This window comes from Miscanthus floridulus, chromosome 16 (genome assembly GCF_019320115.1).
Source record: "Miscanthus floridulus cultivar M001 chromosome 16, ASM1932011v1, whole genome shotgun sequence".
NCBI lineage: Eukaryota > Viridiplantae > Streptophyta > Magnoliopsida > Poales > Poaceae > Miscanthus > Miscanthus floridulus.
This window is the reverse complement of record NC_089595.1, coordinates 7441291-7504807: the sequence shown is the minus strand read 5'-3', so window position 1 is coordinate 7504807 and position 63517 is coordinate 7441291. Positions and strand designations below refer to the sequence as shown.

General features: G+C 43.5%; 1 protein-coding gene, 1 long non-coding RNA gene and 1 pseudogene across 2 annotated transcripts; all 3 read left to right on the top strand.

The window, feature by feature from the left end:
* Nucleotides 1–4792: 4792 nt before the first annotated feature.
* LOC136512175 (glutathione S-transferase 4-like) lies at nucleotides 4793–6613 on the top strand. Its single transcript, XM_066506155.1, has 3 exons — nucleotides 4793–5125; nucleotides 5232–5280; nucleotides 6007–6613. The coding sequence occupies exons 1-3, from the start codon at nucleotides 4970–4972 to the stop codon at nucleotides 6474–6476; spliced, it is 675 nt and encodes a 224-aa protein (XP_066362252.1). The 5' UTR covers nucleotides 4793–4969; the 3' UTR covers nucleotides 6477–6613.
* Nucleotides 6614–8530: 1917 nt separating this feature from the next.
* On the top strand, nucleotides 8531–29160 carry LOC136514245 (glutathione S-transferase 4-like; annotated as a pseudogene).
* Nucleotides 29161–47743: 18583 nt separating this feature from the next.
* On the top strand, nucleotides 47744–48242 carry LOC136511831 (uncharacterized). The gene is made up of 3 exons (XR_010772869.1): nucleotides 47744–47840; nucleotides 47908–48120; nucleotides 48182–48242. It is a non-coding gene; the product is annotated as an uncharacterized lncRNA (long non-coding RNA).
* The last annotated feature ends 15275 nt before the right edge of the window (nucleotides 48243–63517 follow it).

The window sequence follows — 63517 nt, the reverse complement described above, 5'->3', positions numbered from 1 at the left end:
GCAAACTATTAGCAGCTAATGGATCCAAACAGTTGCAGATCCTAGAAATTCTTTCTGTGTTTTTTTGGATGTTACTAAACTTACTATGGTAGTATAGGAGCTGATATGGATAAAGATAGGAATTTCCAGGAAAGTGTCTCTGACTGATGTGAGAAATTTTTTTCATTTCGGTGACGGACCCGCTTGTTGGCTGCTGCTCAGTGCACTCCGTTTGCCTGCCAGGGGCCTCGCACCCGGAAATCTTCCGGTCCGAACGTTCGGACCGGAGCAACGTGTCGATGATTCCCGCGCTGAGTCTTCCCGCGTCCAGTAATTCCCGTGCGAGTCCCGACGACCGAGGTGTCGGTCCACCGAGCCTAGCGACAGCGACGTCCGTACGTAAGTTTCTTTCTTCTTCTTCTCTCGGTAGGCTGCTGGTTTGCGGTCTTTTTTTCTTCTTCTTATTTTTTCGCGTATCTATGCGTTGCTATGGAATAATTAACAATTTATAAAAAAAAACACATACGGATCGCACGATAAGATAACAGTACTGTTAAATTAAATACCAACGTTAAAGTGACATTTAATCCAAAAAGCAAAGTTTATGAATTTAACACAGTCACGGAGTGCGCGGCGTCGCAGGCTCACAAACTCTAGAGCTTACAGAGATTGGGTCAAATCCAACCTAGAGTCTCGAAACCCTGCATCTTTTCCTAGACAGGCTTCACTTCAGATGCGCCGGTAGCAATATTAACAATCTCCAGTTGATGGACCAAGTCGTATGGATCCCCCTACAATGGCTCAGACATGTAGATTTTGTTCTTCTTGTACTTGAATACACTTGTTCCACTGAAGCTTTCATTTAAATGTTTAGACACGAACAGTGTCTGATCACCGATGTCCCTCACCCTGGACTACTCCGACGTACGGTCGTGGAGGTTGCACTTGTAGATCACGCTGCTGTAGGTGAAGCTCTGTGTCTCGTGGGACGTGCTCACCATGGCACCCACAATGTGCAGCTCACCATTTGATAACAGGTAGCTACGGTGACAGAGCCCTGCAGGTGGCGACATCGATGGCAACAGCGTTGCGGTTGGAGTAGCACCGGCGGCGTTGCTGCTGCAGACGAAGATTTCTCTAGTGCAGTCGATCGCTAAGAACTTGTCTTGACAGTGGGCGATGGACCCCACGGAGAACTCCAGTTTGGTGTCGAGCAGCGTCCATGCGCTGTCGACTCCAACCCGGCAGAACGCGACCTCCGTGGAGCACCCAAGCATGGCCATAACCACGCACTCACGGCCGGCGGCGTCAGGCGGCGTCGAGAGCACGATCTCACGGAAGAACACATCCCTCATGTCTTCTAGCTTGATGGATCTGCCTGCGACATCCGCGTCCCCGTAGCCGTTGGTGGAACGGAGGACCCACCGGCCGTGGACCCTAGACACGCATTCCGATGAGGACGTCCCCGCGACGTGTTCGCCTGCTGGCGGGAGCTCAACGCAGGGGGGCACGGGCACCGATGAATGGATTCGGCAGCGTCACGGACGCCGCCTTGTCCATGAGCGCCAGCCACCTAGATGAGGAGCCGCACGCCACCTTGCCACGCACGTCGGGCAGCGTCTTGGACAAGACCTTCTTCTCCAGGACGTAGTAGAAGCCGCCGCGGTCCGAGTCGAGGTCAAACGGGAGCAGCAGGAGCGGCCCGAAGGTCGCGAACGGGACGGCGGCGCGCCATGGGGAGCAAGCGGATTAGAAGGACGCCGCGTCGTAGCCTGACGCGAGACGTTGCCCGATGAACTCGAGGAGATCCTCTAGCAGGCCGGATCTCCAGTCAAGGAAAGGTAGGGACCTTCTCTTGGGATTGGAAGGGTGAGCCATGGAAGACAGATGACATCAACTATGGTTCACGCAAGAAACAGCAAGCGAGGGCGATGGAACACGTGAGCGTGAAACCAAATGAAAGGAGGAAAAAGCTGTCCCTTTTGCAAATGCAAAGAGAGAAAATAATTAAATGTAAACAGATTTAACAAGGTTCCCAGAAATGTAAAGAGGTTCCTTTTGTCTTAATTCTCTTTCTTTCTATGTTAATTCTCTTTTCTTTTGCTTGTTGTCATGTATGCTGGTGCATGTAAACATGCAATGTGTATATGGATAGCACAATAATTTTTTACTTCCTATTTTACCATGATTCCTTTATCATATGACAGGTAATATTCAATCAAGGAGAATGACACGATCAATCAGTAATTAAGATGTCGTGGGATCGTAGGCATGGGCAGATGGACGAACCAAAACAAATATCGTACCAAAAAATATCCACACTTTGAGAAGGTCTTGTCTAAGACGTTGCCCGATGGACTCGAGGAGATCCTCTGGCAGGCCAGATCTTCAGTCAGGGAGAGATAGGGATCTTCTCTTGGGATTGAGAGGCTGAGCCATGGAAGACGGATGACATCAACTATGGTTCACGCAAGAAACAGCAAGCGAGGGCAATGGAACACGTGAGCGTGAAAGTAAATGAAAGGAGAAAAAAGTTGTCCCTTTTGCAAATGCAAAGATGGGGAAGTAATTAAATGTAGGCAGATTTGGCAAGGTTCTCAGAAATGCAAAAAGGTTCCTTTTGTCTTAATTCTCTTTACTTCTGTGTTAATTCTATTTTCTTTTGCTCGTTGCCATATATGCTGCTGCATGCAAACATGCAATGTGTATATGGATATCATAATAATTTTCTACTTCCTATTTTACCGTGATTCATCTATCACATGACAGGCAATATTCAATCAAGGAGAATGGCATGATCAATCAGTAATTAAGATGTTGTGGGATCGCAGGCGTGGGCATACGGACGAACAAAAATAAATGTCGCATAAAAAAAATATCCACACTTTATTCTTTTTAGTTGTAGGAGATATTTCTTTTTTCCTTTTCTTTTCTCTTTTTTCTTTTCGTGCTTCGTTTTTTTATTTTTATTTCCTTTTGTTGTTTTATGTTCCCTATTTTTTATTATTCTTTTCACTTTTTATATTTTTGTCTCTTTTAGTTCTTTTTTCTCTCCTTTCCTTTTTTATGTTCACTAGTTGTGCATGTTCTATTTTTATCTTTTATTTTTTTTTCTTTTGATTTCTTTTTATTGTTTTTTCTTGCTTCTATTTAGTCATACTTTTTCTTTCCTTTTTTAGTTTTCTATGTTTTTTCATTCTTAATTTATTTTTCTTTTGTCCGTCCTTATTTAAGTTATTTATTTATTTTTATTTGTACTATATATTTATCATTTGTTAATCATGTTTTTATCATTTATTTTTATTTTATTTTGTTTCTTTTCTAATTATGTTTTTCTTTGAGTCATGTTTTTTATTTTTTTATCTTTCTTTTCTTTGTCTTTTTTTCTTTTTTCTTTTTCTTTTTTCTGCATCATTCATTTTTTGTTTTTTATGTTTATTATTATTTTCAATTTTAATATTTTATATTTTTTACTTTCATTTTATTTCTATTTTATTTTCTTTTCTTATTGTTTTTTATGATTTTTTATGTTGTTATTTGTGATGTTTTTTTTGTTCATGTGGTATACATGTAATATTTTATGATGTTTTTTGTGATGTTCGTGTATTATACATGTTTTGTTCTATGGTGTTTTGTTTATATTCATATAGTATACATGCGATGTTCTATGATATATTTAGTGATGTTCCTGTAATATGTATGCGATGTTCTATAATGTATTTAGTGATGTTCTATGGTGTATTTTAGTGTTGTTCACTTAGTATACATGTGATGTTCTATAATGTATTTAGTGATGTTCATGTAATATATATGCGATGTTCTATAATGTATTTTTAGTGATGTTCTATGGTGTATTTAGTGAAGTTTACTTAGTACACATGTGTTGTTCTATGATGCATTTAGTAATGTTAATATAATATATATGCGATGTTCTATAATATATTCAATGATGTTCTATAATGTATTTACTGACGTTCACTTAGTACACATGTAATTTTTTCTAATATATTTTAGGACGTTTGAAAAGTATCCATGTGATGTTCTTTCAATTTTTTTTCTATTACATATTTTTATTTTTTTTCTTATGCTTTGATCTAGATATTATTATTTTTATTTATATTATGTATTTTTTTATGTATATTATAATACCAATTTTATGAATCTAAAACTAGAATATGATTCTTCTATACAGAGAATATTTTTCTTACAAAGACAGAACTGGCCCTGTTCGGCTTGCTGAATCTTGGCTAAAAAACATTGTTCTGACTGAATTGTTGTGAGAGAAAAACACTCTTCCGGCTGAAAAAACAAGCCGAACAAACCAAATATGGGGTAAGTCGAACGGCACCATTCTCTGAACCTATAACATCGTCTCTGCTAAATAAAAGAAAATATTCTATTTTTATGAAATTAATGTTCGTTAATAAAAATTTATCTAAATATATCTAGGTGGGGTCTTGTTTGGAAGCCTTTATTATAAGAAACATAACGATACAATCAGAATTTAATTTGGATACTATTTTTAGTCTGTACGACATGCAAATCAATGGAATAGAAAAATAATCTACGGTCCCTCGCTTCCTACGCGCCTACCCGCGCAGCGCGCATTGCAGCTTGGCCGGCGCGCGCTGGGAACCAGTCAATTGGGCGGAACCAGTCAATTGGCGGGGAAAGGTGCCGGACCAATGATACCGTCCCATTGGGCGGACACTACACCGCCCGCCCGCACCTGATCACTAGCCGCCTACGTAAGCAACGACGTCACGCGTTCACCCTCCCTTCACTTCTTCTAGTTCTAGCACCGCCAGCGCCAGCGCCAGCGTCATCTCTGATCTCCCTTCTCCTCTCCCGCTCGTGTATAAGTAGCAGCCTGCAGCAGGTAGAAGGTGCACATCCACCCATTTCTAGCTGCCGAGCTCTTGGTCTCGCGCGCACTCAAGGAAGGAGAGCCAGAGCTAGTCGTAGCACTCGCGAGAGCAGAGAGGAAGCCATGGCTACGTCGGCGGTGAAGGTGTACGGGTGGGCTATCTCGCCGTTCGTGTCGCGGGCTCTGCTGGCCCTGGAGGAGGCCGGCGTCGACTACGAGCTCGTCCCCATGAGCCGCCAGGCCGGCGACCACCACCGCCCGGAGCACCTCGCCAGGAACGTACGTGCCTTGCTCCCTCGATCCACCATGAATTTGTTTGTTGGTTTCACTTTCGCACCGCCCATCGGCCCCGACTGACGCGCGCTCCTGTGCTTAATTGCTGCAGCCTTTCGGGAAGGTGCCGGTGCTCGAGGACGGCGACCTCACGCTCTTCGGTAAGTTCATCATCATCCATCGGGCGTGTCGTAGATTTATTATGAAAATATATTTCATGATTAATCGAGTAATATTCACATAATAATATTAATTTTTATATATATTTAGTCGAATTTAAGATTATTTAACTCCTCTTCTAGGATTATTTAAATCTTTGAGATGTGAGGTGTACATTTTTAGACGGATGGAGTAATTCACGGTTTTATCCTAAGTCAACCTTTTCAACTTTAAGTAAGTTTATAAAAAAATATGCCAACATTTGCAACGTCCGCTTGGAACATCCTCTTGCAACGTCCACTTGGAAGCATCTGAAACGCTTGAAACATGCATATGAAACACCCGCAACATCGGCTTGGAACACCCTCTTGCAACATCTGCTTGAAATACTAGTAACGTCCAGATAAAACACTTGCAACATCCGCTTTAAAACACCTTTGAAACACCTCAACGCTTGAAACATGCACTTATTGTTGTTGAAACATGATAGGATTACTATTGAAACATAGGGTGCGTAGGTACACACCTTAGCACGCCAATATTTCTGATGCATGGTCACATTAGTTTTATTGTTTTTTTTCATCAACATTTTAATAATACACTTATTTTTGGACCTATAGGAGCAGATTTAAATTTAAAGTGAAATACAATTTAGAATGGAGGGGAGGTAGTATTTTGCTTTGATTCTACGAGTTCTAAGCGTGTGATATGTATATTTTTTCTTTCAGAATCTCGTGCGATCGCGAGACATGTCCTCCGCAAGCACAAGCCAGAGCTGCTAGGCACCGGCAGCCTGGAGCAGGCGGCCATGGTGGACGTGTGGCTTGAGGTGGAGGCCCACCAGCTGAGCCCGTTGGTGATCGCCATCGCGTTAGAGTGCATCTTCACGCCGTTCCTTGGCCGCGAACGCAACCAGGCCGTCGTCGACGAGAATGTAGAGAAGCTCAAGAAGGTGCTCGAGGTGTACGAGGCACGACTGAGCAAGTCCAAGTACCTCGCCGGCGATTTCCTTAGCCTCGCCGACCTCAGCCACTTCACCATCACGCACTACTTCATGGCCACCGAGTATGCCGCTCTAGTCGAGGCGCTCCCGCACGTCAGCGCCTGGTGGGAGGGCCTCGCCGCACGCCCGGCGGCCAAGAAGGTGGCGGAGTTCATGCCGGTTGGTACGGCCTGGGCATCCAAGAAACATGAGTGATGTTGAAGCAGAGTGATGTGTGTTGTGCTCAATTACTCTCTCATGTGTAGTACACGGTGCCTCTATAGTTTGTTTTTTTATACTCACTTTTTTCTGCTTTCTCCTCATGAATAATAGATCTTTGGAAATTTAATGTATTTCATCATATTTAGCAAAAAAAAAAATATTCTTTTGGGTTTTAAATCGCTGTGTAGCAGATATCTTCATCGAATTTGGCAGATGGACGCTACTACACACGGTCAAAGAGATCGTTTTCGCGACAGCCCCAAGCAACTCTAAAAGTCACCTGCCTTTATTTATATATCTAAAAATAAGATGTCGCCTGCCAACTACGTCTAGAAATTAATTTGTAGGGGTAGTTGGAGACCTGACTTATTAATAGAACTTGATTTAAAAAAAACAAAAAACAATATTATTGCTCCAGCGCCCAAGGGCAGTGACACATACCAATGCAGTGGCTGTTTATTCATTTTAAATTATAATAAAACTCTATGCCTAGAAATTTGATAGCGGTTACTTCACATAAGTGTGTACATCAATAACTAGCTAGAGTACAATTTAACTGTAACATTATGATACATCAATACTGATAGTTTAAATGTAGCAAATTTTTATAAAACAGTACTACTGTGCATATTATTCTTTAATAGAAGAAATTTAACATCTTAAGTGTCGTGGTGCGGACCTGAAACGATTGTTAATAAAAACCATTGAAATAACTAGAGTACTCTAGTCTAGGACCTAGAATCTAAAAATATAAATGAAAAACTCAAATAAAAATGCACGAGCATTAGAGTTTGAACTTTACAATTGGATGAAAAACTACAACAATTAATAAGATCTGAAAGCCAAATCGGACCCATGATGTCATAAATTGGAGGCGATGAAAGCTGATACAACTAAAAATACATATTAGAGACCAGTAGAGTTGAAAGCACGCAAATACATCTAGAGTACTGATGAAGTTATGACAACTAGATAGAGATTATATATTTTCAAAATAGGCATTGTAGTAGGAAATGAATAGAGAGACTAAAGATTTAAATTTTGATTATTTTAACATACTAAAATTAATACTTACTATGTAACATAACATTCTAGATTGCATTTGACCTGGCCAACTGATAACGATACGTTGACCGTACCAACCTCAGCCATCACTCTCACTGGCAGATAGGCTGCAGTCACTCATTAGAAATTGTTTCTGAAATAATATTTTTAATATGATTAATTATAGATCTGGGCTGTTGGTTATTGAAGGACGGCTACTCAGGTGTGGACATGCTGACGTGGCAGCCGACCACCATTGATGGGCCCTAGCCGACTGGACCGTTGTTGCCGATGGAGGTTCGATATGCCTGTCAGTAGGCCGCTGGCCTATCGGCGTTGCCGATAGAAATATCGGCCCATTTGCCGACAAACGTCTTTTTAAGGGGGTGTTTGGTTTCCCTATTAAAATTTAGTCCCTGTCACATTAGATGTTTTACACTAATTTAAAGTATTAAACATAGATTAATTATAAAATTAATTGCACAGATTGAGACTAATTTAGAAGACGAATCTATTAAGCCTAATTAGGCTCATGTTTAGTCTTTCTGATTAGTATCTAAATATCCGATGTGACATCTACTAAATTTTAGTCCCTAGATCCAAACTTTAGTTATGACAAATCGTACGGAAAATTTCTTTTGTATATTGACTAATAATGTTGTATGTATTACATCTTTTTTATGCGTATTGCTCTTGATGCTCTTGACAATATGCTCATCATTATGCCAGGCATTGTGTTGTCTTCTAGTGGAACATTTGGCCACACCTGATAAAAGATATAAAAGATACCAAATCAGGTTTGTATCACACCGAGACGGAGAAGAGAGGAGAGCATAGAGAGAGAGAAAAACAATAGACTATAAACTTACAACAAGCTAACACATGCTCTAAAAATCTCTATGAGAGAACGACGGGGTTAGATATTTCAATTGAAAACAATTATATGAATGAACTATTAGAGAATGTCTAGTAACAAGAGAGAGAACGTTGTTATATTATTAATATAAAGCATTGGTATAAAGTAACTACTACAATAATGAAAAAATGTGTCTAGATATTGCCAACTATTTTGTTAGCAAATACTACTAAATAATGATCCCGTTCACTTCGTTGAAAAAATAAGTCAAAATATTGTTCCAGCTGATATCGTCCCTGCTGGTCTTGTCTGATTGATTTATAGATACCCGCTGGCCAGCCGCTGCGGCCTGGCCTCGCTTACAAATAGCGAGCGAGCGGCAGAGGCGGCGTCTTGGCAAGCTATCACGCAACGCATCGGTTGACTCCACAGTTCACACGCCGGATCCCCAATTCCCACGAGAGCCAGAGACACATCAGGATTCAGGAAGAGAGATCGAGCAGCAGAGCAGACATGGCGGTGAAGGTGTACGGGTGGGCGATCTCGCCGTTCGTGTCGCGGGTGCTGCTGTGCCTGGAGGAGGCCGGCGTCGACTACGAGCTCGTCCCCATGAGCAGGGAGGCCGGCGACCGCCGCCGCCCCGACTACCTCGCCAGGAACGTGCGTGTACCGCTACAACTCTGCCGTGCGCCTCCCGTTCCGTGCAAGCACGGCCGGCCGGCGTGCCCCTGACCAAGGTTTTCATTATCGGAAATAAAAATTTATCGGAGGTCATGGATAAATAGGATAAGCAAGATATATCGAAAATATCGGACCAAATTCAAAAAAATTCAAATTGTTTTGAAAAAATTCCATAAAATTTGACTTGAAACTATTCCTAAGCTATTAAACATCACTTGTTCACAGATAAAAACAAGAATAAAATATTATAGTGTGGAATTGTTGCACGGCTGAATTTGGGTTGTCTGTGTAGAAGCAGGAAAGAAGAGAAAAATTTGACCGATGTAAAATTTTATCGGACCTTGTGGATAGAAAGGAAATTTCAAAAATTTCCATGAATTTCGGCCGATAAAAAAAAACCTTGGCCCCGACCCCGAGCTTTGATTGCTGGATTACTGATGGTCTCCCCTGCTGTGCTGGTCTGATTGCAGCCGTTCGAGGAGGTGCCGGTGCTGGAGGACGGAGACCTCACCCTCTTTGGTACGCCCGCCAACCAACCAATAATTCACTCCATTTCATGTCCTCGCTTATCGCCTAAATCTCAGTCATGAGTGTCATTTTCATATGGGGAAATTGGCTGGCGGACACCCACAGTGGTGGTCATTTGCTGGCGGACATCCAAAGTGGAGCGGTGCAATATCCGGCCGGGTGCTATTAACAAGATACATTAGTGCTCCAACGGCACTAAGATATGGGACATGTGGTCCCAATATCTTTTCTTCTTTCCGTGGTCTAAAAGGAGCCTTCTCAACATCTAAGGATCTCACTACCATCGGGGTTTTTGTGGGATATGACTTGTTCATATTGAATTTCTCCAAAACTTTCTGGACATAGGCAACTTGGTATACAAATATACAAGAACATAAATGCTAAGTTGTAAACCCAAGCAGAATTTGATTTGACCCAAATCTTTCATTTCAAACTCCGTCTTTAAATGATGACGTGCTTCATTAATATTGGATTCGTTGCCAATGATATTGAGATCATCAACGTACACCGATATGATACAAAATCCTATTGATGATTTTTTAATGAAGACACACAGGCAGTCATCATTCTTTGTGTATCCCTTCAACTTAAGGAATTCACTTAACCGATTATACCACATTCGGCCTGATTGTTTTAAACCATATAATGACTTCTGCAACTTGACGCAATACATATTGCGATTTGCCTTGGATTCGGTATATTGATTCCATCAGGAACTTTCATGTATATATTCTAATCCAATGACCTATACAAATATGCGGTCACTACGTCCATCAACTGCATATATAGACGATTTTGTACTGCCAGCGATATTAAGTATCAGAACGTTATTCCGCTCATTACCGGAGAGTAAGTTTCGTTGAAATCAACGCCAGGTCTTTGCGTAAAACCTTGTGCCACAAGCCTTGCTTTATATATCACCACTTCATTGTTTCCGTTCCTTTTACGGACAAAAACCCATTTGTATCCCACAGGGAAGATACCAGGGGGTGTTGGCATTACGGCCGAAAACACTTCCCTTTTATAAAGCGAGGCAATCTCTGTTTCAATTGCTACCTTCCACTTATCCCAGTCCGAGCGCTTCTTGCACTCGGTCATAGACTTAGGATCTGAATTAGTTTGAAGGATATTTGCAATTTGTTTAGAGAAATAAATGTCGACTATTATGGACTTACAATTATAAGACTCTCCAGTTTCTATGAAATTTATAACGATTTCGTCTACCCTTAAAGATTCATCATGACTTCCCAAAACGATGGATCTAGGGTCTTCCGATGTTCCGGTCTTAGTGTTTATACGCATAACTGAGCTAGATTGCGGATCACTTCTATCCATAGGACATTGTATGTCCTCTAGGTGTCTTTCAACCAAAGGTTGAGTTGCATTTCCGGTCTTCTTTTGCTTGCCAGCAAACCCATCTTGCCGCTTCGAAGTGCTTCTCCCCCTCTTTTTGCTAATTTGGGGGTGAGTGGTTTTATTAGTTACCTCCACTCTTTTAGGCACATTCCTTGCAGGATGGAGAGACTTTGTAACACCTTTATAATCAGAGAAAGCGTCTGGCAGATTGTTTACAATATTTTTCAAATCAATAATTCTTTGAACTTGTAGTTCAGTTTCTGTAGTACGTGGATCAGAAAATGAAATGCCTTCTGCATTCCACTCAATTTCCTAGCATTTCTTTTGGTACAATTCTCCCCCTAATGCCGGGAAATAATCCTCATTAAAAATACAATCAGCGAACCAGGCTGTAAATAGATCCCCTGTTAGAGGTTCTAAGTACTTAATGATCGACGGAGATGAATATCCCACATAGATCCCCAGTTTCCTATGAGGACCCATCGATGTCCGCTAAGGTGGTGAGATGGGTACGTATACTGCACACCCAAACTTACGCAAATGGGAAATACTGAAAGGATTCCCACGTACTAACTGCAAAGGGGATGTTTCATGATATGCAGTTGGTCGTAGTTGGATCAGGTCGGCAGCGTGCAGAACTGCATGACCCCAACACGACGTAGGCAATTTGTAATTCATCAACAAAGGTCTTGCAATGAGCTTGATTCTTTTAATCAACGATTCAGCCAAACCATTTTAAGTATGTACATATGGAACAAAATGCTGAACCTAAATTTCCAATGCCATGCAATAATCATTAAAAGCACGGGATGAGAATTCAGTAGCATTGTCCATTCGGATAGATTGAATCCGATGTTCAGGATAATGTGCCTTCGACTTAATAGGTTGAGCCATTATTTTGGCAAAAGCATGGTTGCATGTCGATAAAAGAGACACGCGAGACCATCTAGTAGATGCGTCTATCAATACCATGAAGTACCTGAACGGCCCCGACAATGATTGGATCAGACCACAAATATCTCCTTGAATTCTTTCAAGGAATTTGAGTGGTTCAGCTCAAATTTTAAGATATGATGGTCTTAAAATTAATTTTCTAGTTGCACAAGTAGTGCAACAAAAATCTTTATTTTGGGGAAATTTTGCATTTTCCATATCATGACCAATGGAATTGCCGATAATTTTCTTCATCATGCCTATTCTAGGGTGCCCAAGTCAATCATGCCAGTTTCAGAATGTATCGACATCTTGGAAAATTATCTTATAAGCAACATGTTCTATGGGCTTTATGTATGTAAAGTACAATCCAGTTTGGAGTGAAGAAATCTTTTCACGGATTTGTTTGCCATATCCAGCAAGTTTGGTAAAGAGAAGAAATTCCTCTTTATTATCCATATGTGTTTCCACATGGAAACCATTCTTACGGACGTCTCTAAAACTTAGAAGGGTACGAGTCGAGTCAGGATACAATAAGGCATCCTCGATCGTAATTTGCGTACCATAGGGATAGTAATAGTGTCTCTGCCTGAGCCAACTATGAACGCATCACGACCAGCGATGGTCATAATATTTCCTTCTCTTTTCTTAAGAGTCTAGAAATATTTCATCTCTCTAAGTATAGAGTTTATGGTACATGAGTCCACAAGGCATAATTCTTCCTCCTTTGGATTGAGATCAACAGACATCTATTTGTAAAATGAATGAAATTAAAATACTCAAATGTAATATATAGAGTTATACATACAATATATTGAATATCAAGTACAAGAGTATGATATTACAATATCAATGAGTTGGTACAACTTAACAACAATATAAAGAAGTTTATACAACTCTCAAGCACACTAAATAATACAACCCAAAAACAACTATATGTTTGTATGACTTAAACTATTACAACATTTATCAAGTGAGATATCAAATGTTGGACCGAGATTACTCCAAATCTCCAAACATGTCTCTAGAACCAAAGTCTAGGAGCATGTTGTCCGTTGATGGAAGGTTCTCTTCAATGTTAAGAGAATTGTTGTTCACTTGTTCTTTTGGGGCCTGATTGGAACAACCCTCTTTTGGGATAGCCTCAGATGCAAGATTGATGTGTGCGTCATATCTTGTGTCTCCTGCTGGCTGTACCTCCTTTAAGGACTTTTGGTACAAAGCAACTAGATGCTTAGGTGCACAACAATTCTTGGCAAAATGCAAAAAATCTCCACATCTATGACACTTATTGTCATTTTTGGATTTCGCATTGTCCTTCTTTCTCTTGTTTGAATTAGGCCTTTGTCTCATGTTGTGTTTGCGTTTACTAGTTTTATTCTTTGGAAAAGATCCATTGAACTTATTCCTAGTATTTTTCTGTACGTTGTGAACGTTAGGCAAAGACGCCGAACCAACAAGGCGCTTATGATGATTCTTTAGAAGAAGTTCATCATGTTTTTCTGCTTGAGTCAATGTATGAATAAGCTAGGAATAAAGCTAGTAATTATGAGCCCTGTATTGCTGTTACAATACTCTATCAGACGGAAGCATAGTAGAGAGTGTTTTCTCTATCTTGTCTGCATTCGTTGGCTCTTTCTCACAAAACTTCAACTTAGAACAAATCCTATGAACAACGTGATTATAGTCTACCACATATTTGAAATATTGGAGACATAAATTATTCCATTCATGATTGGCCTTAGGCCAAATAAGTTCCTTTTGCTGTTCATATCGCTCTTTAAGAGCAACCCATAATTCGCGAGGATTTTCAATCATAATGTATTCAGATTTAAGGTTCTTATGAATATAAAACCGTAGCAAAGCCAAAGCAGTATAGGTATGCTTATCTTGTAGGACAACCTTGGTTTGGGGTTCCTGAATTGTAGCCAAAAGACTACGAGATGCAAGCATTATCTTGATATCAGAAGCCCATGTAGGGTAATTGATACCATTTAATGTGAGTTCCTCGAACTCCTTAGTGGCCATGATCCTACGTGGACAATCATGGATTAATTAATTTACCATATGGTAAATTAAAATCAAGATGGTAATGTTGTAATACTAAATGCAATATTTTTAAAGTTTATATCTTATCATAGTTTTGGAGTGTTGTAGGTAATCACAAAATTGTGTAGACCATACAACAAATCATCATAAATTTTTGATATACACAAGACAGATAGTCTCTAAGTCAAAGACAAATAGTAGATCTTTGTGGTAGGCAAATATATTGCTGCCTAAGCACGGTCTCTGGGCAGGATAATTCACAAGTGAATTAAACGCAGTCATTGCTTAGGTCTCTACCATCTTGTGTAATAGCAAAATAATATGATGAAAATGGTAATCATAGCGTGGATGTAGACCATTTATAACAATTCAAAACCATTATTTTAGGTAAAAACACAGTGTAGGTAATCATCAAGTTTTAGAGAAACATGATGTAGACCTCTTAGTAATGGGTGATTTGATCATTGCTATGGCACGATCTCTAGGCAGGATAATTCACAAGTAATTAAACACAGCCAATGCCATAGACTCCATTACCTTGTGTTAATTAACCAAAATAATCAAGATATATATTGCACTTTTAAACCTCCAGTAATTAAAGTTTTCTAATTCTGTGGATAACTTTGTTAAATTGCATCTAAGTCACTAGCTAATTTAACACGTATGTGGTGCAAAAAGGGGTTTGGGGCACCAACATACCCAATTCTATTATAAAATTACAAATGCAATATATATGTTGGTGCAAAACAGGGGGTTTGGGTGCACCAATATATTCCAATTTAATAATCAAAGTCACAAGTGTAATATGTATGTGGTGCAAAATTGGGTTTGGGTGCACCAACATACTCCAAAATTTAATAGAATCACAGATTGCATTGTAATATAATAAAACCAAACCATATATATATATATATACAATGACAATGTACAACAGGTACAGAACAACATCAAACAATACAAATAACTAATTTTCTTGCAGAAAATGAAATTAGCTAAACCATATGCTAATTAATTGTACTACTGCTGAAAGAAAAATAACTAAGAAATAAAAACTACTAGACACAAAAACAAGGCAAATTCGGCCCAGGCGAGCAAGCAGGCAGCCCAGTAGCCAGGCCAGGCGCGCGGCCCAGCCAAGTAGCCAGGCGGCCAAGGGCGCGTCCTAGCCCGGCGCTCCAGGGCGGCGCGCGCGGGCCACAACCTGGGCCTAGGCCACCGATTCGGTCCAGCCGGCTGCCCCCTGTCGCGGGCTTATAAGAGGCCGGTGGTTAGGGTTTGCAAACCCTAACCGCCCATCCCTAACCGCCGCCGCCGCCGTCGCTCGCCACTGCTAGTGCTCCAGTTGCCATCGTCGAGCCTCCAGATGTGGGTTGCCACCGTCATGTGCCTCTTCTCCCTCCCCCTCCTCTCATTGCGGGTTCGGGCCAAGGCCCTTACTCTGGCCATGGAGGTTGGCTGGCAGGGCAAAACCTACCCATCCTTGGCGAGCTCCAGCCACAGGGGCCGTCACTACGAGCCTGGAATGGTGGATCCGCCCCCATTGGCCCTTCCAAGGTCGCTTAGAGGTGGGGAGCCGCCCCCTCCTCGTCCGAGGAGGGGATGAACCCGACGCCAACGGTGTGTTGAAAGCTCTAGTTTGGTTTTGGTTAATTGATGAAACCCTAAGTGCTAACCTAGTTTATCAAAGTGATCATGAGATAGGTAGCACTATTCCAAGTGATGAAGTAATGACGAAGATCATGACAATGGTGATGGCATGGTTATGATCAAAGGCTTGAACTTGGAAAAGAAGAAAGAGAAAAATAAAAGGCTCAAGGCAAAGGTATAAAATGTAAGAGCCATTTTGTTTTAGTGATTATGACACTTAGTGAGTGTGATCACATTTAGAATAGATAGCCGTACTATTAAGAGGAGTGAAACTCGTATCGAAATGCGGTTATCAAAGTGCCACTAGATGCTCTAATTCATTGCATATGCATTTAGGATCTAGTGGAGTACTAACACCCTTGAAAATATTTGTGAAAATATGCTAACACATGTGCACAAGGTGATACACTTGGTGGTTGGCATATTCGAGCAAGGGTGAAGGAGATAGAGATGATAGAGAGTCAGTCTTGTTGTTTTACAACTGACCGAACGTTGGTCTCAGGGGGACCGGCGCGTCCAGTCAAGCATGGCAGTAATGACCTGGCGTCGGTCATGTGACCGGACGCTGGGCCTCTGACTGACCGGACGCTAGAAGGATGCATCTGGTCAGAGCTGACGTAGCTACACAGATGTCAGGGTAACTGACCGGACACTGGATGTGTCCGGTCAAGGTTGACCGGACGCGTCCGGTCAAGTTTTGTCGTCTTTGGGAGCTTACTGGAAATGACCGGACTCTGTGTGTTCGGCGTCCGGTCACTTATGACAGAGCGTTCGGTCATGTCATGACTGTTGAGATCAGACGACTCCTGTTGAACACAGGATGACACGTGGCCGCCATCGGGCGACCGGACGCTGAGCCCTGTGTTCGGTCAGTAGGACCAGAGCGTCCGGTCACCCCGATCAGTGCCCAGTGAAGGGGTACAACGACTCTATTTCATGGGGGCTTCTATTTAAGCCCCATGGCCCACTCTAGCTCACTCTCTTGCACATTTTCATTGACATAGCAACCTTGTGAACTTAGCCAAAGCACTTCCACTCATCTCCATCATTGATCCATCATCTTTGTGAGATTGGGAGAGAATCCAAGTGCATTGCTTGAGTGATTGCATCTAGAGGCACTTGGTATTCATGTTGCGCTGTGGATTTTGCTTGTTACTCTTGGTGGTTGCCACCACCTAGATGGCTTGGTGCAGCGGTGGAGGATCGGCACGAGTTGGTGATTGTTCGTGGCCTCTCTGGTGATTGTGAGGGGAGTTGTACCTTCCCCGACGGAGTGCCGAAAGGTAACTCTAGTAAATTGCTTGTGTCATTGAGTTACCTCACTTGTGGGTAGGTTCTTGCGGTATCCAATCGTGTGAATGAGGTTTGTGCAACACCTCTTAGCCGCTGAACCACCAAGTGTTGGTCGACACAACGGGGACGTAGCGTGTTGGCAAGCACGTGAACCTCGGGAGAAAATCGGTTGTCTCTTATCATTTGCATTTTCCTGGTGATTGGCGTAATCTTCATCTTGTGATTGGTTCATTCCTCTACACGGTGGTATAATCACCCTACTCACTCATTTATATTCTTGTAAACTTGTTGTAGCAAGCTCTTTAGTGTAATTAGAATTGAGAGCTTGCTTTGTTGTTTTAAGTTTATCTAGTGGAGCTCTGTAGAGTAGCAAGTTTGAGAGCTCTTAGTGAGTAGTAACATTGCAAGTTGTGTGCCTAGTAATCATTGCAACTAGAATTGTTGGATAGGTGGCTTGTAACCCTTATAGAGCTAGAGCAAGTTTGTATTTCGCTATTTGTCATACTAATCAAATTGCTCTAGTTGATTTGTAGATTTTTAAATAGGCTATTCACCACCCCTCTCTAGCCATATTAGGACCTTTCAAGTGGTATTAGAGCCATGGTCACTGTTTGATTGAAGGCTTAACAACCTCAGTGTCAAATTATGGCTCAAGTTGTGTTCAACCATGTGGGGGGCAAACCACCGTTCTTTGATGGCATATGCTATGATTATTGGAGGAGAAAGATGAGAATGTATCTTGGTTCAATCAATGATCAAGTATGGGAAGTGACCAAGAATGACTATGCTATCATCGATCCCGATGATCCCACCAACCAAGACAAGATTAACAAGCAATGCAATACAATGGCTCTCAACACCATATACAATGCCATTGATTCTAAGGTGTTTGAGCAAATCAAGGATTATGAAAGAGAAAATGAGGTGTGGAAAAGATTGGAAGAAACATATGAGGGCACACCAGCGATGAAGAGTGCCAAATTGTATTTCCTCAAGGACAAGTTGACAAGTTTCAAGATGAAGGATGATAAGAGCATTCCAGAGATGTTCCATCGTTTGCAAGTAATTGTCAATGATTTGAAGGCATTGGGGGAGAAGATCAAGGATGATGATGTCTCTCATCGGTTCTTGATGTGCCTACCTCTAAGATTTGAGAAGTTGAGATTGCTCATCATAAGAGGAGGATTGAAGGAGATCACCCCAACCAAGTACTAGGTGATGTCATGACCCAAGAAACATACCGTGTGGAAAGAGAGGGGGATGACAAGGATGACAAGAAGGAAGAAGAAGACAAGAAGAAGAAGAGTATAGCATTCAAGGCTAGCTCATCGTCATCCAAGAACAAGGGCAAGTCCAAGAAAGAATCAAGTGATGATGATGATTTTAGTGACATTGATGATGAAGCCATGGCTCTATTTGTGCGCAAGATGGGAAAATTCATGAAGAAGGGCTATGGTGCAAAAAAGAGAAGAGATCACACCAAGAATAAAGAGTATGTGAGAAGATGCTACAATTGCAAGAGCCCCAATCACATTGTAGCAAATTGTCCTTACAATAGTAACAATGATGAGGATGAGAAGAAGAAGCTCAAAAAGGACAAGAAAGAAAAGGAGAAGAGAATGACATTCCAAAAGAAGAAGAAAGGTGGAGGCTATGTAGTCACTTGGGATAGTGACGATTCTTCAGATGGTGATAGCTCTAGTGATGATGACAAGAAATCTATCAAGAGAGCACTAGCAAGCATCGCCATCAACAAGAAGCTTTCCATCTTCGACACTCCATCAACATGCCTCATGGCAAAGCCTACCAAGGTAAAATATGATGAGAGTGATGATGATAAATGTGAAAGTGACTCTTGTAGGAATGAAAATGATGATGATGATGAGGATGAGGAGTACACCAAGGAGGAGCTCTTGGACATGTGTGAGCAAGTGCACGCTTGCAATGAGATGAAGAGAAAGGAGTGCAAAGAATTGCACAAGAAAGTAAAATTTCTTGAGCAATCCTTTGATGAGCTCAATGCCACTCATGAGAGGCTAATGGAAGCCCATGAGAAGCTTGGCAAAGCTCACTCTAAGCTTGAAAAGGCTCACTCCTCTCTCATTGAGCAAGTCAAAGTGGAGGAAGCCAAGAAGGAGCAAGTGATCATATCATGTGATGTGGGACTAACATGTGATCTTATTGATGAATATATTTTTGTTGCTCCCACTAACACCTCTTGTAGCACTACCACTTCTACTTCACCTTTGAGTGATGGAATCACTTGTGATGCCTCACTAAAATTGGAAAATGACACCCTCAAGAAGGAGGTGAATAAGCTCACTCGTGCCTTAGGTAATGCCTATGGTGGAGATGCCCGCTTGCTAAAGTGCTTGGGTAGCCTAAGGTTCTCTCTCAACAAAGAGAGATTAAGCTATATCCCCAAGAAAGGCAAGGCGGCCTTTGTCACTCCCAAAGTTAGCTTTATGAAGGGCAATGGTCGATTTTGCAATAGATGCAAGCAAGTTGGGCATATGGAGCAAAATTGCAAGACTAACAAGAACAAGCTACCTAATGTATCCTCAATTAAATTTGATTCTTGTTACATGCTTTATAAGGGTGCCAATGGTGTGAATGCCAAGTTCATTGGTACACCAATTGTAGGCCCAAAGAAGAAAGCCATTTGGGTACCAAAGATCTTGGTAACTAACCTACAAGGACCCAAGCAAGTTTGGGTACCTAAAAAGAATTGATCTTCTTTTGTAGGTCAATTATAAAGCCGGAGGAAGGCATTGGGTGCTTGATAGTGGGTGCACACAACACATGACTGGTGATCCAAGAATGTTCAATTCAATCAATGAAAACAAGTGCAATGGGTTTGATAGTATCACATTTGGTGACAATGGAAAAGGCAAGGTCAAAGGGCTTGGTAAGATTGCAATATCCAATGATTTGAGCATTTCCAATGTGCTACTAGTAGAGAGCTTGAACTTCAACCTTTTGTCGGTAGCTCAATTATGTGATCTTGGTTTCAAGTGCATATTTGGTATGGATGATGTAGAGATCATAAGTGTAGATGGCTTGAACTTGATATTCAAAGGATTTAGATATGAGAATCTATACTTAGTTGATTTCAATGCTAGAGAAGCTCAATTGACAACATGTTTGATCACTAAGTCTAGCATGGGTTGGTTATGGCATAGAAGGCTTGGTCATATTGGAATGAAACAATTAAACAAGTTAATCAAGCATGACTTAGTTAGAGGCTTGAAAGATGTCACTTTTGAGAAAGATAAGCTATGTAGTGCATGTCAAGCCAGAAAGCAAGTTGGTAACACACATCCAAAGAAGAGTATGATGAGCACATCTAAGGCATTTGAGTTGATACACATGGACTTGTTTGGACCAACAACATACACTAGCATTGGTGGAAACAAATATGGATTTATGATTGTGGATGATTTCACTAAATATACATGGGTTTTCTTTCTTGTTGACAAGAGTGATGTGTTTGCAACATTCAAATCTTTTGTCAAGGGTATTCACAATGAATTTGAAACAACCATAAAGAAAGTTAGAAGTGACAATGGTAGTGAATTCAAGAATACTAGAATTGATGAGTTATGTGATGAATTTGGAATTAGACATCAATTCTCGGCCAAGTATACTCCTCAATCAAATGGGTTAGTTGAAAGAAAGGCTAGAACCTTAATTGATATGGCAAGATCAATGTTGAGTGAGTATAATGTGAGTCATTCTTTTTTAGCCGAAGCAATCAACACGGCTTGCTACTATAGCAACCGACTCTATTGTCACCCCATGATGGAGAAGACACCTCATGAGCTATTGAATAGAAGAAAGCCAAACATAGCATACTTTCGGGTATTTGGTTGTAAATGCTACATATTGAAGAAAGGCACTAGATTGAGCAAGTTTGAAAAGAAATGTGATGAAGGTTTCTTGTTTGGTTACTCCACTACTAGCAAGGCTTATAGAGTTTAGAATTTGGCTAGTGGTACTCTTAAGGAGGTTCATGATGTGGAGTTTGATGAAACAAATGGTTCCCAAGAGGAAGATGAGAATCTAGATGATGTGAAAGGCACTCAATTGGTCAAGGCAATGAAAAACATGGACATTGGTGAGTTAAGGCCTAGAGAGGTGATTGATATTGAAGATGACAAGAATCAAGTGCTCTCTAACTCAAATGTGCAAGCTAGTGGTTCTAATGATCAAATCCAAGCAAGCACTAGTGATGGCAATGTACAAGATCAACAAGTGGCTAGTTCATCATCTCAACCAAGTGATCAATCAAATGCTAGCAATCAAGTGCAAGTGCTTCAACCAACCAATGTTGCAAGAGATCATCCATTGGACACCATCATTGGTGATATTTCAAGAGGTGTTCAAACAAGATCAAGATTGGCTTCATTTTGTGAGCATTTCTCATTTGTGTTATCCATTGAACCTAAGAAGATAGATGAAGCTTTGAGGGATGTTGATTGGGTCAATGCTATGCATAAAGAGCTAAACAACTTCACAAGAAACCAAGTATGAGAGTTAGTTGAGAGGCCTAAGGATCATAATGTGATTGGAACCAAGTGGGTCTTTTGGAACAAGCAAGATCAAGATAGGATAGTAATAAGGAACAAAGCAAGATTAGTGGCTCAAGGTTACACTCAAGTTGAAGGTCTTGACTTTGGAGAAACATATGCCTCGGTTGCAATATTGGAAGCAATTAGGATCTTGTTAGCCTATGCTTGTGCCCACAATATCAAGTTGTACCAAATGGATGTGAAGAGTGCATTTCTCAATGGGTACATCAATGAGCTTGTGTATGTTGAGCAACCTCCCAGTTTTGAAGATGAAAAGAAACCCAACCATGTTTACAAATTAAGAAAGGCTTTGTATGAATTGAAACAAGCACCAAGAGCATGGTATGAGAGATTGAGGGATTTCCTACTCTCTAAGGGATTCAAGATGGGAAAGGTTGACACCACTCTCTTCACCAAGAAGCAAATGAAGAATGGCAAATCTATGTTGATGATATCATATTTGGGTCAACAAATCAAGATTTTTGTGAGGAGTTTGGCAAGATGATGGCAAGTGAGTTTGAGATGTCCATGATTGGAGAACTTAGTTACTTCCTTGGTCTTCAAATCAAGCAAATGAAGAATGGCACATTTGTGAGTCAAGGCAAGTATATCAAGGACATGCTCAAAAAGTTTGGAATGGATGATAGTAAAGCTATTAGTACACCAATGGGGACAAGTGGAAGCTTGGATAGTGATGCTAGTGGTAACATGGTGGATCAAAAGATGTATTGGTCTATGATTGGAAGCCTACTCTATGTGACCACATCAAGGCCAGATGTGATGTTTAGTGTATGCATGTGTGCTAGATTTTAAGCCTCGCCAAGAGAAAGTCATTTGAAGGCAACTAAAAGGATATTGAGGTACTTGAAGCATACACAACATGTTGGATTATGGTATCCCAAAGGAGCATGATTTGAGTTGATTGGATATTCAGACTCCGATTATGCGGGATGCAAAATTGAGAGAAAGAGTACATCGGGCACATGTCAACTATTGGGAAGATCACTTGTATCTTGGTCATCAAAGAAGCAAAATAGTGTAGCACTTTCAACCGCCAAAGCAGAGTGTATTTCGGCCGGTAGTTGTTGTGCTCAATTACTTTGGATGAAGACTACTTTGAGTGATTTTGGAATTAGGATCAAGCAAGTGCCATTGCTATGTGACAACGAGAGTGCCATCAAACTCACAAACAACCTGGTTCAACACTCAAGAACAAAGCATATAGATGTCCATCATCACTTCATAAGAGATCACCAACAAAAAGGGGACATTTGCATAGAGAGTGTGGGCACCAAAGATCAACTTGCCGACATATTCACCAAGCCACTTGATGAGAAGAGGTTTTGCAAGCTAAGGAATAAATTGAACATACTTGACTTCACCAATATGTGTTGATGCAACCCCATTATATGACATGTCTCTCCTTCGAGCAATACAAGGTATAAATTGATTGGTATGACATTCATCCTTGCTAAGGACATAATTAGTGCATCTAGACATATTTCACATTTGAATAGGCTCATTCATGAAAATCAAATGAATTTGATGCTTGTATGGTATCACTATTGCTTGTATGCTTGAAATGATCTAGTGGTAACATATGACATGTTTGTGGGCGTGTAAACCTAGTGTTTGATCTATAAAATGAGCTATAAGTGTTTAACTCAACATGGTACAAGATAACCCTTATTTGGAGGTGTGAAGAAGCTTGTCCTTGGATCAAACCAAGTTAAATATCTTTTGCAAGTAATCTAGATTGAACAAAATTGAAAAATAATCCCCATTTCACATGGTTTCACCACAACCTATCTATAATTTGAACCTATCTATACTTTAAGCCTTTGTGATCATTGATGACAAAGGGGGAGAGAAACAAAGATAAGTGATAGGGGAAGAAATAGTGTAGAGAGATAAATAAGATATGACAAAGGAAGGGGATCAATTAAGATTAATTTAAAATCTTGAGCACACAAGTAGGGGGAGCAAGCTCATGAACTTATATGTGCATTTGAATGTGCATTTCATATGTTTGCTTGCATGGCACAAGTTTTAAATTTCAAATATCCATGCTTGTGTGGTGTATGCTAGTTGTAGGTTTGAATGATAAAATGGAAAACTAGCATGCATAGGATATCTAATGATTTCATTTCCAAGTATTTACAAGTGGTATCTAGCTATCAAGTGGCATCTAGCTAAAGTAACTAGACTTATGTTTATCATATAGAAACTAGACCCTTACTTGTAATATTGTTCTCATGGGGTATTCTAGTTTTTATGTATGTCTAGTTACTAATGGTGCTAAGAATGATATAATGGTGCACTCTGATTGGAATCATGCTTCAAAGGTCCATCTCTTATACCTTAGCATCATTTGGTAGAAATTGTCTCCTATATTTCCTATCTAAGCATATGTGCAAAGCTACAATCCAAACTCTTAGCACATATGTAGGGGGAGCAATTGCTACCATATGGAGTTCATGAAACTTGTCCATATCCTTTACACATGATAAATATGCTTGGGCAAGCAACATGAATTCAATTGAATCTTATTTCATATCTTTGTATAAGGGTTGTCATCAATTACCAAAAAGGGGGAGATTAAAAGCTCTAGTTTGGTTTTGGTTAATTGATGAAACCCTAAGTGCTAACCTAGTTTATCAAAGTGATCATGAGATAGGTAGCACTATTCCAAGTGATGAAGCAATGACGAAGATCATGACAATGGTGATGACATGGTTATGATCAAAGGCTTGAAGTTGGAAAAGAAGAAAGAGAAAAACAAAAGGCTCAAGGCAAAGGTATAAAATGTAGGAGCCATTTTGTTTTAGTGATCAAGACACTTAGTGAGTGTGATCACATTTAGGATAGATAGCCGTACTATTAAGAGAAGTGAAACTTGTATTGAAATGCGGTTATCAAAGTGCCACTAGATGATCTAATTCATTGCATATGCATTTAGGATCTAGTGGAGTACTAACACCCTTGAAAATATTTGTGAAAATATGCTAACACATGTGCACAAGGTGATACACTTGGTGGTTGGCACATTCGAGCAAGGGTGAAGGAGATAGAGATGATAGAGAGTCAGTCTTGCTGTTTTACAACTGACTGGACGCTGGTCTCAGGGGGATCGGCGTGTCCGGTCAAGCATGGCAGTAATGACCTGGCATCGGTCATGTGACCGAACGCTAGGCCTCTGACTGACCGGACGCTGGAAGGATGTGTCTGGTTAGAGCTGACGTAGCTGCATAGATGTCAGGGTAACTGACCGGACGCTAGATGTGTCCGGTCAAGGTCGACCGGACGCGTCCGGTCAAGTTTTGCCGTCTTTGGGAGCTTACTGGAAATGACCGGACTCTGTGTGTTCGGCGTTCGGTCACTTATGACAGAGCATCCGGTCATGTCATGACCATTGAGATCAGACGACTCCTATTGAACACATGATGACACGTGGCCGCCATCGGGTGACCGGACGCTGAGCCCTGCGTCCAGTCCATAGGACCGAAGCGTCCGGTCACCCCGATCAGTGCCCAGTGAAGGGGTACAACGGCTCTATTTCATGGGAGCTTCTATTTAAGCCCCATGACCGGCTCTAGCTCACTCTCTTGCACATTTTCATTGACATAGCAACCTTGTGAACTTAGCCAAATCACTCCCACTCATCTCCATCATTGATCCATCATCTTTGTGAGATTGGGAGAGAATCCAAGTGCATTGCTTGAGTGATTGCATCTAGAGGCACTTGGTATTCGTGTTGCGCTGCGGATTTCGCTTGTTACTCTTGGTGGTTGCCACCACCTAGATAGCTTGGTGCAGCGGTGGAGGATCGGCATGAGTTGGTGATTGTTCGTGGCCGTCTCCGGTGATTGTGAGGGGAGTTGTACCTTCCCCGGCAGAGTGCCGAAAGGTAACTCTAGTAAATTACTCGTGTAATTGAGTTACCTCACTTGTGGGTAGGTTCTTGCGGTGTCCAATCATGTGAACGAGGTTTGTACAACAGCTCTTAGCCACCGAACCACCAAGTGTTGGTCGACACAATAGGGACGTAGCGTATTGGCAAGCACGTGAACCTCGGGAGAAAATCGATTGTCTCTTGTCATTTGCATTCTCCCGGTGATTGGCGTAATCTTCATCTTGTGATTGGTTCATTCCTCTACATGGCGGTATAATCACCCTACTCACTCATTTATATTCTTGTAAACTAGTTGTGGCAAGCTCTTTAGTGTAATTAGAATTGAGAGCTTGCTTTGTTGTTTTAAGTTCATCTAGTGGAGCTCTTTAGAGTAGCAAGTTTGAGAGCTCTTAGTGAGTAGTAACATTGCAAGTTGTGTGCCTAGTAATCATTGCAACTAGAATTGTTGGATAGGTGGCTTGCAACCCTTATAGAGCTAGAGCAAGTTTGCATTTCGCTATTTGTCATACTAATCAAATTACTCTAGTTGATTTGTAGATTTTTAAATAGGCTATTCACCCCCCCTCTAGCCATATTAGGACCTGTCACGTGTCTGCGTGGGAGGACGTTCCGGCGTAGGCTCTGGTGGCGGTTGGCCGCCATGTTAGCGTAGGAGCACGGGCCAGACGATGGAGGTGGCGGTGGAAGCGTGACGTCGAGGTCGTAGGCAAAGCCGGGCGGTCAAGCCTCCACGCCGGTGCTGCAATTGGGGAGCGGAGGGGCGCCACGGCGCGCGGCCATGGAGCCATCGCCTCCGTTCCAAGGCAGTGCGAGCGCGGTCGACGACAGCGGTGGTGGCGGCGGCAGCAGCGTCACCGGCGGCCTCGGCAGCGTCGATGGCATCGGTGGTGTCCTCGGCGGCACCTCCACGCGCCTGACGAACATGGCTGGGCCATGCATTGAGCAGACGCCGGGGGCGAACTGTAGCGGGGATGAAGGGCGCGGCGACAAACGGTGGCCACTACTCCCTCCGGTGCGGACTTCATGGAAGCGGCGAGGAGGGATGCGGTGGTCGGAGAAGTTCCGGAGGGCACAACGGGCGGCGCCTTGTAGCATGAAGTGGCGAAGGCCTCCGGCGTGGTTGCCGCGGGCGATGGCGGTCTCCACGGCGTCGGTGATGGAATCGACCATCGCATTCATGGAAGGTATCGTCATCTTCTACCTTAAGATGCAGCGACGCCGGTGATTCCTTCTCCGATGAACTCTCTCCTTTCCCTTCTCCTATTCGCGTCAATGGTGGGCGAGCGCGTCTGATAACATGTTAGATGAAAAGTGGTCGGTGCAAATGACCGATGTGTATTCTCATTGATGAACAGTAATATTTATATACAACAGGCAGTAGCCTTGTCAGTGACTCAGATGAAAAGATGTCTAACTATTGTGTCTATAGGGAACCATCTGCTAATGACGGGATTAACAATTTGATCACTTAATTAATTAATCTCAACACACCTGATCCAGACTGACGGTTAAGTTTGATCAAATTTATAGAAATAATTCATCAATATTTATGACACCATGAAATATATTTTACTGTATAACCTATTTGGTGTTATAGATGTTGAGATTATGTCGATATTCGAAACATGTATTTTAAATTGTGCCTGATAAAAATGTTTTAATTCATTGTTAAATTATAGAGAGCTAAGCCTTAACCAACACTTACTGACCGGTGGTACAAGAGGAATAAGCAAAAGAAAGCTATATGAGTATAAGTGAGGCATTACATAAATATGACATCTTTAAAATTCCACGGTCTAATTCTCATTAGCTTAAACATTAACAAATAATAACACAACGTGGTCTTGTGAGACTAGAGCTAAGTGTGAGCTAAAGTGAAAAAGATTTACATGTTCTATATGGATATAGTTGCCCAAACGGGTCGCACGGCACGGCACTAGCACGGGCCCGGCCAGGCACGGCCCGGCCAGGCACGACACTACGCGGCACGGTAGACTAGCCGTGCCATGCCTATTAGTGCCGCTGTGTCGATATGCCAGCCCAGGCCAGACACTATCAGGTCTTAGCCGTGCCGTGTCGTGTCACTGGGCACGGCAGCCCAGCAGTGCTCGTGCCGGCACTGGCCCTATAAGTGATCAACACTTCAAACTGATCAGAATCACAAAGTCTGAATATTCAGAATCACAAACTGATCAGAATCACAAACGGATCAGAATCAAAGAGTCACACAAACTGATCAGAATCACAAACTGATCAGAATCAAAGAACTTATCAAAGAGTCTAAGTCACACAAAGTTACATGTTCAAAGAACTTATCAAAGACTCAAAGTCACATAATCACACAAACACAGCAGAGAACTCAAGCGTCTCGTCGTTGGATCCAGCCATTGCCACTCGTCGGCGCCCCGGTCCCTCAACGGCTTCAGACAAAACAGAGCAAGGGGTAGTACAGATTGAGGGTTAGGGTTAGGGTTAGGGTTATGGACTTACCTTCAAAGCCGGAGCACCAGAGTCGCCCCCGAGGTCGACGAGGCACGGATCCGGCGAGCACAGACGACGAGGGACGGATCTAGCGAGGAAACCGACGGATCCAGAGAGGAAACCGATGGATCCGGCGAGGTCGACGATGGATCCGGCGAGGACGAAGCGAGATCAAGGGTTAGGGTTAGGGATTGTGCCAGTGCCGGCCAGCGATGGCTCCAGAGGCCACCGGAGAGCGAGAAGAAGAGAGGAAGTCGGAGGCGAGAGACGAGAGCGAGTCGCCAACGCGGCAACGCTGACTCGCCGAGAGAGGAGAGCGAGGCGAGAGAGGAGTGGGCAAGACAGCGCTGCGGGGGAGAGCCGAGAGCGAGGCGAGAGAGACTGAGAGCAAATGAATTAGGGCAACGGAGACTGAGAGCGAGGCGAGAGCGCTGCGGTTTTATACCCCCGATTCCAACGGCCGGATCCAACGGTCGGATGGGAGCGACGCCGGGGATCCAACGGCCACCTGCGGCCGAGCCGTGCCGCTGCTGGGCCGGCCCATATAGCGTGCCGTGCCCAGACCGGCACTACGGGCCAGAATGGCGGCCCAGGCACGGCACTAAGGCCGGGCCGTGCCAGGCACCGGCACGAAGGCCATCGGGCCAGGCCGTTCCTAGGCCGTGCTGATTCGTGTCGTGCTTGGGCCGGCCCGTAGTGCCCAGGCCAAATGGCCAACTATATATATGGAGTCAAGTGGCACAAAACATTTGATATGTGGTTTTCTTAAATCCTGATTCTTTCCTGTGGTGTAAACTGTAATTCAAAATAAAAGAATGTCCAGCACCACAAATTTCTATTTAACACATTTCCTTACTCAGAATCCCGGGCGATCGCGAGGCACGTGCTCCGCAAGTACAAGCCAGAGCGCCTGGGGTCCGGCAGCCTGGAGCAATCGGCGCTGGTGGACATGTGGGTGGATGTGGAGGCCCACCAGCTGCAACCGCCGGCGGGCGCCATCGCCGTCGAGTGCGTCATCGCGCCCGCCTTGTTTGGCCGCGAACGCAACCAGGCCGTCGTCGACGAGAACATGGAGAAGCTGATGAAGGTGCTCGAGGTGTACGAGGCGCAGCTGGTGCAGAGCAGGTACCTCGCCGGCGATGTGTTGACCCTCGCCGACCTCACCCACTTCACCATCATGCACTACTTCATGGCCACCGAGTATGCAGGGTCGAGGTGCTCCCACATATCAGTGCCTGGTGGAAGGGTCTCGCTGCCCGGCCGGCGGCAAAGAAGGTGGCGGAGTTCATGCCGCTCGGCGCCGGGGCACCCAAGAAACAGGAGTGAGAAAGCAAGTGATGCGTGTTGCGTGTTGCGTGTTTAAACAACTTTCCCTACCTGTGGCACCTCTCTGTACTTTGTGTTATTTTTATATTTGTTCACTTTTTTGCTGCAGCTTTGATCCACATGAATAACGGGGGTTTGTAAATTTAATGTATTTCATCACATTTGGCAATAAGATTACATCACACATTTCAGATTGACCTGTAGCTGCTAGCAAATTTCATTGAATTTGGCATTGGATATTACCTATAATGCTCACTGAAATTTAGCTTATGCTGATTCGTTATGAAAGAAAAATATTATTGGTTCGCTGAAAAGTACTGCTGAAGTAGTTGAAGCGAACAGAGCAGCACATGTTTCTAAGAGAGCGTGGTTGCCGCCCCTGTTGTAATGTCATCCACAACACGTACTACATTCTAGTGTTTGCGCTAGCAGTTTGCAGATGGTAGCCTTGACAGTACTATCGCTCTACAAATGTGTTAGAAGTTGCAAGTATATTCTAAAGCAAATTTTGGTAGTTGGGACACTTTTTGAGAATATATACACTTGTGATTACGGAAACTGATGTTGCGTTTTCTTACGGTGGAATCTGACTGTTCAGATTGTCTTTTTGACTGTCTAATTTTTTTTTAACTGTCGACGGTTCAGATTGTTGTGTGCACATACGTTTATAAGGGCTAAGTATACATGTATATTATATGCGTGTCTGCATTTGTATTGTGATTCTTAAAAAAATGACTTTATATATATATATATATATATATATATATATATATATATATATATATATATATATATATATATATATATATATATATATATATGTGTGTGTGTGTGTGTGTGGAGAGAGAGTATATTCAGTAGCCAGCTACAAAATAAGTTATTCCGTAGCCGCATCCATTTATGATAATTTTATATACTAATTTACGATAATGTCAATACATATTTACGATAGTTGGGTTATTATAACACATGGAGATATTTACCATAACATTATAGTAAACCACCTAGTATGGAGTTACTATAATCTCGTAAATTAACATAGTAATTATCGTAACTCAAAGTGGCTATAGAATAAGTTATTTTGTAGCCAGCTACAGGATAGTAGTTCTATATATAAAGAGCAGTGCCAGTATCCTTGCTCACAGCTCAGTGCATCTATGCTAGCAGTGTCACAGGCCTGCAGTGCACATTCGTTTGGGCCATTAGAAAAGCTTTTTCATCGTATAGTTGAAATTGTACTAATATTAACCGTATCACGAGACGACTAGCGTCCGGACGTCCGGCCCAACGACCTATCCGGACGTAGCTACGACCCGTCCAATACTTACCATAGGAGTCATCCTATCAGCTACGGAACCACAGAATAGCCTAATCGATAGGAGCACCCGCCCGTCCACCCGCGTAACAGAACCATGGAATGGAGGGAGCACCCGCCTGTGCCACTCGCGGCGGCCCGTCCCCCTGCGCCGCCATCCCACGCCGTGCCACCAACATCGAGAAGAAGGGGAGGGGGCGGCACCCGTTTGCGCCTCTGGTTCGCATGTCCAATCGGCGCCGAAAGAAGGTGGAGACACTAAGGCGAGGCAGTCAAAGGCGAGGAGGGAGCGAGATGCAACACCTAATCTCATTTTAAAACATCCAGATGCAACACTTGCAACAAACGTCTGAGGGCAGATGAAACACTTGCAAAAACACCTTAAAAACACTTGAAAACCATGTAAAACATAGACAACATACAGATAAAACACTTGCAACATGTGTAAAATATATGCAACATTCAAATAAACACACTTACAACATATGTCTGAAAAAAATAACTGAAACATTAGGAATAAAAGCTTGCAACATACGTGTACAACCATTGCAACATATGCAACATCCCTATCTACTTTTGCAACATCCACATGAAACACTTGCAACATCCGGATGAAGCACCTGAAACATGTGAAACATACTATTGCAACATGCGTTTTTAGCGCGCAATGTCACCTTGCAGCTTGGACGAATCACGGAGCTCGACGCCGGCACGGAGGTCGGCGGGGGCACATAGAGCTCGCCGATGCGCGCTTGGCCAAGGACCTGCTCGGTGCCTTGGGTGGGCACCTGCGCGAGGTGTGCGAGCACCCTGGGTGAGCATCTGCGCGAACACCCCTAGGCGAGCAATTGTTCAGCGGCCTAGGCTAGCGCACCCTTAGCGAACACCTGCTCGGTGGCTAAAGCGAGCATCAGAGGTGGCTGCGGCAGCGTGAATGCCGTGGTGCTGGCGAGCGGCGTGGTGGAGCGTGGAGTGGGGATGATGGGTGGCGCGGTGGAGTCAGGCATGGAGGTCCGATGGAGCGGTGGATAAGGCCACAACGGTGGAGGCCGAGTGTGGGAGTTTTTTTAAGCGGTGCGGATGGGAGTGAGTGGACGGATAAGGTAGCCAGTGGTAAAGCCGTGTCCGTCAGTCCCCAGATGCCTGCACGAGAGCATTACCATATCACATTCGGTAATGCTTGGTTGAGGGCATCCAGACGAACGGACGGATCAACCCTACGCGTGTGATGCCCAAGAAAAAAAGTGGGGGCGTCCAGTTACAGGCAGGCGGGGCCGTACCCATCCTTTCTGTAGGGCAGCGCATGGGAGCGTGTGTGGCCACTCAAGTTCGAGGTGTAGGCGATGCATGGGGAACCGTGTGCGTGACCACAAAGAGAGGCTCCCTGTTGTGTTAGCTGCGGGCTGGACCAGCCGGCCAGGCCCCTAGCCGCAGGCCTCCTTGTTTCACCTGCCCTCTACTGCCTAGCGCCTAGGCCTGCTGCTACTTATCGTCCTCCACTTTTCTCTCTCTGTGTTGTCTGCGCCCAGGACAAGCTGTCCCTACCGCATGCTGCCTGCAGCGTTGCTGCTTTGGCCGACCGGATTAGCCAGTCGAATGGCTGACCAAGCAGCTTGCCTGTTTGTGAGAGGAGCACGGGCCCACATTTGCATGTGTGACGTTTGCTACTTCTGTGATGGTTGACTGTTGGCAGCTGAGTGCCGGTCCAAATTTTTCGGTCACTCCATGGCATCGAGCTCCATATGTTTTTATGTGTTTTAGATGTATGTTTCATCTGGTGTTGCATGTGTTTCATTTAGATGTTGTATATGTTGCAATGTCTATACACGTATGTTGCAAGTGTATATTTCAAATGTTTCATTTTTTTAGACGTATGTTGTAAGTGTTTTATCTATATTTTTCATATGTTGCAATGGCTATACACGTATGTTGCAAGTGTATATTTCAAATGCTTCATCCTGTTTAAACGTATGTTGCAAGTGTTTTATCTGAATGTTGCATATGTTGCCGTGGCTATAAACATATGTTGCAATCGTATGTTTCAAATGTTTTACCTATATCGGACATATGTTGCAGCAAGTGCTTCATGTTGGAAGTGTTTCCATTAGCAGGCGTAGTATGTTTCATGAGTTTCAGATGTATGTTTCATCTGAATGTTGCATGTGTTTCATCTTGATGTTGCAAAAGTAGATTTAGTTTGCAAAGTAGATTTGGTCCCCACATGCATGCACATCCACGAGCGCGCAGCATAGAAGCGAAGCGAGGGGTGCAACAGCATGCGGGGGCACGGGCGTGGGTGGTGTAACACCCTATGTTTTGCATCATGTTAAAAAACACTAAAAATGATTTTTTTAAACTTTACAACAAATTAAAACCTTGACTATCTATTTTTGCACAACCGTTTTGAAAATATTTTTTTAACAATTCTTGCATCCAAACTCCACCATATGCATTCCTATGCCACGTAGGATTTAGTTGTAGTGCTAGAGATATCTTCCAAGGGTTAGAAAATAGCTTCGCATTTAAATTCATCGTCTGCACTTTGCTTGTTGGAATGCTTGTGTGTATGCTTGATTACTTGATTATTTGATTGCTTGCCCTATAATTTATTTGGCATCAAATAATTCCCTCTAAGCATCCTCCGCCAAATACCTTTCCTTGACCCTCCCCTCATTTTGCAAGCTCCCCACCTTTCAAATTCTCTAGAATTCAAACCCAAATACACCCAAATGTACTTAGTTCATTTTCAGGGAAAAAGAAAAGGCACTACATAAATGAAAAACGGCTCACGGGCTCAAATCACCGCTTCTCCCTCTCTGGCCCAGACCGCGGCCCAATACCTCCCCCTCTTCTTCTCTGCATTGGGCCGCCACCGCACCGCCAACCTGAGCCCGCGAATGCTCCCTCCTCTCCTCCCTTTCCGCAATGGGTCGGCCCACTAGCGCAACACAGCCGAGCTACGCAACAGCCCTTCCCCTCTCCCTCCTCTCGCTGGCGAATGGACCCCGGCCGTCAGCTCTTTCTTCTCCAGCGTGTCAATGGCAGCACTGTGGCCAAGTTGCCACGGCCGCGGACCCGCTGTGCGGCACCGCCTACCCCCGCCGTCGTCATCCGCCAAGCATGCGCGCCCGTGCATGGGGACCACCAACGCTGTGCTTAGGTCACCGAAGCCGTCGACCTGCGGAGCCACCACCATGGACGCGCTCCTCTCTAGCCCACCGCCAGCCAGGAGACAGATGAGAGCACACTGTGCGCCACCGCCTTAGGTTCGAACACGTGCACGGAAGGTAACTTGGAGGCGCGTAACCGAGGCGCGGCGAGAAAATATCTCACCGGCGCAAACCAACCATGGCGCCTATAAATAGGCCTCTCCCATGCCCTTCCGCTTCAACCATCACCACAACGAGCTTCGCCTTGGCGCAGAACACACCATCTCCCTCCTTCTGAGTTCTAGGTCGTTTTTCCCTAATTCGGTTCGCTGCAATCGCCATGGGCGCGAGCTCTGAGCTCTCCCTCTTCGGAGCGTCATAGCCCAATAGAAGTGACTGGCTTGCTCCTAGGATCCTCCACTACCAACTCCACTGATTGCTAGCTCCTCCCAGTCCCTGCGTTGCTCTGCCACCGCAAGCCATCCGCCGCCGCGCCGCCACCACCACTACCTGTCGTTAGCACTGCACAGCCAAGCAAAGCAACTACCTCTGAACACTCACACGCACACCATGACTGCACACCATCCACCCTCGCATGCCAAAACACCCCATAATCCATCACCACGGCGCCGCCTCTGCTCCAGCAAGCTACCATCGCTGCCGCGAGCACTCACGGTCACCGAGGATTCCTCCAACTGTCGTGGGTGGACCACCGGGTCACCGGCAACTAGTTGGGGGTGACCTCCGAGCACCGTCGCCGTCGGCGTATCTTACTCCGGCGAGCACCGAGCCATTCCCCTGTCTCGCCGCTGCGCTGACGTCGCCGCTCGGTCGCCGTCCCCGTCCATCCATCTCTCTCTCTCTCTTTGTGAAGCGGGCCCGGACCCAGAACGGCGTCCTCATCCATTTGAGAGAGGAGGCAATGGGTGGCCCACGTGTCAACGACCCTTGGCACCACCACGCGGACCCCACGCATCAGTCGGACAGTCGCCCTCTCCTTCCCCTCGATTTTCGTGGACTCGGTTCACGTGGACCGTGAGAGGGAGCGAGCGGTCTACGACACAGTGGAAGACCCGGTCCATAGCATAGTGCCATCAGTAGCTGACCCCGTCAGCCGCTGAAACCAAGGATAAAATGCTAGGTGCACCCCAAGCAGTGTACACCGAGGAGTGAAAAACTAATTTCCCTGTATAGAAAAATTCCAAAAAAAATTATAAATAAACTAGGTACACCCCAGATCCTACCCAAGCTATTTAATATCATTTTCATTACCCCAATTTCTAGAGTTAATTCCCAAGTCTATATTCCATATACCTTTTCATATTAAAGCTGCAATAAATCATATCTTTTTCATCCTAGCTCCAAATCACTTGATTCTACCACCAAGATTCTTCTAAATTCAAGCTCCATCTATTCATACTCCTTGTCTTGTTATTTGGTGCCCATTTAAATTCTAATTTGATTGCTCCCTCTTTCCAATATTAAAATTAAATACTAACCATAGTGATGATCCATCGCTGTAGTAGTACTTAACCCTGTATATTCGTGTAGGTGCATGTACCGTGCCACATACCGGACTATATCCATACTCAATCACCTAAAATAGGATACCTATACATACATGGTTACGCTCGAAACCCGGGTATACGCCTATCAGCCTATGTATGGCTAACTTTATATTTTGCCCTTTCTCTAACCTAACTAACCCAAGGCACATACATACGCATGTGTGTATGTGCCACTAACCCGATGGACCTATAGGAGGCAGACAAGTTATCTTATGATGACTTGGTCAGACTTTCTCTTTCAGGTTCACATAATAGTGAAGCCTAATAATAATGTAGTCTGTTTTCCATCAAACCAACCACCCACCTTAACCTAACCCGTAGAAGCCCTACCTTTTGGATGGAATACCTCTATCCAAACCTTACTTCAGATTGACGTAATAGTGATAACCTAGATAACAACCCATCACCCAAATAGGACAAACCCATTCAGGATCGTTTCCATCACTTTAATTGCTTATGCTTGTTTTATATGCCTTGCTTATTATTTCATTGTTTATGTTTTCTTGCATGTCGATGCTAGACCGCGTAGGATAGAAGACGTGGAGAGAACCCGATGGAGTCCAGAAGACAGGAGCAGGAGACACAGGAACTAGAGTCTCAGAATAAGGATATGATCATCAGCGAATGGAGGCAAGTCCTAACACCCACCTATTCCTTCCCTCTATATTACATGCCATCCTTTAACTATCTCCCTTCATCAACCATTACAACATAAACCCTCCACTATCCATCTCCACTAATTAATAAACCCAATCTATATTACTTGGAACCCCTTATGAATTAATAATTATGAGCTTGATTATGATAATGTGATTAATGATAAGTTAATGGTTAACTTGATATGATATGAGCTCTATGAACTTGAAAATAATAACAATGAAACTTAAAGTGGTAAAACTAGACTAAACCCCGACACGAGGCGAGTGAGGGTAATTTATGGAGGTAAATTGCCTTAGCAGGAACGCCTGGAGAGGGTTCCTGTGGGAGATACTCGCCTCGGTCACATAAGGAATGGTTCATAGTCCCTCTCGCCTAGTGAGATACAACGTACAACCATATGTCTATATGGGTAGACTTGATCTCACACCTCGTTAGACATAAGTATAACTTCTACTAGGAGGCTGGTGTTGGCAGCGGAATATGAGGAGCAGAAACGGATGATGGGTGATCTTCCATGGTCCGGTTGGTGTGGATGCTAGGTGATCTTCAACGTTGTCGATGGGGAACCCTATGGGCCCGCCATAGACCGTACTGTAGGGAAGTGGGCCTTGGTAACGAGGCCCACAGCCCAACCGCCAAGAAGAACACGGAGCAAAGCAACGTGCAAGACCAAAAACTCCAACTCGAACTATACAAGGAAAGGCGCCCGAAGCATAGCTTAGGACTCTGACCTTGTATCCGAGTAGAAAACAAACAACTCCTCCCAGCACCTGGACTATAAAGGGCTGGTGAGGATACCCCTTGTAAATGACTGAACACACCCAATACTCAAAGCAACACGACGCAAACAGGCTAACACCAAACTGGATATAAGGTTATTACTCGACCAAGTCGAGGGCCCAAACCAGTATAAATCGTGAGTCTCTTTGCGTAACCGCCGAGTTCCACTATTCGTCGAAGCCCGAACAACTATCCCGGGTACCCCTGTGACAGGCTATCGGTGGTAAAACATCGACAGCTGGCGCGCCAGGTAGGGGCTTTCGACGAATTTTTTCTCGAGAGCTCGGCGGACCTCGACCTCAAGATGGCTTTTCCGGCGGGAACAACCTTCGTCTTTGGATCCTGGATCTGTGAGGCTGACAACGACGGCAAGCTACGTACCCGTCTTCGAGAAGAAAAAGAACTCGACGACAAAGTTGAATATGAACTTGCCGAGAAGATGACAAAACTTTCAACTTCGGATCCAACTCAGAATGAAGAAGAAAGCGGATACGAAACCGACTCTGAGAAAGAGATACAACCTGACTCCAAGACAATCTTCACAGCAAAAGAGCCAAGCCTAATTGGACTCAGAGACGCGACGACAATCGTGAAGGAATACAACCCATACAACTCCAAAAAGAACTCAGGAACGTACGGACTATACAACATGGCATCAATCTACCAACACTTTACCCAAGACAAGATGAACTCAGCAAGAAAAATACTCCTAGAGGGAGGACAAGAAGGGATGATCATGACAGTTACCCCACAAGACTGTGTGGTGCATTGGCCGGGTTCTTTCACCTCAAGCAAAGCCCAGACTAGCACGTACATTGAAGAACTACCTTATCAAGAGGGAAAAGAACTCGGATCCAGCTCAGAAACTACCGACAGCTCAACCAAACGAAGGATGAAATACCGTACAAGAAGAGCTTGGAAGAAGTACATTGTATATATGGTGGAGCAGTTAGAACAACCTTTGGAACCACCACAGATACCAGATATAAAATCTTCAGACGAATTAGAAGGCAACATCTCACCGGATGAGAAAAGCGACAGCAACGAAAATGATGAGCAAAGGCTAGCAAGACTAAAGAAGAATAAATTGAAGGCTGGAAGAAGGAACAGGGCTAAACAAAGGAAGCAAATCTAGAATAAATATAAGGCAGAACTAATGGAATACAACAGAAAGAAGACGGAAAGAGAAGCCGCAAAAAGTACAAAAAGGGAAAGAATTGAAGAATTAACAAAAGAGTTGCACACCCTCACGAATAACGGAAAGGCAAAGGAAGACCAGAAGAAAGAAGTCGGGGGACCAGAAAAACAACCCGACAAGGAAGTTCCACAGGAGCCACAAGGAGAGCAACCACCCAAAAAATCAATTTTTCGAAGGCTAGGACCAGCAGAAAGTGCTGATGCCAATGGAAGGTAGGAACATTACTCAAAACAACAAGAAAGAGGCAAACCAGAATTGAGCCAATGCTACCAAGAAATATCAAGAAGATTTGACAAAGAAGATGACTACAGAGAGTCCGAGTTAAAAGAAGACAGGTCTTATTACAGAAGGGCAAGATCGCCAGATTATGGAAGAACGGAACCATACGACAGATTCCCTTGCTTTGCAGGAAGACTACAAACATTGAAGCTACCACACAAATTTAAACCAGCAAATCATTCCAAGTATGATGGCAAAGTAGAACCAAGACAATGGTTAAGAGTTTATTCCCAATCTATTGAGTTAGCTAGAGGAGATGACGACATCAATGCTCTATTTTTCCCAAGGGCCCTTGAGGCAATGCCGCTACAATGGTTTGACAAATTAAGGCCAAGATCAATTAGATATTGGGAAGACTTACAAGAAGCTTTCTACAACAACTTTGCAAGCATTATTACCCATCCAATGACCGCAGCCGAGTTGAAAGGAGTAAGGCAAAGGAGAGGAGAAAGTGTAAGAGAATACTATAGAAGATTTGGAGAGTTCAGGGCTCAAGTCCACGACATTACCGACAGAGAGGTGATAGAGGCCTTTGTGGAAGGAATCTTAGCAAATTGGCAATACAAAGACTATTTCAATGAGAACCCAAGGACAAATGAAGACTTCAAGAGGGTTGTTGAAAAGCTGATTTCATCAGAAGAAAGAACTCGACATCGGTTTGCTAGGGACAACCTGGAGAATAGAGGAAGACTCGATTACAGACAACAAGACAAAAGGCTAGGGCAGGACAACATGGTGGTAACCACAGATAACAAGAGAAGATACAATGGCAACAACAACGATAACAATGGTGGTAATTACAATAACAGCTACAACAATAGCAACAACCGTAGCAACAACGGTTACAACAGTAATAACAACTATCAGAGCAACAACTACCGAGGAAGAGTGCCAGAGAACATAGAGAACATGTCGTGTCACATACACCCAGGGGCCAGACACAAGTTAGTTAAATGTAGCACTTTTCAGCGGCAATTCATGAAGAGAGAAAACAGAAATCAAAACGACTTGGAGCAAAAGCAAGAAGATTCTAAGAAGGAAGAAAAGAAAGCTGAAGGAGATTATCAAGAACCCCAACGCCAATTAGCAGTAATATTCTCAGGTGTTCCTAACACACGAAGTAAAAGGCAAGAGAAATTAGCTCACAGAGCCATCATGGCAGCTGAACCAGCCACCCCAAGGTATCTAGATTGGTTAGAGTACCCCATCCACTTCACAAAAGAAGACCAATGGACCAGTGTAGTAAACGCAGGATGCTACCCATTGGTACTGGGTCCAACTATCGTAGGAGTGGCAGTAACTAAAGTACTCATCGACGGAGGAGCCGGGCTTAACATAATTTTTGCAGATACTCTTAGAAGGATGAATCTGAATTATAAAGGACTAATGACACCAACAAGCACACCATTCTATGGAATAGTACCCGGCAAAGTAGCCATGCCACTCGGGCAGATAACCCTACCTGTCACATTTGGCACACCAGACAAATACCGGACGGCATTCATCAAATTCAAAGTTGCAGACTTTGAATCATGCTACCACGCAATACTTGGGAGACCAGCTTTAACAAAATACATGGCAGTACCACACTATCCATATCTACTACTCAAGATGCCAACAACAAAGGGAGTATTATCATTGAAGGGAGATCTAAAGAAAGCACATGATTGCGACGTACAAGCAGTACAAATATCTGAAAGATTACAAGACATAAAGGAAGGAAAAGAGATTGCAACGCTAGCCAGCGAAATGAACCCGGATGAGATTCAAATACCGGCTAAGAAGCCAAGCAACTTCGCACCACCAAAAGAAGCCGCTACCAAGACTATTGACTTATTGACTGGTGATCCAGAGAAGACGGCAATCATCAGTGCAAATCTCAATCCCAAATAGGAACTCGCGCTCACTAACTTTCTTCAGGACAACAAAGACATATTCGCTTGGAAGCCGGCCGACATGCCAGGGGTCCCAAGGGAGTTGGCTGAGCACATAATTGATGTGAACAAAGGGTCCAAACCTGTTAAGCAGAAGCTACGAAGATTCGCTCCAGACAGAAAAGCAGCAATCAAAAAAGAGATCACCAAGCTCATGGCAGCAGGATTCATCAGAGAAATAATCAACCTAGATTGGCTTGCCAACCTGGTCCTAGTAGAGAAGAAGAATTCAAAAGAATGGCGCATGTGCATCGACTACACAGACCTCAACAAACATTGCTCAAAAGATCCATATGTCCCACCAAGGATTGATCAAATCATCGACTCAACAGCAGGATTAGCTCTATTATCCTTTCTAGATTGCTATTCAGGCTATCATCAAATATCCTTAAGAGAAGAAGACCAAAGCAAGACATCGTTCATTACACCCTTTGGGGCATATTGCTACAAATCAATGCCTTTTGGGCTAAAAAATGCAGGGGCAACATATCAAAGAGCAATTCAAACTTGTTTGGGGAGTCAAGTCAGAAGAAACGCAGAAGCATACATTGATGATGTAGTAATCAAGACAAAAAAACCTGGATCATTGATAGAAGACCTTGAGGAGACTTTCAAGAATCTAAAAGCATGGCAGTGGAAGCTAAACCCCACAAAGTGTGTTTTTGGGGTTCCATCAGGACAACTACTTGGATTTCTAGTCAGCAACCGAGGAATTGAAGCAAGTACAAAGCAGGTTAAAGCCATCATGGATATGAAACCTCCAAAGAAAGTTAAAGACATACAGAAGCTTACAGGATGCATGGCAGCACTCAACAGATTCATCTCCCGACTAGGAGAAAAAGGGCTACCTTTTTTCAGATTATTGAAAAAGGCAGGAAATTTTGAATGGACAGAAGAGGTAGAAGAAGCATTCCAAAAGTTAAAAGAGTACTTGGCATCATCACCAGTAATGACACCACCAAAAGGCAAAGAAGACATGATACTATACATTACAGCAACCAAGAACGTTGTCAGCACAACAATTGTGGTTGAGAGGGAAGAACCTGGACACGCATACAAAGTGCGGAGACCAGTCTATTACATAAGCGAAGTATTAACAGAATCAAAAGTGAGATACCCACACGTGCAAAAGCTACTTTATGCAGTGTTGATATCATCAAGAAAGCTGAGACATTATTTCCATGAACACAAGATTACAGTGGTAACCAACTTTCCACTCCAAGACATTCCACGCAACAAAGATGCAACAGGTCAGATATCAAAATGGGCAGTAGAACTCGGTGCTCTCAACCTAGACTTCAAACCAAGAACAGCAATCAAATCTCAAGCACTATCCGACTTCATTGCTAAATGGACAGAAATAAGTCAAAAAGAGCCTGAACCAATACTTGATCATTGGAAAATATATTTTGACGGATCCCTAAAGTTAGGAGGAGCCAGAGCAGGAGTGCTATTCATATCACCAGAAGGGAGACGGTTAAAGTATGTGCTACAAATACTTTGGCAGGCAACTAACAATGAAGCAGAATATGAAGCATTAATACATGGTCTAAGAGTTGCAAGCTCACTTGGGATCAAAAGGCTACTTGTCTACGGTGATTTAGCTGTAGTAATCAATCAAGTCAACAAGGATTGGGATTGTACAAAAGACAATATGGATGCATACTGTGCAGAAGTCAGAAAATTGGAGAAAAAATTTCCAAGGGCTTGAAATCCATCATGTACTAAGGGATTCCAACGTTGCAGCAGATGTGCTAGCCAAACTGGGATCAGATAGATTAAAAGTACCACCTGGTATATTTGTAGAAGAACTCACAGCCCCATCTATCAAACAACCCGGGAACATAGAAAAGGAGAAGGAGGCAACAGATCCAATGGAAATAGATCAAGCAGAAGAACTAGACCAATCAAGATAGATCATGGTCATACAAAATGATTGGAGACAAACATACATTGATTTTATCAAAGAGAAGAAACTACCCGAAGACAAAGCAGAAGCAACCCAGGTTATACGAAGAAGCAAAAACTACGTTCTAGTGGGAGACAAACTATACAAAAGAGCAGCATCATCTGGAGTACTACTAAAATGTGTTCCAATAGATAAAGGAAAGGAAATCTTCGATGAAATCCATTCAGGATGTTGTGGAAATCATGCAGCCTCTAGGACACTGGTCGGCAAAGCATTTAGAACCGGGTTCTATTGGCCAACAGCACTCAAAGATGCAGAAGAGCTCGTCAAAACATGCAAGAATTGCCAAATGTTTGTCAGGCAATCACATGTGCCCGCTCATAATTTGATATGCATACCACTAGCTTAGCCGTTCTCATGCTGGGGGCTGTATCAAATCAGACCACTCAAAAAAGCAAAAGGAGGCATCGAATACATATTTGTGGCAATCGACAAATTTACAAAGTGGATTGAATACAAACCCTTAGTCAAATACAGTGCAGAAAAAGCAATAGAATTCATACAAGACATCATGCATAGGTTTGGCATGCCCAACAAAATAATCACGGATCTTGGTTCACCATTTATAGCAAGAGAATTTCAATACTAGGCAAAAGATTGTGGGATAGAAATAGACTTTGCATCAGTAGCACACCCATAGGCCAATGGACAAGTCGAAAGAGCAAATGGACTCATATTACAAGGCTTAAAACCAAGATTATATGAAGATTTGAAAGATTATGGTGGAAAATGGATCGATGAACTACCAAAAGTAGTATGGGGTTTAAGAACCTAGATGAGCAGAGCCACCGGCTACTCACCTTTCTTTCTGGTCTATAGATCAGAAGCAGTACTACCAGCCGACTTGATATGGCTATCTCCAAGAATAGAACAATACGAAGAAGGCGAAGCCAAAGAAACAAGGCGGTTAGAAATTGATTCAATAGAAGAAATAAGAGACAGTGCAATAATCCAAAATGCAAGATATCAGCAAGGACTACAAAGACATTATGACAAAAGTACTCAGCCCCGATCACTAAAGCCAGGGGACTCAGTATTATGACTATTCTAGAAGAAAGATGGACGACACAAACTACTCAGTCCATGGGAAGGACCCCTCATCGTGAAAAACGCAACAGGACCCGGCACATACGAGTTGATGACTCCAGATGAAATATCAGTGAAGAATACTTGGCATATCAGCCAACTCAAAAGATTCTACAATTAGTATAACATATTGTACTCAAGCTTCAAGAGAAATAATGCAGAAATTCTTCAAGAAGAATGACTTCAGATATAAGCCCTGTCGAACCGACAAACCAACCCGTAATCAGGTTGGGGATAAAAGGGGCATCCCTATTAACAGCCAACCCAGAAACGGTTGCGCTACACGGGCAATTTTGTCACTCAACCATATGGAGATGGTTTGACTGACGGCCAACGGCCAAATAGCTTCTTGGGTAAGGAGACCCAAGCTAGCATTTGTCACTCTACCATAAAAAGAGATGGTACGACTGATAGCCGTGTCTAACGGACAGAACCAACCCGTAATCAGGTTGGGGAAAAAAGGGGCAGCCCTACAGACAGCTCAACTCGGAAATGGTTGTTGCCATACGGGCGCAATCGCTTACCCCAAGAGCTGGTACGATTGCTTACTTACCCTACAAACAGCCAACCCGGTAACGGTTGTGCTATACGGGTCCGATCGCTTACCCCAAGAGCTGGTACGATCGTTTACTACGCCCAACAAGCGGCGTAATCTACAAAAACAACCCGGTCGCCTACCCCAAGAGCGGTACGATCGACTACCTCACCCAACAAGCAGGCATCTACAAATATACAACTTGGTCTCCTATCCCAAGAGTGGTACAATCGACAACTTCGCCCAACAAGCGGCACAATCAACAAAGAAAAGTCGGTCGCCTACCCCAAGAGCGGTACAATCGACTACTTCACCCCAAGAGCGGTACAATCACTCCAACAACTCAGTCGCCTACCCCAAGAGCGGTACAATCGACTACTTCACCCTAAGAGCGGCACAATCACTCCAACAACTCGGTCGCCTACCTTAAGAGCGATACGATCGACTACTTCGCCCAGCAAGCGGCATCTACAAATTTACAACTTGGTCGCCTACCCCAAGAGCGGTACGATCGACAAACTTTGCCCAACAAGCAGCATGATCAAAGTCAACTTGGCTACATATTCCAAGAACAGCATGACCAACTACCTCGGCCCAAGAGCAGCCAAAACAATTGTACAATCTGGCAAGAATAGCCGACCAACTCGCCCCAAAAGTGGTAGGAAACAACCCTACAAGGATGGCTATCTACTCAAGAAAGCAGCATGATCAAATCCCACGCCCAAAAGAGTGGCAAAAAACAACTCTACAAACCGGATATCAACATGCAGTCGATTATTGTTATCCGAAGAGCGACAAAACCAGTCACACAAAGTGGAAGGACTACTCAGAAATTACACAAATGCAGTAAAAGAAAGACAGGTCAAAGCCTGCTCATAGCAGTCAAAGACAGATTCAAAAGCAGGGCAAAGCCTGATCATATTCACAGAAACAAGTATATATTACAAGAAACCACAAGTTCATTACATAAAATGTCTAAGGAGCTAGAGGCACAGCAGGAAGCACATTCATCTGTTCCAAGATTTGGTCTAATAGACCACTAAGCTCTACTTTGGCCTGCTCCCACTATCTTGAAAACTCAGCCGTTACAGAAGCTTCAGTAATCCGCTCAAGAGAGGCATCAGGAGCAACAACCCGGACATATGAAACCACATTGTTGATGCATCGGTGAAAGCCACCCCTTACAAAATCATAAAACCGGGAAGAAAGCACCGGTATTATGCCTCCAAGGCCCAGATCTCTGTCTTCTCGCCGATAGACTGAAGCAATGATTGGAGTGACTATAGCATAAAGAGCCCGAAATTGCTCATGGGTAGCCTTCAATTTCGCCTGCTGTTGATGCAAAAGTGGATCTGCAAACACAAAGGGCTAATACCCGAATCGATATCCAAAGCGTGCTAGTTGATTTGACCTATTAATCGACAAGGATGAAGATACAAGCACTTTGGTCCTGACAACAGCAATACGCCCAGAAGTCACGGCCAAGAGGTACTCACGCGGAACTCGAGAGTCGCCGAAGGTTGCACTACGATGCAACTCGCTGAATCAATGAGAACTCATAAAAAGAAAAATGTGCAAATTGACGAAGTCGCCGAAAAGTAAGTAGATGCAAATAGGAGTAAAAATTGGTTTTGATATTGATTGATATCTGTTTTACATTGCCCTTCAATCTATATTTATACCCTGATCTAAAGAGACATAACCAAACACAACTAGGACACCAAATCCATACCTAAGAAAATACGTGACTCTTACATGAATCATGTTCTAATAAATACAGAAAAGGAAATCAACTCCTATCTATTTCCCTGTCCGCCTCAATTACGATGGAAATCTCACCGACCTCCTTTCCATCGGCATACTTCCTATTTCATCGGCAGTAGTCTTCAAGCCTTCCCTCATCGGCATCGACAATAACACCTCCAACCTCATCGGCAACGCCCGAGTCTAAATCAACCTTTCCATCGACCACCACCAGTCATCGGCAACCATCTTTACAAGCTGACTTTCATCGGCTGTCAGCGTATACAGTAACTTTCCTCCTGCCGATTAGTCCACTCCGATCATTTTGACGCGTGCAAAAAACGGTGTCAACACATGCCCCCCAATTTCGGAGTATAAAACCATTAATGCTTCGAAATTTACTCCAGATAACGTTTGCCTTTGCCCGATTACTGTAAATCATCCTCCAAGCCAAAACTTGATCTGTTATCAAATCTAATCAAATCTAATCCTGATTCACGCACCTCAGTAAATATCGCACAATCGCCAACCACTCTTGCCTTGATTATGGTTAAGATACCGAAACAATAATCCATCGGCAAGATCCTGTACAATCCCCTGATTATCGTGCGAACAGTTACCATATCCATCCGAACCACCTCGACCTACATGCGCGTGGTATAGAGATAAGTCCAGAATACCCCTACTCCAAGCGGCTTATAAATAGATTCCTCCAGAACGCTCGTCTTCTACCCTTAGACTCTAATCTTTGACATCTTCTCTTTCCGGCGGCGATTCCGACGAACAACTGTGCGACCTCAACCAACAAGAACTCTTCTCCAGCGTTAACCTCAAGTCTCCGGCTCGTGCTCCCATCTTCCTCAAGATAATGGCAATCAACTTCGACGTCCCTGCGGTTCGTTCCACTTCCATTACCTTTTACCTCGATTCCCCTAGTTTTTGCAAGTTCATACAGTTGGTGATTTTTCTTTTCTTTTGTTCTCCGGATCCTTTAAACTTAGGAACTGCGCAACAAATTAGTTATTCCAACCGATCAGCCGCATGTCCAATGCCTAGGACCAATGGGCAACCCAGATCCAACTGATCTGATTAATGTAGAGGTTAACAGAATCCCCTTTAGAGCCCAAAATTTCTCTCTGAATTTATGGAAAGACACATTCCGATCTTGGCCCAAAACCACCAAAGGGTGGAAAGATTGGTACTTGAGGGTTAATAGATCGATGCAAGTATACTGGGCAGAACGGAAGCTAGACCAATGCATTAGGCTATCTATTGCCAATATGCAGAAGAATGAATCAATGATGATTGCAGCTGCTTACTTCTGGTCAGACACAACAAATACTTTTATGTTTGGACATGGCCCAGCTACTCCCACACTTGCCGATGTATACATGCTCACTGGTTTGGATATTTCAACTGCCGATGAAGGCTCTATCTATGGCAGAAAATCTGAATATAGGGTGAATACCCGCAACATCGGCGGTTGGACAGGATACATCCAAGAATGCCAGAAGACTGGAACAGTTAATCAGAGGGAACACGCCACATTCTTGAATATGTGGTTAGAAAAATTTATCTTCTGTGGTCGATCAGTAGGACCAACCAACGCTTTCCTCCCTGCTGCTGAACTCTTGGCCAATGGTGTAAGATTCCCTCTCGGCCGATACCTTCTGAGCTCCACTTATCATCTTCTTCATCAAGTGTCTCAGAAACTTCTGCTTGGCGAACCCATCGGCAACTTAGGAGGCCCATGGTGGTTCATCAACATGTGGCTGAATACCCATATGCACAAACGGTTGCAATGGGACTTCTTTGCCCAACAATTCCCACGAGAAATTGCTGAAGACCATGTGCTTGGGGATGAGGAATCGGCAACACGCTCACCTCTCAATTTTGGTGAAGCTATAATTGTCCTCCCTGGAACAGAAGCCAATGAAGACCAGATCGGCAGATTCTTTCAAAGCTTCTACAATGGTCTCTCTCGTGATCATAGGGCCTGGGTGCCTTATATTGACGAAGAAAACAGATTCCCCCTTCTTTTCAACTTTGCCGATGACACTCTGAATCAAGATAATGAGCTCATGATGGCTATCATTACTCCCAGGGCAATTCCAGTGAACACATTCGGTAGCGGGAAAAACACTAATATCACATATGAGTTTTACAACCCATCGGCAGTATCCCGTCAATTGGCTTTTGGGCAACTGCCAATCAAACTTTGTTTTGCCGATGTGATCAAACCCAGAGAAACAATCACCTGCGGAACAGATTGGAATAGGGTAGTGCAACTCTCCCCCGATGCCGATACTACAAATGTCGATATATCCGTCTAGGACGCCAGTATCTTTCATCACCGAATCATATAAGCAATGGTGGCGAGAGTGGAGGGAACAACTGTTTGCAACATCGGCTCACACATATCAGGCACATGATCGACCCTGAATACGCCATTCCTGATGACGCAGTAAGTTCCTTTTAGCTCCCTTCCGCTTTTTCCTTTCATATATCGGTAACTAACTTTCTCGTGACAGGTTAACAACCCAGCACCAACTATGAGCAAAAGTGGGAAACCCTTCGATCTTCGGCCTGTTTCCCCGATATCACCGATCGGCTACAACGCCCCCACCTTAGCCGCTTTGACTCACCAGAAGATCCGTACCAAGACCATCACCTCCAAGTCCAAATTGGCTACATCTAGGGCCACTCCATCGGCTGCTGCTACAACCTTGGTCAAGGCATTCAAGGTAACAACCTTGTTTATTTCTACTTATGCCGATCACAAACTGTATTAACATTAATCATCAGGGGGTAAGAGCCGCTGCTGGATCGTCATCGGCAATTCCTCCGATATCAAGCACCACTTCTTCTAACAAACCTTCAGAGGTATCCCCTTGATTTCACATTTCATCTGTTAAATATCATACCTTACACCTGTTTTGCAGCAACAAATGGGTACATCAGCAAGCGTACCAGATGTCCAAGCTTCACAACCAACAAGTGCCGATGCCCCCCAGCCAACCGTTGCCGATGCCCAAGCAAAGCGCAAAGCCTTGACAGATGTCGAGGCACAGCCAAAACGACAGAAGTCCACGCCAACCCCCACATCTGCCCTAATGTCATCGGTCATCATACCCCAAGAGCCAACCACCGATGAGGTTGCAGAGGATATCCCATCGGCAAGCTCAGCCGATCCCCCACACGGCATACTCCAGGTTGCTTCCTCCTAGTCAAGCACAGGAAATTGCCTTGAAATAGGTAAACCGATTAACCTAGCTGATTTACAATACTCATACTTATCCTTAGCTGACCTCCTTTTCTTTTCCTCAGGAACAAGACTCCCCAAACAGCCTATTCTCCTTTGCCATTGACGTCTCTGACGATGATGGAGAGGAAACAAGTTCTTCCCTTGCACTGGGAACAATATTGGCAGAAACTAAGTCCAAGTTGGAAGCTCTCCTGAAGCTTGTTACAGCAGGATACCGCCCAACTGGTAGATGACTCGGACCCTACAAAGGCAATTTTCAAAACAAGTCCAGTGGCCAGGTCCCTGCCGACATTGAAGAAGTACTCTTCCCAGCAGCCCATTTAGAAAGCCGCCAACTGCAATATCAACGGGCTGCTCAACGTATTGCCGATAGAGCAGCTCAGGCTCAACTCAAAGAGGAGATGCTACAACTGAAACAAATTGCCTGATGAGAAGCACAAGGGCATCGGCAACTTGCAGACTTCGGGCGCTGAACTTAAGCAGAAAATCTTAGATTTATCGGCAAAGAAGATGGCTCTACTGGCTGAATTGAAAGAAGTCGAGGCAGCCTTAACTCATGCTCAACAAGAAGAAAGCCAGCTACCCAATGCTATCAAGGCCCTTCAGCAAGAAAGAGACACCCAGGCTCGCAAAGCTTTGGCCATGAAGAAAAAACTCAAGCCTGTGGACGGTGCTGCCGATGAAGACATCAAAGAAATGAAGGAAGTCGACCAAATTCGCCTGCGTGCGATATTAGCTATCCAATCCTTATTAAATTTGTAAATCTTATCTATTGCATCGGCACTTTACGAGACATTGACATCCTTGTATAATTCTAGCCGATAGGACTATTATCGGCACTTATACTTTTATGCATCCATCCAGATACTAGGGTAATATTTCTTTAAATATTTTCCATTTAACGCTCTGGGAAACACGACCCCTTCGAGGGTTTCTAGAATATATGCGTTACCAGGAACAGACCAATTTATCTGATATGGACCTTCCCAATTAGGAGACCACTTTCCAAACTTTGAACTTTTAGTCCCAATCGGTAAAATCAATTTCCAGACTAGATCTCCATCGGCAAACTCTTTTACCTTTACCTTCTTGTCATACCATCTGGCTACTCTTTTTTTATTTTCTTCAATGCTAACTAAAGCCCTTAACCGATGACCCGCCACATCTTCCAACTCATCCTTCATAAGAGTATCATAATCATCGGCTGTCAGCTGATTTTGAGAACGTATTCGTCTAGAGCCAATTTTAATTTCCCAAGGCAATACTGCGTCATGTCCATATACTAACTGATAAGGCGTTACTTTGGTTGCACCATGACATGACATCCGATATGACCACAAAGCTTCATTTAATACTGTATGCCACCTCCTAGGATTTTCTTCAATTTTCCGCTTAATGAGTTTGATGATCCCTTTGTTAGAAGCCTCAGCCTGACCATTAGCTTGAGCATAATATGGAGAAGAATTTAAAACTTTAATTCCCATACCCACAGCAAACTCATCAAATTCTCCCGATGTAAACATAGTACCCTGATCGGTAGTGATAGTTTGAGGAATACCAAATCGGTAAACAATATGCTCTTTCACAAAATCGATCATGTTAGCCGATGTCACCTTTTTTAAAGGAATTGCCTCAACCCATTTTGTGAAATAATCGGTAGCAACCAGAATAAATTTATGTCCTTTGCTTGATGGCGGATAAATCTGACCAATGAGATCAATAGCCCATCCCCGAAACGGCCAAGGTTTAATTATAGGGTTCATAGCCGACGCAGGCGCTCTTTGAATATTACCAAACTTTTGACACCCCTGACATCCTTTAAAATATTTAAAACAATCTTCAAGAATAGTCGGCCAATAGTATCCATTCCTTCTGATCATCCACTTCATCTTGAAAGCCGATTGATGCGCTCCACACACTCCTTCATGAATTTCACCCATCAAACTTTTCGATTCATCACTGCTAACACATCTGAGTAAAACTCCATCTATAGTTCGATAATATAATTCATCATCGAGGAGCACATACTTGGTAGCTTGGAACCTTATACGCCTTTCAACCTTTTTACATGGATCCTTTAAATAATCGACAATCTCCTTTCTCCAGTCATCGGTATCGACTGCCGATGTTAGCACTTCCTGAATAGGCTGATACCCTGAGGCATGCTGAGCTAGTCGATTAGCCTCCTCATTATGCAATCGAGGAATGTGTTCAAGACGAAAATCTCTAAACCCTTTCAACAATTGCAAACATCTTTCATAATACGAAATTAAAACTTCACTTCGGCATTCATAAATCCCAGCCAATTGATTTATAACTAGCATAGAATCACCAAAGATTTCAACAGCATCGGCACGTATTTCCTTCAGCAATTCTAACCCTTTTATCAAGGCTTGGTATTCAGCCTGATTGTTTGTCGATGTAGCAACAATCGGCGATGAAAACTCATACTTCCTTCCTTGAGGTGAAATCAACACAATGCCGATACCTGCTCCTTCACCACATGTGGACCCATCGAAGAAAAGTGTCCAAGGAGCAACCTCTAGAGAGTCCACTGCATTACAATGCTGAGTGACAAAATCAGCCATAACCTGCCCTTTAACTGCCTTAGTCGATTCGTAACGTAGTTCAAATTCTGATAATGCTAAAATCCACTTGCCGATTCTACCACTTAATATCGGCATCGACAGCATATACTTGACTACGTCGTCTTTGCATATGACCGTACATTCGGCAGATAACAAATAATGTCTTAATTTGACACAAGAAAAGTATAAGCACAGACATAATTTTTCGATGGCCGAATACCTTGTTTCAGCATCCACTAATCTTCTGCTCAAATAATAAATAACACGTTCTTTCCCTTCAAATTCTTGAATAAGAGCTGAACCGATAACGGTATCATCAGTTGACAAATACAACCTGAAAGGTTTCCCGTGTTGAGGTGGAACTAGCACCGGAGGATTTGTTAAATATTTCTTAATTTCATCCAGGGCTAACTGCTGCTCAGCTCCCCATACAAATTCCTGATCGGCTTTCAATTTAAGTAATGGACTGAAAGCCTTGATCTTACCCGACAGATTAGATATGAATCTTCTGATGAAATTAATCTTACCAATCAAAGATTGCAATTTAGTTTTATTGGCAGGAGCAATCACCTTGTTAATTGCATCAAAAGACCTCCTACTGATTTCGATGCCCCGCTGATGCACCATAAAACCCAAGAATTGTCCTGCCGATACACCAAATGCACATTTATTAGGATTCATCTTCAACCCATGCTTCCTTGTGCACTCCAATATCTTTCGTAGATCGACTAGATGTTTTGTGATATCTCCAGACTTAATCACTACGTCATCAATGTAGATCTCCACTAATGTGCCGATGTATTCATGAAAAATAAAGTTCATAGCCCTTTGATAAGTAGCACCGGCATTTTTCAAACCAAACGTCATGACTATCCACTCAAACAGCCCTACATGACCTGGACATCTAAAAGCAGTCTTGGGAATATCTTCTTCAGCCATGAATATTTGATTGTAACCTACATTACCATCCATGAAGCTGATAATTTGATGTCTGCTGCAGCATCAATCAACAAATCAGCAATCGGCATTGGATAGCCATCCATCGGTGTGGCTTTGTTGAGATTCCTGAAATCAATACAAACACGAAGTTTTCCATTTTTCTTATAAACAGGAACCACATTAGAGATCCACTCTGCATATCGACACTGTCGAATAAACTTTGCCTCAATTAATTTAGTTATTTCGGCCTTAATGTCAGGAAGTATATTAGGATTGCATCGGCGCGCTGGCTGCTGATGTGGCCGAAATCCAGATTTGATAGGTAACCGATGTTCAACTATCGATCGGTCTAATCCAGGCATCTCAGTATAATCCCAAGCAAAACAATCTTTATACTCTTTTAACAAATCAGTCATTTGCTGCTTACACTTGGAATCTAACTTAGCACTAATAAAAGTAGGTCTTGGCCTATCGCCATCACCAATATCTACTTCTACTAAATCATCCGCCGATGTGAACCCTTGACCTAATTTTCCATCATCGGCAAACCTATCCATTAAAATTCTTCTTCAGAACCGACTGCTTGGATCGGTGGAATTTCATAGTCAGCAACTCTAAGGAACTCTCTTTCCCAAACTTCTCCTGATATGCATCTGGTTCGCTCATAAGTATCTGATTCTGCCGATGCGATGATATAAGAGGAATCACCAGGAACAACCTCAATCTTATCCCCAATCCACTGTACGAGGCATTGATGCATTGTAGAAGGAACACAACAATTAGCATGAATCCAATCCCTCCCAAGAAGCAGATTATATGCACCCTTGCCATTAATAACAAAGAACGTCGTCGGCAAGGTTTTGCTGCCAATGGTCAATTCAACGCATACTGCCCCTTTAGCCGGTGACACATTGCCTTCAAAATCCTTTAACATCATATCGGTTTTGGTCAAGTCTTGATCTCCCTTGCCAAGTTTCTGATACATCACATAAGGCATAATATTAATCGCAGCCCCTCCGTCAATGAGTATCTTAGATACAGGCTGCCCATCAACTCTACCTTTCACAAATAAAGCTTTAAGATGTTGTCTCTCGTCATTGGTAGGTTTCTCAAAAACAGCTATCATTGGATCTAGTGTCAACTGAGCTATTTGATCAGAGAGAACAACTTCTTCCTCATTATCAGATAGTGCCAAAAACTCCATCGGCAACATGAATACCATATTAACATCTGCCGATGGACCCTTATTTTTGTGTTTTACCTGCCACTGCTGATGACCAGACCTCTCATTGGAGGAATTTTCCTCTCGGTATAAATCCTCCTGATGCTCACGTTGCATCCTCCTTCTCTGTGTCTTTGTCAGACCCTCCGGGCACCATCGAGGAAACTTGGTTTTCCAAACCGGCTGATAACAGGTCCTAGTTGATTCTACACGGCGTATATTAGGGTCCCTGTAGAATATTTCCTCATCGGGAACTCTTGCGTTTGCCATCTCCTCAAGCTCCTCTTGATTCCTTGGAAAATATCCAGCGCGTTTACCAAGCCTCTCATGTACACTTAGTCTGCCCCCCAGCCGATCATGCACTGATGCTCTGCCTCTGATCGGCTCATTGATAGATAAACCCTGATTACCAGGTTGAAACCTCCTTTCTGACCGATTGACCTCGTAATAACCATTGCACTCAGGGCAATTTTCAACAGTTGGCAATTTAATACCTTCTTCCCAACAATGGATGAAAAACGGGCACCTCCAATGATCTTTATGCCGATGCCATTCTTCCCGACGTCTCTCTTCTTGCTGTTGTCGATATCGGTCATTTCGCTGACGCCAACTCTCCTGCTGCCTTCGATGAGTAATGCCAGGTCGAAGAGGATTTTTGGAACTACTGCTTTCTCCCAGCAAACCCTTACTTTTTACATCATCGGTAGTTATCCGATGTTGGGGATCCACTGACGCGTTTTTCTCAGTAGCCTCTGACGTTAATACCTTAGTCTTCCCTTTGGCCTCTAACATATTTGCTAGAAAAGGATGTTGATCAATTTTTATCGGCTTCTGGGCCTTGGAAGTACCAAACTTAATTCTCCTAGATTCAATAGCCGATTGTAACTGTTGCCTGAACACCTTGCACTCATTTGTACTGTGTGAAGTTGCATTGTGCCATTTGCAGTACAAGATCTTCTTCAACTCTTCTGCCGATGGGATCACATGATTAGGTGACAGCTTAATTTGGCCCTCTTGAAGCAGAAGATCAAATATTTTGTCGGCCTTGGTGATATCAAAGGTAAACTTTTCTGGCTCTTTTTGACCAAAGGGACAAGATATCGGCTTTTTATTCTTAACCCACTCAGCTAAGCCGATAACTGGTTCTTCATCAGAATCAGAATCTCCCTACTTCTTCAACAAATGATACCTTTTTACTCCAATTCTTTTTAGGTTCAAAAACCCTAGTATCTTGATCAGAGATCCTTTGCACAAGATGACTGAGGCTTTCAAACTCCTGAGAAGCATATCTGTCTTTAAGATGTGGCAATAACCCTTGGAAAGCCAGATCGGCAAGCTGCCGATCATCCAGCACCAGACTGTAGCACTTATTTTTTACATCTCGTAGCCTTTGCACAAAGCTTTCTACCGATTCATCATTGCGCTGTCTCAATTTTACTAAATCGGTAAGCTTCTTTTCATGGATTCCAGCAAAGAAATACTTATGAAATTGTTTTTCTAGATCAGCCCAGGTAATAATAGAATTTGGTGGTAATGAAATGAACCACGTAAATGCCGATCCAGACAAAGATGATGAAAATAATCGAACTCTTAATTCATCTCTGCTAGCTGCCTCTCCACATTGAATAATGAAGCGATTGACGTGTTCTATTGTTGATGTATCATCCTGCCCCGGAGAATTTAGTGAAATCTGGTACCTTGTACCGATTTGGGAGAGGAATTAAATCATATGCAGGAGGATATGGAGTCCGATAAGAATAAGTATTGACCTTGGGCTTTATCCCAAACTGATCCTTCATAATTTCTGCTATCCTATCGGCCCAAAAAGCATCAGCCTCCTGATGACGAACTGGCTGAATTTCTACAGGAGGTGCCTGCTGATATCCCTCCACATATCTTTGTGGCCCACGATCTCCAGCAATCGGCATATTTGCCGTTACTTGTGGTCCATTAACCTGTTGGAAAGGATTCATCGGCTGATGCTACCGATGCTTGATTCTAGGAAACCAGCTTGCATATGACCTTGTTGAATCCCTGCAACCTGTTGATTTTGCTGAACTGTATGTTGAACAGGTAACTGATCCTGACCAACCATTACTAGAACTCATCGGTATAAAACTTACCGATGGCTGGTAATTTGCTGACATTGTTGGATAATTATAACCAGCTTGAGGCATGAACTGAATCCCAGTTTGACTCATAACAGGGGCTTTCTGCTGCATCGGCAGTAAGCTTGCCGATGGATTTGAACTGGGTGTTTGAACCAAAGGCATCTGGAAACCTCCTGGAGTTGGTTGCACAGTAGTTGCTGTGGCATATTGAGGCACTTGGGCCATCGGCGAAACAACCGATGGTATAGGAGCTTTTCCTACTGCGTCAAATACTTGAGGTAACCCAGGATTGAAAGCAAATGACTCCGGAGGCATACCATATCCCCACCAATTAGCAGGAATCTGGCTATTCTGAGACATAGGGCCTGACATAGCTGATGCCGCTAGATCTGTATTAAGCTGAACTCGTCCTACCGAATCTGATCGTATCAGTGTAGATTGAATATTAGATAAGCCTGCCGATACTGGAGGAGAAGTAACTTATGTACCCACAACGGCCGAAGGAGCCGATGGAGTATTAACAGATGCTGGTTCTGGTTGATGATAGGCAGACCCAACGTAATGCGGTGACGCTTGTCCTTCTTTGAGAGTTTGAACCACAGCATTATGAACAGTATTGGACAGTACATTGGAATAATTAATCAAAGCATGATTTACTACAGAATTAACCATCTCTTGAAGTTTACCAGGATGGGAGTCAAAGGTAACCTGCCGAGGCAACGGCAAATCTTGCTTCTGGATGACTTGTCCACTCTTGTTCAAGCTAAACGATTTCAGACAAAGTTGCATGTATTCTTCTACAGCTTTTTCCATAGCCTGCCTCTGCTCTTCCTTAAGATCTTCTTCTGATATCCGCGATAATGTTCTCTGAATTGATCTCGGAATTGAACATATTGATCGATTGATTGGTCCCACCGAGCGTGCCAAAAGATGTGTTGATGCAAAAGTGGATCTGCAAACACAAAGGGCTAATACCCGAATCGATATCCAAAGCGTGCCAGTCGATTTGACCTGTTAATCGACAAGGATGAAGATACGAGCACTTTGGTCCTGACAACAGCGATACGCCCGGAAGTCACTGGCCAAGAGGTACTCACGTGGAACTCGAGAATCGCCGAAGGTTGCACTACGATGCAACTCGCCGAATCAATGAGAACTCGTAAAAAGAAAAATGTGCAAATTGACGAAGTCGCCGAAAAGTAAGTAGATGCAAATAGGAGTAAAAATTGGTTTTGATATTGATTGATATCTGTTTTACATTTCCCTTCAATCTATATTTATACCCTGATCTAAAGAGACATAACCAAACACAACTAGGACACCAAATCCATACCTAAGGAAATACGTGACTCTTACATGAATCATGTTCTAATAAATACAGAAAAGGAAATCAACTCCTATCTATTTCCCTGTCCGCCTCAATTACGATGGAAATCTCACCAACCTCCTTTCCATCGGCATACTTCCTGTTTCATCGGCAGTAGTCTTCAAGCCTTCCCTCATCGGCATCGACAATAACACCTCCAACCTCATCAGCAACGCCCAAGTCTAAATTAACCTTTCCATCGACCACCACCAGTCATCGGCAACCATCTTTACAAGCTGACTTTCATCGGCTGTCAGCGTATACAGTAACTTTCCTCCTGCCGATTAGTCCACTCTGATCATTTTGACGCGTGCAAAAAACGGTGTCAACACCTGCAGATCTCAAACAGATTTTATGGCCTAAACAAGATCTCGATCAGCGCCAGATCGTATCAATTTTGCCTGAGCAAGAATATCTTGGGTTTCTTTCAACTTTGAATCAGTAAGGGTACTTACAGACTTGGCCTGATTTTGTGAAGTACGGAGGGTGTCAGTCATCGCCTCCCTATCCTTCAACCAGGTTTCTTTTTCACAAGCAAGAACTGAAAGGACGCAAATCAACAACTCAGAAAAAAAGAGAGCAAAACCAAGGGAAAAAGCAGTCGATCAACAAAAAGATCAACTTACCAGCCAGTTTCTCCTTCAAGTCAGAATTCTTAGCCTGAGCGGAGTCACGTGCCTTCTCAGCCTCAAGCACCTTGGCATTAAGGGTGGCCTCCATCAGAGCATGCTGCTCCTTCTCATAAGTCAGGACAACTTGAGCCTGAGCCAGCTCATCTTCCTTTCTTTTCAAATTAGCCTCAGCAATGGCAGTAAATTGCGCCTCATGAGGACCGAACAAGACATCCTGATCTTGAAGTAAAGACAGCAAAACAAAAATATGTGAGACAAAAGCAGAAGAAACCAACATCGAAAGTCAAAAAAGAACTCGGATACCTTGAGCTCGACGCCATAAGCACCAGAAAAGGTTTCCCAAGAAGAAACCAACTTGGCCAACCATTCAACTCAGCCAAGCTGAGCCATTTCCTCTCCTGAATGAGTTAGCAGAAGAGTACTCGGCCCAGATGTTGACGGCCGACCAGCATCAGCAGCAGAAGCAGGGGGAGGGTAGTTATCAGAACCTTCACCCACTACCTCATCAACTCGAGAAGCAGCCTCGAGGGAGTACAATAGAGATGACCCAAGTGGCAGACGAGCAGTAGCAAAAATGCCCGAGGGACTATCCACAACCCGGTGCTCCTCCTGAGAGGACACCAGGGCCCCAACATTCTGTTCCTCAACATGTGGCTCAAGAGGAGCAACACGAGGAGGAGAAGCTACAAAAAGAGAATTATAAGTCTACAAGGATATAGAATACATAAATTATACAAGAGACAGAAAGGCAAGGCAGAACAAGAGCTCACCAACAGCAGATTCTTGTAAAGCTTTTTTAGCTCCAAGGGCTAGAGAAGACGAGGCATCCTCAGAAGGCCTACAATGAAAAAGAACTTGGGTCTATCAAAAACAGAATAAGATATCAAAATTAGAACAACCAGGAGAAAAACTTACTTGATGACCTTCTTAAAATCACCAGCCACCTCTAAGAAAATGAAGTCAGGAAGTGGCACGGGAAACAAATCATCCTCAACCACCTCAAAGGAGGGGATTGGGATGGCCTTCGGGACAGAAGTAGAAGCAATTGTTACATTTGGGACACAAGGAGCCCATGCACGACTACAGAAAAAAGAACTCAGTCAGAGCAAATCTTACAAAATACAAGGGCACTCGAGAAGTAAAAACTTACGAACAAAGATTAAGGGGGACTTCATCATCAGTCACCTCCTCATCAACAGCGATAGACTGACCATCTATCAGAAGACAAGAAGAACTCGGATGAATACACAAAAGCAGGTCAAATCAAGACAAAGCCAGGAAAACAACTTGGGAAAGGCTCAGCGCAAGCTCACCTACGAGAATATTACCTATTGGAGGGTGTTGACGAGCTAAACGTCGCCTCTTGGGCAAAGACTGCTTAGAAGCAGCCTCAGTCCGCTGCTTCCTAGATAACAGGATATATCGAGCAGTCCAAGGATCAGGAACATACTCAACATAGGAGTGTTGACCTTCAAATAAGCCAATAGACAACCTGGCAGAAGAAGAACCTGGCCCTGAAACAATGGTTTCAACCACATTGCCAGCAGCAGCGACAACATCATCTTCATCTTCTTCAGCCTCCTCCTCGGCCACATCATCAGCAGCAGCAGTAGGGACAACGAGCTTAAAAGCCTGGCCATAGTCCTGCATAAAAGAGACAAAATCAGTATAAGATCAAAAAGACCCGATACAAAAGAACTCGGGAAGGCATATGCATACCTCAGGAGGAGGATGAGCAGCATCATACTCGTCCACACGGGCGGGCATCACCGAGACACCACTAAGAATCTGCCCCAACCGTTCAAGGACAATTTCTTCAAACAACTCGGCGTCCAGAATAAGCCGAGAAGGATCTGGGGAACCAGTGTACTCAAAACCAAAGTGCACCCTCTGCATGAGAGGTTGCACCCAGCGACGCAGAAAACTGGCAACTATGCCATTGCCAGTCAAACTAACCTGCTTCAGTAGGCTAATTCGAGTAAGCAAAGGCTTAAGTGCCATGAGCTCAACCAAAGAAAGTTTATCCTTCCAAATAGGAAGAGAAGTCGGAGTGAGAGAGAGATCGAAAGAAAAAGAAGGGATCGGTTTTAGGACGTAGAACCACTTCTCAGCCCAATCTCTTATAGAATTAGAAAGAGTAAGAGAAGGGAAAGTTTCTTTACGTCCCTGACGAGATTGAAGGAGACAACAGCCAAAGAAAGGAGGATTTTTAGAATCAGACAGCCACATACGAAAGAAATAATGAAAAAGGAGAAGAGGAGGCGGGATTCCAATAAAAGTTTTGCAAAGATGTGTGAAGGCAGAAAGGAGAAGAACCTTGTTCGGGGGTAAGATGATGAAGCTGAATCTGATAAGATCCAAGAAATTCTAACAAGAAATCGGACGGGGGAAAACAGAGCCCCGCTCGCACAAAAGGAATGAACAAAACAGATTGATCGGGAGAAGGGGACGGAATCACATGCTCACCAGGCAGCAAGTAATTGGAAAGAAACTTCTCCTGAATGAGCCCATGCGCAACAAGCAGATCCAGCTCCGCCTCCTACGTCGATGGCTTCGGGAACTACCTTTGCATCCGTCTCATGGCCATGAACTCAGGATTGTCAATTTGCTTAAGAGTTTTCTCCTCATCAAAAAACTCACCCTTGCCCTTGTTCTTCTTCACCATCAATCGAAAGCAAGGGCCAGATGCAGTACCAGCAGCAGCAAGAGATTTGAGGCGGCGGATGCAATGCTAGGGTTTTCTCAGCAACGAGGATTGAGGATTTTTTTCACCGCAAAGGCAAGTGGAGCAATAGTAACAAGGCAGTCATTTTTATAAAGGGAAAAATACACGGCCCACGTGACCCAAGTGAAAACGGTCACAAAAAATTACCGTTCCGCAATCAATGACATGCACAACGGAAAAAGAAAGCAACGGTCCGTTCAGATCTAAATGGTTAGATGCCAAAACCATTCACAAGGAAGCAACGTAGAAAAAGGATACAACAAGTCGGCAACAATACTACACTACAGCCAAAGCATGCAGATACAGAGAAGAACTTAGATACAGTAATAGACAACTCAGCCTCCAGCAGAAACCATCTTATTCATTATTTCTTTCACTCGAAGAACATTGAGATTACAATGGAGTACAAGATTTGATAAATTCAACAAAGAAAGCAAAGGAGATCATTCTAGAGTGGTAGCAAAGAACCCAGTGGAATTCGAGGTTGCAACCCTCCGCACCAATATTCGATATAACTAGCAGAATAAACACAACCAAGATACATCACAACTACAGTGGATGAAGCAAATCTTGGGTTATGAACAGGGAGACAACCACGTTGTAGACGAGCACACTGATATAGTTACCTCCAAACCAAGACCAGCAATAGTGACAACCCAAAGATTGAAAGGCAGATAGAGCAAGCATGGAAGCCACATCACAAGAACTCTTCTACCTGCTCCCTCAAACTTCTCAGGAAAATCTCCCCGAGGGATTAGTCTGCTTCTAACCCCTTTCACAAGAACTCTTCTAACTGCCAACACGAAAGCCCCGAGGTTGCTCAACCTCACACACCATCATAGCTATGAATGAAGAAAAGAATTGAAGAAGAAATGTCCGACTCAAGACAGAGCCACAACCAACAAAGAAGGTATTTATAACAAGCCGGAGGCAAGCGAGGCTAAAGATCACAAGAAAGAAAGAGGAAAAGAACAAAAGTGCAAAGCAACAAAGGTGAATAGTGCTCAAAAGCAAGATTCCTGACAAAAAGTAAAAGAAGATGCTCAAACATGGGTATACAGAACCCATCCATGACCAGCAAACGACAAAGACCAAAGGAACATAAATCAAGAACCTTCTACCGGCTTCTTCTCAACAGAAAAGAACCCGAAGAAGGCTCGGGGGCTGCAAGTACCCATCACAGAAAAGTACATTTTTATTTTTGACCCTCCAGCTTTTTGTACCAAAAAACAAGAGGCTCGGGGGCTACACTCAATGAGTGTAATTTTTTACAAAATTGCACTCGCTGCGCTCAACAGAAAAGAACTCGAAGCAAAAAGTGCACATCAGTCAAAAGAAGAACCAAAGAAGACCATCTCAAGATTTCACTTCAAGAAGAACCCGGATCAAGTCTACAACAACTCGGCCCTTGAAGCTCAATCATGAAATGCTCGGGGGCTTGTCGATGGGGAACCCTACGGCCCCCCCATAGACCGTACTGTAAAGAACTGGGCCTTGGTAACGAGGCCCATAGCCCAACCGCCAAGAAGAACATGGAGCAAAGCAACGTGCAAGACCAAAAACTCCAACTCGGACTATACAAGGAAAGGCGCCCAAAGCATAGCTTAGGACTCTGACCTTGTATCCAAGTAGAAAACAAACAACTCCTCCCAGCACCTGGACTATAAAGGGCTGGTGAGGATACCCTTTGTAAACAACTGAACACACCCAATACTCAAAGCAACACGATGCAAACAGGCTAACGCCAAACTGGACGTAAGGTTATTACTCGACTAAGTCGAGGGCCCGAACCAGTATAAATCGTGAGTCTCTTTGCGTAACCGCTGAGTTTCACTATTCGTCGAAGCCCGAACAACTGTCCCGGGTACCCCCGTGGTAGGCTATCGGTGGTAAAACATCGACAAACGTTAAGCTTTAGAGTTTTTGGCCGTGTTCAGGCCCATGATTATTGCTTTGGCTCCGTTCGAGCCATGTTATTTATTATGATGATCAAAATTATACTACTCAACCAGGTCTAAGACTTTGCAGTTAATAACCTTTTCATTTGAGGTCGGATTAGATTTTGGACGCAGGGTGTTATAATTATAATGAAAACTTTCTTCCCTGTGGACTCGCCAAAAAGTGTATTCGGACACAAACACGCCACAATGTGCCCAGGGGCTTCGAGTCCAAGTTTGGACGGAGACCTAGACCCCCGTGACAGGAGGGTAGTGGGTTAGTCCTGCTTGTGCCTAGGATACAAGCAGGGCGTGTGTTTCAGGGTACCCAGCTGGGCACATTGATTCATGAATCACCGGTGTTTCGGTCTCCTCGTTCTTCGTCAGTGCTGCATGACTGGAGGATCGATGACAACGATGCTCTAGAGCAGTTAGGCCGGCTAGAGCAGCCCATAGCCGCTGCACGCCCCGACGGGGTCCCTCCCGGGCGTGTGGGGTATCATCATGTTGGGACGATTAGGTATCTTCTCGAGATTTGTGTGTTTTCCAACCCCAAAGAAGCCATGGTAGAGTTATATGGACATCTAAGGTCACGTACAATCGGGTACGGGATCTCGTTAGACATGCCTAAGCCATGACGATGGTGTCAGACTATGTCTATCTTGTGGGAAAATTAGTACACCTCTGTAGAGTTTATTGAATCTATTCGAATAGCCACGTTCTTGGAATGGGTAGATGCTGGGAGAGATACTATGATTAGACTTCTACAACTGTGATAATCTGGTAAGACGTATTTTACTAATTTGGTAAATTATAAGTAACCCCGGGAACTGGTAAGAATGGTAATACTCTACCAGGGTCCAATCTATAATTATAAATACTTCACCCTACCACTTTTACCTCAACCACCTCCACCATTATAACCACCTCCACATATAGCCTTCCCCTTCCACCTCACCTCCACCCAAAGTTTAGGGCTTGCTGAGTACTTTATGTACTTAACCCTCTCAATTCTATGTTTTAGGAGAGAAGCTTCAGGAGCATATACCAGGATGGAACTACTGAAGCTACGTGAGGATAGGACACCCGAAGTATACTCGAAGACGAAGCCATACGAGTACTCGAAGGAGCTATGCTAGGACTACAACGATTGAGATATAGGAGTACGGTTAAGGAATAAGTCTAGGATTACGTCTACACTTTAAGTTGTCTGTAGGAATGGAGCCATGGTGACATAGGACCGCTGTCTTAGAACTCTGATATACGATATAAGACCAATGGCCCAAGCTATGTAAACCCGAATCATGTAATGTATTTTCCCATTAACAATAAAAGTATGATTTTTGACATCAATCT

What these genes read in the sequence shown, in the direction of transcription:
- LOC136512175 (XM_066506155.1), top strand. Translation starts at nt 4,970, where the DNA reads ATGGCTACGTCGGCGGTGAAGGTGTACGGGTGGGCTATCTCGCCGTTC. An exon ending in CGGAGCACCTCGCCAGGAAC is followed by an intron (nt 5,126 to 5,231) that starts GTACGTGCCTTG and finishes TAATTGCTGCAG; the next exon opens with CCTTTCGGGAAGGTGCCGGT. An exon ending in CGGCGACCTCACGCTCTTCG is followed by an intron (nt 5,281 to 6,006) that starts GTAAGTTCATCA and finishes TTTTTCTTTCAG; the next exon opens with AATCTCGTGCGATCGCGAGA.